The sequence below is a fragment of the Rutidosis leptorrhynchoides genome, chromosome 2, assembly GCF_046630445.1.
Source record: "Rutidosis leptorrhynchoides isolate AG116_Rl617_1_P2 chromosome 2, CSIRO_AGI_Rlap_v1, whole genome shotgun sequence".
Taxonomy (NCBI): domain Eukaryota; kingdom Viridiplantae; phylum Streptophyta; class Magnoliopsida; order Asterales; family Asteraceae; genus Rutidosis; species Rutidosis leptorrhynchoides.
In genome coordinates, this window is record NC_092334.1 from 144,913,317 (window position 1) to 144,985,405 (window position 72,089).

Below are 72,089 nucleotides of genomic sequence, written 5' to 3' on the forward strand. Positions count from 1 at the left end.
TCCCCGGTAACAATGATGAAGCGGTAATTGTTATAATAAGGTTTATTCGTATAAACAAATGAAGGTGATTTGCTGGAGCTGTGACAAAACTGTCTATTTTGGAAAGAGATTGAAAAATTATATTTGGTAATAAATATCAAAGGATCTGACACGGATACATGTTAAACTATAACTTTGGTTTCGAGAGCTTTTCAGATGCATGACAGTGGGTAATATGTGGTTGGATCATCATCTCGCATGTCTTTAGGAATTTTGAAGTGTTTGAACACATATTGTAATTGTTAATATACATATGATGTTCTAAGATTTTGAATGATACAAATATTTTTTGTGAGTTCCATGAATAGAAATGAGGTTCTAGGACAGTTTTGAAGTCAAAGTATAGTTTTGAAAGATGTAGGAATCTAAGAGTGATGATTTCGGTTATATCTTGAATCGAATTCTGAGATTTCAAAATCAGAATATGTAATTAGATTTTGAATGAGTATGGTTGTTTTGATTTCTATAAAAGAATGTATATTGTTGTGAAAGTAGGGAGTATAATGGATGATTTGCTGAATCAGATTCGAAGAATGTAACATATTAATTGTGAATTTATATATCTCTCGGGTATTACCTACCCGTTAAAAAAAATTTCACAATTAATATTTTGTACAAAAGAATTTTATTACAGTCTTTATGGAAATATATATGTGTATATTTCTTCAGATGTAATATTGATTTAATGAGTTAATATTAAATTAAACTCATTTGATTTATGGTTAAGGCTAGGATAGATAATTTCTAAACTTTAGAAATTACATAATCGCCGTAGAATGTTTCCCCAATGAAGTTATGAATCAATACTTCATCGTTGTGGTATTCCTTGGTATCTACATGGCGTATGACGTCGATGCTCGTGGGACAGATTGTGAAGTTGAGGTTTGCGATGCAGTTGTTGTTGGTGGTGGTAATGGTACTGTTGATGTTGTTGATGGTGGTACTGGTAATGCTGCTGGTGCTGCTGCTGGTGTTTGTAACCTTTGCACCATATTCTCCAAAGCCACTATCCGAGCGCGAAGCTCGTTGACTTCTTCTATTACACCGGAGTGATTGTCGGTTCGGACGAGCGGATAAATAAGATCTAGAATTTGGTGTAGTATACAATTATGACGAGATACTCTGGAAATGAGAGAGAAAAAGGTGTTTCGGACAGGTTCGCCGGTAAGTGCTTCAGGTTCATTGCCAAGAGGGCAATGTGGTGGATGAAAGGGATCGCCTTCTTCTTGTCTCCAATGGTTAAGTAGATTACGAACCCATCCCCAATTCATCCAGAATAGATGATGGCTAATTGGTTGATCCATTCCGGTCACACTGCTTTCGGAGCTCATGTGGAAATCCATATCGGCATAGCTGTCGGAATCCGAGGAACTCGAACTGGTTGAGGGATCCATCTTGTATGATCAGGGAAAGAATTTTTTTGGTATGAAATAGATTATAGAATTTAGATTTGGTATTCTTCAATACATAATTTACATATGTATATATAATACCAAAATCCCATAAATTACGGAGGAATCTTTGAAAGATGTCAGTCAAAGTTCACAGTAACAGATATGCTAAGATAAGAATTCGTCTATACACTATTATGCAATAAATGTAGGAAAACGCGTCTAGACTTAAGAATGATAAGCAGGTAATTTCCTAAGGATGGTAAGTAGATGATTTCCGACTAAAAATGATAAGCAAAACTTTTGACATGCAGACACGGTCGAAGTCCAGACTCACTAATGCATCTTAACAACTATCAGTTAGACACACTAATGCAAGACCTGGTTCGCTAAGACCACCGCTCTGATACCAACTGAAAGGACCCGTTCATATACATTATAAACGATTCACAATAGTTGATTACATCGCGAGGTATTTGACCTCTATATGATACGTTTTACAAACATTGCATTCGTTTTTAAAAAACAAACTTTCTTTACATCAAAAATTGATGGCATGCATACCATTTTATATTACATCCAACTATAATTGACTTAATATTAATCTTGATGAACTCAACGACTCGAATGCAACGTCTTTCAAAGTATGTCTTGAATGACTCCAAGTAATATCCTTAAAATGAGCTAATGCACAGCGGAAGATTTCTTTAATACCTGAGAATAAACATGCTTTAAAGTGTCAACCAAAAGGTTGGTGAGTTCATTAGTTTATCATAATCCATCATTTCCGTAATAGTAATAGACCACAAGATTTCAGTTTCTATAAATATCCGTACACTCGCAAGTGTATAAAAGTATTCTATAAGTTGTAGGCACCCGGTAACAAGCCTTAACGTTCATGTTTTACCCTCTGAAGTACACCAGATCAGGTGTGTTTAAAATAACCTCGAAGTACTAAAGCATCCCATAGTCAGGATGGGGTTTGTCAGACCCAATAGATATATCTTTAGGATTCGCGCCTACTGTACATAGACAAGTAGTTTAATGTTACCAAGCTAAGGGTATATTTCTGGTTTAAACCCACATAGAATTAGTTTTAGTACTTGTGCCTATTTCGTAAAACATTTATAAATCAGCGCATGTATTCTCAGCCCAAAAATATATATAAAAAGGGAGCAAATGAAACTCACAATACTGTATTTCGTAGCAATTATGTATATGACGGCACTGAACAAGTGCAGGGTTTGTCTCGGATTCACGAACCTATATTAAGTATATATATTTATATGTTGGTCAATATCTGTGTAACAATTTAGGTCAAGTCGTAGTGTATCACAATCCTAATGCTCGAGACCGACATGCAAAAGTCAACAAAAGTCAACTTGACCCAAAATGACTTCCAAAATCTATACATGTTTATTATATAACTTATATATAGTAGTTTTATATATTTAAATATATTTATCAGATCTTATTATACTAAATAATACAAGTCATTTATTAATAAATAAAAATTTATATTAAAATTCATATATGATAAAAATATACTTTTATATATCTCAAGTAATAAAATTTATAAAATTCACTTAATATCATAAAAATATAGTGGTATGTATTATTAATGTAATTACATTACGTGTGGTAAAAATATCTTTGTACGCATATTTATTTGATAAAATAATATTGATAATAATGATAATGATAAAAATAATAAAATGATAGTTTCAATAAAAATATTAATTTTTAGTAATAAAGATAATTTTAGCAATAACATCAACTGATAACAGTTATAATAATCATTTTAATAATAATATTAAAATTAATGATAATTCAGTTGACCATATCTTTTAATCCGTTCATCGAAACCACACGATTTCTAAATGAAAAGTTATTAATTTTTTTCTTCATCTTTTCAACGACATGCATATCATATAACTTATCTCAGTAGCATATGTATCAAATTCGTGATTTATCATAAACTATTTAACGACGAAACTAAGCATACAAACATGCATAATCATATATACTCGAGCACTAGTCAGGGATACACTATTAATATATAAAAGATAAGATATGAATGCTCACGTATCAATATTGTGATTCAATATTGCAGGAAAGTACGTAGACGCAACGAAAATGATAAACGTTAGGTTGACCTCACGAGCAATACCCTCGATCAATACCCATAACCTTCATAGCTATAACCCATAATTTCCTTAACTCTATCCCATTTGAAAACTTATTTTGAAATCATCTGAATATAACTCCGTCGTAGTATTTTATGTATACTAATAATATCTTGAAATAATACTAAGTAAATATATATATATATATATGTAATTCAATTGAGAGAGTTTAGAGAAATATATTTTCAAGTTTCTATGAAATAATGAAACCTATTGAATTCTATTTATAATAGATTTTTGAATTATTAAAGTGAATTATTAAAGTATGAATTATTAAAGTGAATTATTAAAGTATGAATTATTGAAGTGAATTATTAAAGTATGAATTATTAAAGTGAATTATTAAAGTATGAATTATTAAAGTGAATTATTAAAGTATGAATTATTAAAGTGAATTATTAAAGTATGAATTATTAAAGTTAAAGTAAAGTAAAAGTAAAGTAAATGTAAAGTTAAAGTATAGTAAAAGTATAAAACTATGTACATATAATACGCGTATAAAAAAATATATATAATATTAATTTAAATCATTTTATATATTTAATAAAATAAAATATAAATATCGTTATCTTTATCATACTGGTTAAGTATTGAGTTGTCAAAAAGAATAGATTTCTTAAATCACAGTGGACCTCATAACATAGGCCCGTAATCATATCATAATGTATCTGATAATTCAATTATTTGATATTATCTCTTAATTCTGTCGATAAATATATCGATACAAATATGTTCATGTAAAGTATCATATATCTAATACTTTGTTAATGTTTTCAGTTAATATTATATATTATATATACATATCTATATACACATAATTGTTCGTGAATCGTCGAACACGGTCAAAGGGTAATTGATTACGTGAATGTAGTTCCAAACTTTTTGAGATTCAACATTACAAATTCTGCTTATCGTGTCGGAAACATATAAAGGTTAAGTTTAAATTTGGTCGGAAATTTCCGGGTCGTCATAGTTTGTAATTCTCAATCTTTAAGGTCAATCTCAAGGATTGAGTAATATCAGGCATAAAAGCTAATTTTTGATCTTTAAGGAGATTATCTTTTCCGGGGGTCTGATTCATTAGTCTTATCAAACTAATTTGCACGGTGCCCTCTCCATTTTACGAGACAGATCCTCTCATGGTTAGGATAAGTCTGACCACATGACGACCCTGTTTGATGCTGAGGTTCGTGGATTTCCTTCTGATTTTAGAGATGACTTTTCTAGATTTTTCGTCAACCTACAGCTAGTCTGGACGACAACTTCCTGACCTAAATCAAGAAGCGCGTGTCTTTTTCGGAAGACTTTACTTCCTTTTAATGATGGAATTGATTCATCGTGTAGATCCATCTTTCTTTCAAATATATTACAGTAAATCGGGTAAACCTGATTAGTTTAGTCCAAAGCAAAAGTATCTGCAATAATCTGTACAAAAATATGTGATATATATTTTAAATAACTTGGTAAATTCTTCCCACACTTAGCTTTTATTTTATTTCTTTCTTTGCCTTTTTATTCTCTTCTTTTCCATTTTAAATGAATTCAAGCGTTTTGGGTTGTTTCTCAATTTATGTCCTTTCCAAGGTAACAATAATTTCGGTAATAAAACCTAGTTTTACCGTTCATAAATATGTATAAACATGATTTAGAATTCATTTAGTTGAAATTTTTTCAAATTTTCACAAAATTTGGCAATTAAACCAAGTGTAAACCCGAGAGAATTTATAACTCTTCCCCACACTTGAGATCTTGCAATGCCCTCATTTGCAAGAAATCAGTAAAAAATTAAATTCATGAGGGTGATTAGCGTAGAAAAATGATTAAAAATACCGAGTTTGCAAACATATTGTTTGTTCGAATGATAAATGGTGCACATCATTTGCCATTCCTGCAGTTATTATATCACATTTGATATTTTGCGTCTTGTCGTCAAAATTAATAGCTTTTGCTGAACTTAATGCCAGTCTTTGAAAGTGCGCTGTTTTACCCTATTTTGTAGATAACATAAAATACAAACATATATATACATATTTTTGAAGTTTGGTATATAACCCCACGTTCATATAATATTTTTGGCATACTTTAGATCAATAAAATTAAAAATAATGATAACAAAATTTTTCGCCCCGCCTTCGGGTAAAGAACTTTCGGTTCCATGACCCAGTCTTTAACTTACGACGAATTTTAGAAATCATTTTTTAAACTTAATGAAATAAAGCAAATTTTTGTTTTTAAATTCACACAAAACATAAATTTAAAAAGCGTATTAATTTCATACAAAACCTACAAAACAAAAAATTCAGAATGGGGGGAGAAAACTAGTTCTTTAGTGTCTGCTAGTGGAAAAGACCAATCGAATTCCATTCTCGGAACTACACAAGAACAGAACAACTAACTCTAGACAACATTTTTTTTTCTTAGAACATTTGAATCTCCCCACACTTAGGTAGATGTGGTGTCGAAATTGTGATTAACTTCATCGTCAATTTCTCTTGGACCATAATCAACTTGCATATCTGTGACTTTTGCTTTAAGACATTGGTCGGATTCTTGTGTAATATTCACAAATTCAACTAGTTTCGCCTTTTCTTTAGGCGATAGATTGGATACTAACCGGTTACATAACTTAAAGTTCCCCTTGGTTCTAGCATCGCGAATCCGTTTGATAAGTTTCTTCATTGAATTGTTAATAACGGGGTCATTTAATTTCGCATTAACAACGGGGTTCTTTGTTATCAGGTCATCATTACGTGTTACTTCATCTTCCCCACACTTAGGCGTTTTATTATTGCTAAGCACTACCGTTGGAGTTGGTAAAACAACATGGTGCTTATCAATCGTCTTTATTGGTTCAACGGTTTTGGTTGGTGGAGATTTAGACTTTCGAATCATAAAGGTGATCGATTTTTCACCATTACTAAGTGTCATTCTACCCTCTCTTACATCAATAAACGCCCCGGTGGAAGCTAAGAATGGTCGACCTAAAATTAGAGGAATGTTTGAGTCCTCTTCTATGTCAATAACAACAAATTCGACTAGAAAGGTTAAATTACCCACTTGAACGAGTAGGTTGTCAGCAATTCCAATTGGGTGCCTAATGGTTTGATCAAAGAGTCGAACATTCATTTTCGTTTGACTTAACTCACCTACTCCTAATCTATTATATAATGAAAGAGGCATAACACTCACACTCGCACCTAAATCTGCTAGTGCATTATACATGACACAATCACTAAGTAGACAAGGAACAATAAATTCACCCGGATCACCCAACCTGGGTGGAAGTTTTGGTGGAACTGTCTTTACCGGGTTTACTTTTACGGTTTTTGTTTCTTGCACTTTCTTATTCTTCTTCTTCTTTCCAGAGGTATCACAAACTTTATTACCTATTACTTGCTCATACTCAACTCCTTTTCTTGGAAACGGGATGGGTGGTCTGTATGGTGCCACCACTGGCTTTACATACTCGGGTGGTGGTGGTGTTGTAACTTCTTCATTGTTACTCACATCTAAAACCTTCCCATCTTCTGATGCTGGTTTTTCAGAATTCGTTGATACCATATTAACATTCTCATTCAGAGGATTTACTTCAGTATTACTCGGTAGATTTCCTTGTTCCCTCTCACTCATCATGCTAGCAAGAGTACCTACGTGTTTTTCTAGATTCAAAACGGAAGCTTGTTGAGTTCTAAATGTCTGATCAAACCTCTCATTTGTTTGGGTTTGAGATGTAATAAATTGTGTTTGAGATTCCATTAACTTTGCCATCATTTCTTCTAGATTTGGCTTTTTCTCTTCGGTTTGTTGTGGTGGTTTATACAAGCTAGGTCTTTGTTGATTGAAAGTGTTGTTTTGAGTTGGTTGGTTATTCGGACCTTGTTGGTTATACGAGTTATTGTTGGGTCCATTTGGATTGTAAAGAATGTTTTGATTTCGATTAAAGTTTGACCTTGGCGGTTGATAATTATTTCCCGGCCTTTGGTTCATATAGGAAACATTCTCACGTTGTTTCATGGTTTGTTCAATGTGACAATCTTTCGTTAAGTGTGGTCCACTGCATTGCTCACAACTGATTCGTATTGCGTGAATATCTTTAGTCATCTTTTCCATTCGTCTCTCGAAAGCATCTATTTTTGCGGAAACGGAATCAAAGTCATGGCTAGAATCGACTCTAGCCGCTTTAGATGAACGAAAGATATCTTTTTTCTGGTGCCACTCATGTGAGTGGGAGGCTGTGTTATCAATAATTTTGTGAGCTTCGGTTGCGGTTTTCTTCATAATGGAACCACCAGCTGCTGTGTCAATGTCTTTTCGTGTAGCAACGTTGACACCTTGGTAGAATATTTGTACTATTTGATAAGTGTCTAAAACGTGCTGAGGACATCCTCTCAACAACTTTCCGAATCTTGTCCACGCCTCATATAATGTTTCATTTGGCTTTTACACGAACGTAACAATTTCTCCTTGAAGTCTCACGGCTTTAGATGCTGGAAAGAATTTTTTGAGAAATTTCTCAACTAAAACATCCCATGTATCAATCGCTCCTTCAAGTAACGATTCTAACCAATCTTTGGCTTCTCCCTTTAAAGTCCAGGGAAACAACATGAGATAGATCTGTTCATCCTCAACTTCTCTGATTTTGAATAGAGTACAGATCCTATTAAAGGTTCGAAGATGTTCGTTTGGATCTTCTTTTGGCGTACCACTATATTGGCATTGATTAGTTACCATGTGTAGGATTTGTCCTTTGATTTCATAATCTGGCGCATTAACATCTGGCCGAATAATGGCGTGACCTTGGCCCGTGCGTGTGGCTCTCATTCGGTCTTCCATACTTAGAGGTTCCGGATTTTTCATGATTGAATTTGTTGAATCTGAATAACTAGAGGATTCTGATTTAATGGTTTCTTCCTCGACAACCTCTGGTTGAATGATTTGTGGTTCAGGAGGAATGATTAGTGGTTCAGGATCTCTGAATTGTCCTTGAATATCCTCCGGGTTCTCAATTATGAAGTTGGGTTCAAAAAATGGATTATCGAAAATTTGAATTGGAGTACTCGTTCGACTAGATGATGATTCAAAAGAAAAATCAACGGCGACAATATTGGCTAGATGTCTTGATCTGGTTACAGGTGGTGAACGTATGAAAGGTGGTTCGGTGCATTCACTGAATATCCTATTAGTTATAAAAATAAAAATTATATAAGCTATCAAATTAATAGACTTTTCTGATTTTTCCCACGTTTCGAATAGCCAATAGATGCAGCAGGTAGCCAGGACCCTTTAAATCGGAAGCCCACAACTCGCCACTAACAAATCCAACTATTTCTACAAACCAGAAAATTTGGATGTCTATCAATTTAATTGCTTACAATAATTTTTCGTCGAGATTTAAAGAAAGTAAAAAAAATTCTCTGTCCTAAAAACTAGAGCGTAGAAATGAAAAAGAAAAAGCGCGTCGAAAAACTTAAAACTAAAAGTAGCAACTAAAGTCTTAAAATTCTAAAGGAACTACGGCAATTACTTAAAAGGCATTAAAATCTATTAAACTTAAAACGGCGTCGCAAAATTCTAAAGCGCCTAAATCTTAATATAAAGAAAAAGCACTTAAGGGATTTTACGGCAAAGTCTAAAAACTAGAAATATAATAATAACTACGGCAAAATACTAAATTTAAAACTATATAACGAACGATACGATTAAAAACAACGAACTAAATAACAAAAAGATAAAAATTATAAAAAGATATAAACTAAAATGATAAAAATAAAATTTATATAAAAATATTATTTTTGTATTATTATTATATAAAAATATTAATATATATATATATATATATATATATATATATATATATATATATATATATATATATATATATATATATATATATATATATATATAATATTTAAACTTAATATTACAAAATATATATTAAAACTAAAAACTAAATAATATTCTAACTAAACCCTAACTAAATTATATTTAAAATATTAAAACCCTAATCGTAATTAATGGCGTACTAGGATTGATCTGTCATAGCAACTCATGCGATCGCATGAGTTTTATACACTGCAGCCATGCGATCGCATGGTATGCAGGTTCAGTTTATATGCAGACCAAAAAATTCGCAGGCTCAGTTTTTTTTTTTTTTTTACTTTGATTTTTATTTTCTGATTTTAATTTATAGAAAATATAATTTAAATAAAACTTATATTTAAAAAAAATACTTATTACTTTTTGTAACTTTTTTAAAAAAAATTTTAATTTAAACACTTAAAAATATAGAAATATATATATTTATTTAATTTTTTTTTATGTTTAAAACTTATTATATTTTTACAAAAATAGCTTAAAAACTAAATTTTTTTTATAGAATTTCGCTTTCGGCTCCCCGGCAGCGGCGCCAAAAACTTGATGATGTAGCGGAGGGGTACGAAATACTAATACAATTTACACAAGTTATTTATTTATTTATTGAATGGATATACCTAAACCTTGCTACAACCCTATAGGCAGTGTACCTAATCGTAGAGTAGTGTAGTTTTTTAGTAAGTCCGGTTCGTTCCACAGGGAGCTAGTGATTACGTACTATATTTTTAACAACTATATTTATATAATATATATAATTATATATAAGTAGTAATATTATAAAAGGGGGGTTTTACCGTTTAATGACCGGTTTGTCGATTTTAAATAAAGCGTAAAGATAAATGACGATAATTAAAATGCGTAAAATAAATAACAATATTTAAATGACGATATATAAAATTGCGAATAATAAATTGACAATAATTAAAAGTACGATGAGAAATACAATAAAAGAATTATGCTTATTTAAACTTTCGTAACCATGATGTTTGACGTTTTGATTTTAATTTATTACTCTGGGTTAATTGTCCTTTGTCCTGGCTTATTTGATACCTATCTAGGTTTTGCCCATAATAGTCCATCGGTCATAATTATAATATGCTCATCAAATTAACCTTATTCCCGAAGTCAAATATTCCAACTAATTAGGGATTTAAACTGTAACAAGGTTTTAATACTTTGTTAATAATTACACCAGGTTATCGACTGCGTGTAATCCAAGGTTTTAATACTTTGTTAACAATTAACAATTATCCTTGTATGTAATCCACCCCTGTTTTAATAAGATATGAACATTAATTTATCCACTTGATCAGTTTGAATAATCAATTACCCAACCCGAATAATTAATTAAATGATCGTAAAAGATGTCGTATAAACGTCACTAAATAGGACATGCATAATCATTTAATAATTATTAGATTAACTAATATGAAGATTGGTTCGACAGATTTCAATGAGTTGTCATTCGATTAGACAATACCCCCCATCTATTAATAGTCCATAGTCCAATGTCCACAAGTGTCGGTCTTTTGTCCAAACCCTAATTATGGTACAAAATCCAATAACCCCGTCTTAATATTTAGTCCAACATCACGATTACTTCGGCTCAAATAAGCATAATAATAACTTAGTTACGAGACATTAATTTAAAAAGGAAGAACATAGCTTACAGTGATTATTATTAGCGTAGCGTTACACGGACAGAGTTCCGACTTTAAAACCCCATAAAACATTTCTTACAATAACCCAATTATTATTATTAAACTTAAATTAAACTTAATATTATAAATATAAATATTAATATATATATTACAGAAGAGAGAAAGAGTGTGTGAAGGTGTAGTATCATTCGTTGAATTCGTTGGCTATTTATAGCACTTAGCCTGACATTTGCTGCCATGCGATCGCACGGAATTTGTGCCTCCAGGCCATGCGATCGCATGGCCAGCTGGATCAGGATATTTTATTTTGCAAAACGTGGGCTGCTTGATTAAATTAATATATAATATATAATATAATATATATATATATATATATATATATATATATATATATATATATATATATATATATATATATATATATATATATTCTTGTGCAATGTTGACTTATAATTTTAGCTCCGTTGTCTCGCGCATTGATGCTCGGTTTATGTCTCGGTTCTGGATTTCCGAATGTCTTTTCGTACGCTTTAATATCTTGTACTTTATGTTTCGCAACTTGTAATTTGCACAAAAAATTATTTTCCTTAATTCCCAAAATCCGCGCAAGTTTTTAACTCACTTTTAGTGGCACTTTTGAGTGCACCATGGCTTTAGTGACACTTTTCAAGCTTTAGTGGCACTTTTTCTTCAATTTTTTAATCTTCGTGCTTCGTCTTCACATTTATTTATTTAAACGATTACAACTTAAAAATAGAATAATTACAACTAAAAACTTTACATATTGGGATGATATTGCGACTAAATATATGTTCATTTGGAGCACTATCAATAACGTCAAAGAAATTGCCGATAGCCTTAGTTTCTTTTTCAAGCTTGTTCGAGTATGTTGTTTTCAAATGTGTTATCTCAGTTTATAGTTTGGTTTGTGATTTTGTTAGGTATTTCAGGTTGGTAGTGGTTTGTCGTTGTGTATCGTTATGTTGATTTGTTCTTTTCAATTCTATTTATATCTTTAATTTGTGAGTCCATTCATTTTTTATAAAAGGTTATTTGTCGATCATTACGCCCCGTCTCATTATAAGTGTTCACGATTGACTTTTCAAAGTATATGTATTTCAACATTGACTTTATATATTTGTATCTGTTTTATATTATTTGATAAAAATTATATGTATAGATTGGGTATTAAATGAGTTTTTCATCAATATAACTTTATTTATGAAGTATTATATAACACAAATAAATAAACTTACAGTAGGAGTGTTCAATATCTGATTTCAAACCGTTTAAGGCGAAAATCAAACCAAATTCAAATTAAAAAAACTGAATCGAATTTGAATTCGATTTCGGTTCGGTTTTCTTTTCAAATATGAATTCTGTTTTTTGAATCGGTTTTTAGTTTTTTAAATTCTGTTAAACTAAAAACGAATTCAAAACCGAATTTGACTAATAATATATTAAATTATTAATTTCTATATCAAAAATCAATTTAAAACTCAAAATTGGAAACTAAAGTCATTTTTATGTTTATTTTATTAAATTGTAATCTTTTGGTTTTAACCGAAATCGAATCAAATTCAAATTCGATTTTTGGTGTGGTTTCAGTTTTAAAATTGAATTTGGTTTTCGGTTTGGTTTTTGGCTTCGGTCCCAAAAAAATTTAAATTTAAGGAAATCGAATCGAATAAATTGAGAACTGAACCGATGAACACCCTAATTTGTAGTTAAAGTTGAAAAAAAAGATTTAAAAAGTTAACAGTGAACATTTATGATGGAACAGATAATTTTTATTTTTTTTAGTTTTTCCTTAAAAAAATCCGTTTAAACTAACCATCCGTTAAATATGTTTACTTTGTTCCCATTTAATTTGTTACTTGATGCCCGGGGTCGTGGGTCGGGTCAAAACCAAATATTTAAATCAATAGAATTCATCCTTAAATCGACTTCTTGTTTCTTTGAGGAAAAGCAAACTATCAAACCACATAAAATTAGGGTTTATATTCAAATTCACTTCCGTAATCGTTGAATCAATCGGACGATGTCAGCCCTTCAATACCTAGATTCACTTCGTAATACTCACCCTGAACTCTCCGACTGGTACAATACGCTTGCCGATCTGTACCAAAGGAAGCTATGGCATCAACTCACCCTCAAACTCGAGCAATTTGTTGCGCTCGCTGTTTTTCAGGTATACTTCATCGTGAAATTGAGCTTATAGACTGTCTGTATTACTATATATAGGTTTAATTTTTATTCAATTGGAATGAAGATTTGAGCTTGTGTGCTGGAACTTTGACTTTGATGTATTTTCACCTAATTAGTATAAGTTTCTTGCACTTTATTTGATATGAGATATGTGAGTAGATGGAGAGTTGCTAATTTAATTAAATATTGGAATCAAATATGTATGTTGTGATAGAAGAGTGTTCACGTTGAATCTGATTGTAGTAAAAGCTTAGTTTAAAAAAACGCTCGAGGCGTACGTACTGAGGCGCGCCTCAGTACGATTTTCGAAATCTCCGTTTAGGAACGAACGCCTCAAAGGCCAATTAAAACGTACGCCTGAAATGGGAGATGCGGTCCGATTTTGGTATGAGGCGGTTCGCTTGAAGAGGCGTGCGCCTCATGTTCAAACGAAAGATCGGTGTCTAACTCTCTAATTATTAGGTCAACCCGCCGGTCAACGGCAATCAAACGGCGGTCAACGGCGTTGGAAAACTTAAAACTTGCTGGAAACGAGAAAAGATGAAGGAAAACAGAAAAAGAAAAAGAAGATGAGGGAGGAAGGAAGGATTTAGACCTGGTAACGTTGATGTTTCATTGAAAGAGAAGGAATAAGAAACATACCTGAGTCAGATTTAGACGGTGGTGGTGGCGCAGGTGGTGATGACGGCGGCGAAGATTGCGGCGATGGTCACTGTCGTTCGTTACCACCATTCAAGAATACACGTTCTTTTCTACTTTATTGAAATTTTTGCTCTTCATTTAGTTATAGGAAGGGAAGATAGAAAAGAAGCAGATCTAAATCTAGTCTAGTTTTTATCTACGGAGTATTATATCTTTATATATTTAAGATATTTTTATTTCTTTTTTCTTTTATCAAATATCAATTACAGCCCCTAAACTTTTATTAAATTTGAATAATAAGAACAAACTTAATATACACTAGTTCAACTTTAATAAAATGAAAATAACAGCCCCTATTATTAAAAGATATATATATTACTATTAAAAAGTCAATAAAAGTCAACTCCGCCTCGAACGTACGCCTCGAGGCTTACGCCTCGCCTCACAGAGGGAAAACGCCTTGAGGCACGTTTCTGTTTTTTTAAACCTTGAGTAAAAGGATATGAATAATGCTTTCTGAATGCTAGGGCTTAGATTGTGAATATTGTGTATATAGGGTGAGATTATGTGTGGTGAATGTACTGTGGTAGGGAATAATTTCTGGCCTTTTCTCACTTAAATGGAGTTTCCGGCATGGGATGGTGGGGTTGGTCTAAGGCATGAGGAAGGCAGAGTGATATTTCTATTCGACCTCTTTATCATAGGATAGTATCACCATCATACCCTCAAAATGTGACATTTTGTTGACATGGTGGTAGTGGTAAGAGAAGGAAATAGCTGTTCATTTTTTTTTTTTTTTTTTTTTTTTTTTTTTGTCTATGTGTTTTTTAAAGGTGTGTAGTATGTGTTTTTTGTTGGTTTTTATTTATGTAGTTAGAGAGATAAAGTGTCCGTTTGATTATAGGATTATAGGATTATAGGAATATAGATAGAGATATTAAGAGGTTGATCTAATTTGTTTTGTGCAAGTATTATAGATATATAAAGATACAGTAATCGAGTTTAGAATTAAGCTTATGAAGGAAAGAAGGTGCCTTGTAGTAATATACGAGTATTAGATATATTAGGTATGTATATATAGTATAAAATTATGTTAATTAATAAGGAAGGCTTTATGTTTATTAATAAACAACAAAGAGAGCATAATTACCTGAAGTCTCTGCATGCTTGATATATAATCTAGGAATATGGTCAATACTGCATTCAGTGTTTACTCATCTCGACCTCTGCCGAAAACTATGAAAATGGAAAATGGATCTGGCATGGGTAAGAAGACCCCCGCATCCTAATGTAATGCTGTTTATAAGTTGACTCTTTGAAACCTGAAAAGTAAAATATGTGGTTACTAAATGTGTAGTTCATGGCCTAGGTAGTCAGGAGAGGAGTTTCAATGCTTTAGTTTATGTCATTGAACTAAAGAATGGTGAATAGTTAAGACTTAAGAGTGATTGTATCTGTCAATAGTTCTGATTGTGTGCATAAAGCTCTCAAGAGACGTAGCATATCACGCATGTACTACTATATCTATTAAGTTCAAGAGACATTTAAAGTTCTGTAAAATATGCTTTGTTTTACCTTCTTTAATGTTATAGATATGTTCATTCTTGGTGATAATCTAGTAGAACATGTTGTCGGACATGTGAACTGTTTGCAAAATTAGGACTTTTTATTTTTATATTATCTATCTGCATTTTGGATCATGCAACTTACTTCTAATTTATTTCAGGCGGGTGATGCTCTCATACAACTCTATCACAATTTCATTACTGACTTCGAGACTAAGATCAACCTTCTCAAGCTTGCACATTTTGCTGTTATAGTTTCTCGCCAGTATTCAGAAAAAGAAGCTGCGATCAGCTATCTTGAAGGGGTGATTGAAAAGCTTCGAGCTACAAAAGAGACGCGTATAGAGGAGCCAATTCTTTATATTAAGATGCAAATAGCCGTCTTTAATCTTGAGAAAGGAGATCAAAAGGAGTGCAAAAATCTGCTTGAAGATGGCAAAAGTACCCTTGATAGCATGACTGATATTGACCCATCTGTTTATGCTAACTACTATTGGGTGTCATCCCAGTACCATAAATCTCGCCAGGAGTTTGCCGAATTCTACAAGAACTCGTTACTTTATTTGGCCTACACCTCCGTTGAGTCCCTTTCAGATTCGTTTAAGCTGGTATGTTCTTATATCCACTAAAAGGTTATCCTTCCATTTAGTGTGATAAGTAATTAGTAATTCTATCAGGATATCACAAGTCTCCTTTTAGATGAGGATTATTAATTGTTTTTTTTTGTTAAGTTAGGGTTCTTAGTTTTACTTTTACATAAAGAAAAGTTATCAATTTTTCTTAACTTATTTATTAAAGTTGATTATATTGGGCACCGTTGCAGTGTGTCTTTCTTCTTAAAAGTAGGTATGAGATCCAGCTTCCTCTTCCGACAAACCTTTTTTGTTAGATATTTAAAGTTCGAAAGTGTTTATCGTAGTCGGGACTATCTTATACCTCTTATGAAGATATTAATATTTTTGCCCCCTAATTGACTGAATAAAATTAGCGATTCTTTTTTCAGTTTTGTATCTCACTGTTTTATGTTTTATTTTTTTAGGATCTTGCGTTTGATCTATCACTGTCTGCTTTGCTGGGAGACAACATTTACAACTTTGGAGAATTGCTTGCACATCCAATAGTGAGTTCATCTCATTACCTTTTGACATGGCCTTTTCTCTTGTTCTGTAGTTTACAGCATGCTTACCTTTACTTTAAGCTCCCTTTTGATTTTATTCAAGCTATATCTGTTACATTATGTCAGCCTGTGGGGGCTGGGCCATAGTTAGTGAAGGCCTGGTGCGATGACAAAAGTTAGCCCCGTATGCTATTATTATATGTATTTATACTAATATGAGAATGAGAAAAATGTAAAACAAAAGAAGGGGCCATTTGTGATTTTATGGGAATAGGGAATCTGCAATTGGAAAAAGAAATATTGGGCCAACAGTGGATGAGCTAGAGCTAAATAATTTGTTTTACATGGACTATAAAATGGGCCCCATATGATGATTAGGCCCTGCTCAACTGCCTATGTTTGAACGATGCCAAAGGTTGGGCCTGTAGTATACACAAAGATAACAATAACAATACCCAATCCCACGTATGTGGGAATTAGAGGATGTTAGATCCAATATGTAAGTTTGTATTCCTGCTATCCAGAAAGTACACACATTTGGTTTCTAATTTTATAAAATAAATCAAAGATGGTCTCCACAAGTATTCGAAGTAATTGTGGTGGAATCACATTTGTTGGTTGCATACACATACACTTGAATATCTTGATTATTCAGATACTTAAATGCCTAAATTGTAGACTCTAGGTTCTTCATATACATAAGAAAAAATTACTTAAATCCCCTTTAAGTTCGCCCCATATCTCACTGGCAGTCCTTATATGAACATTAGTTATGCTGATCTTTCTTTTAACACTTGCTATGCCAATAGTCCTTTAGACCTAAAAATGACCATTTGTGTAGTTTTTTACTCTCTAAGTTACACTTTTATCGTCGTCAACAATTTTAATTAGAATAAACAACGCTAACTAAAGGAGTACTGCGTAACAAGTTTTAAAAGAAAGGATAGTTAGTTATAAGGTTTATAAGACTAGTTGTAACGGTTCCAATTGGGGGCGTGACCAATCCTAGGTGGCAAGCAAGCAACACCAATTTATGGTGTATTGGGGCATTGTTTGGGCATGCGTTGCCCTGCAACGGAAGAAGCAACGGCATTGTTGCAAGTTTTTATTTTTTATTTAATTTAAAATTATTATTTTTATCCCCTTTTAATACTTAACCCAATTATATTTTAACACATCATCACAATACTCCTAACCCACACCATAAACCCACACCACCACTACTTCACACAAACAACCCACACGTCCTAGTTATCAAAAAGCAACCCACGCCCCCAACCACTACAAATGGTCTAACTAACTATCCTTGCTTTAAAAAGGACGATTTGTGTAATTTTCTATATGTTTAAAGTTTCACCTGTTCTTTTAAGGGTTCTGTAAATAAATGACTGAAGCTAAGTGCACAATAATTCATTGAGAAAATATTCTTTTACTATCCCGAAAGCATCTATACATCATTTTAGCACTACGGAACAGATATTAGTAATGAAATTTTTTTCCTGAAAATATTCAATTTGTATGCTGTATGCAGATAAAAAGTCTGATAGGGACGAAGGTTGAATGGCTATACTACATTCTTGAAGCATTCAACTCAGGGGATCTTGTTCGCTATCAAGAGCTATGTCGTGTTCATGCTGCATCTCTTAATGCCCAGCCTGCTTTGGTGGAAAATGAAAAGAAGCTTCTAGAAAAAATTAACATTCTCTGCTTGATGGAAATCATCTTCAGGTTTATATTTCTTCTTAAATTCTTTGCATCTTCTGACTCAAAACTTTGGGTACAGATTATCGCAAATTATCTGAACTGCCCAAATTGTTTCTAATATGGCTGTTGTTTGCAGTCGACCATCGGAAGACAGAACCATTCCATTGAGTATCATTGCAGAGCGCACAAAACTGACTGTTGAAGATGTTGAATACCTTCTCATGAAGAGTTTATCTGTAAGTGATTGTTTTTTGGAAAAATTTAGTCATGGATAAAGGTGGTAATTTTCAACCATTTACCTGAGAATGGGTCGAATCAGGTTTCAATGGGTTCAAACGAGTCAAAAGTTGCTCGAAGTGTATATCAAATTATCAATGCATAAAACCTTCATACATCATTTTAGACAAAATTATGCGGATAGTCCCTGTGGTTTACCCAATTTTTCACGCCTAGTCCCCGAACTTTTTCTGTATTGGTAGTCCATTCAAGAAAATTTACAACTTAAAGGACTGCCAATGCAAAAATAGGTTCAGGGACCACTTGTGAAAATTTGGGTAAACCACAGGGACTATCATATCCGCGTAATTTTTGTCGTTATTTACTTCAAGTTGTATAACTTTTGACTGTTGATGTTACAGGTGCATCTTATTGAGGGGATAATTGATCAAGTTGAGGGAACGGTTTACGTGTCATGGGTGCAACCTAGAGTTTTGGGTATAAGTCAAATAAAGTCTTTGCGTGATCGGCTAGACGGGTGGGTTGGGAAAGTACACACGGCTTTGACATCTGTTGAAGCAGAAACACCTGATCTAGTTGCATCCTAAAGTCCTTTCGTAATCACTTGTCATCATCTCATGTTTGTAACTCTCATGAAAGCCATAAGAATAGCCTGCTGCTGTGTCGTTAAAGATGAAGTTGTTAGTGTTGAGGTTATTTTGGGCGAATTCTATGTAAGATACCTATTCATTTTCGTTTTTTCAAGGAGTTTATCTTTGAAAGAAGACTCTTCTGTTATGTACTTTAATTTCTGTTTTTGACTTTTGGTTGGAGTTTCTTATCGATTAATGCTACTATCTTCAAGCAGAAAAAATAGTTCTTGTTCCATGACTTTTTTTTTACGAAAATATTGCTCATCACACCAATTGATATTGATATTGATATTGATAATTGATAATAGTTCTATAAGCTATTATGCTTTTAGGGCCTTTTTCCTTTTAAAACTCCCGGAGGTTAATTCTCAAGCTTTTATATAGTATGTGTTATTGTGACATTGTGTATATTAAGAGCACGAGGTTGTACGTAGTCCTTGCACCAAGGTCCATTTCGGTGTCTAATACGGACTTCGAGATTGATTGACGGTGATATGGGTGGAGGTGTTCCCAGTGTTCATTTATAATTTTTTTAGTTTTTAAATTAAATTTTAGTATGTTTAAATTAATTATTATTTTATGTTTAAATAAATTTCGAAGAAACATCATCATCTAGCAGGTTTAGTTTATAGTTTGTGAAGGAGTCATGGAAAAAACTCGAAAAAGACGACATTTTGTGATTAAATCTATAGATAAATAAAGTGGTAATTTAAATATTGTAGAGAGAAAGTGATGAATAAAAAGATATAATTTGAGAAAAATGAGAAAAAATGGTGTAGTATAAACACCAAAAACTAGCCGTTAAACGGTTAGATTTTTGAAAAAGCAAATGGCAACGGACGTTTCATCCACCGTCGCAGGTTCGACCAGTGACCACCGACGGCACACAGTTGGGGGCGGGTATAACTGTGTAGAAGATGAACGCGTGGGTGGTTAAGTTCACTGAAACATATATATATATATATATATATATATATATATATATATATATATATATATATATATATATATATGCACGGGAAATATAGTTTTATAACATGAACATCATAAATGTTAGAGCATCATATAAAATCGTTTGCCGGAAATTTATGTTTGACCAACACTGTGATCGCATAACTTTCATTCATATTTGGCATTACATGTTATTGAAGTGTCGTAAGAAATTGGGTAAACACAGTAGAATATATTTGTAGTGTTCATCTTATTTGGAAAGACCTAATATTTGCACAAATGTACGGCAATTAATCGGGGGTTATTTCATGACAGTCCTACATTTTCTTTGATCTCTCTAAATTACTATCGATAGTGAAATTTGAACATAAACTTTTTAAGATATTATGATACCAACGCCAGTCTATCTGAATTAAAAATGTATATTTTGATTTCTCTTTTTGACTGAACTTAAAAAAAATTATACAGTAGTCCATAAAAGAAAATTTGGAAAATAAGGGAATAAAATTATTCTTTTTGGTTAAATATATAGATCTGTCGTCGCCTCCGCTTAAACCCTAAACCACCGCAACCATTTCACCGGAGATGGAACCCAACCCCCAACTTCTACAGCCACCTACAGCCATCACTACCACTACCGAACAAACCAAACCACCGCCACGTCAGCCAAAACGTTTCATCAAAAACCAAATCCCTGATTCAATAACCAACAACCCAGCTTTAAACGCCGCCATCAACCTCCTTCCTTCCAACTACAATTTCGAAATACACAAATCTATATGGCGCATCAAGTCCACGTCCTCCAAGCGCGTTGCTCTCCAGTTCCCCGAAGGCCTGCTCATGTACTCCTTAATCATATCTGACATCATCACCACTTTCGCTGACGTCGACCGCTGTTTCGTCCTCGGTGACGTCACTTACGGCGCGTGTTGTGTAGACGATCTCTCCGCCGCCGCACTGGACGCTGATCTGTTGATTCATTACGGCCACAGCTGTCTCGTTCCGGTAGATAACACTGTCATCCCCTGTTTGTACGTTTTCGTCGATATTAAAATTGACGTTAATCGGTTAATTGATACTGTTAAGTTGAATTTTGGTAATGAAATTGATTCGAAACAGTTTATTATAGCTGGAACGATACAGTTTGCTACTGCAATTAGAGCGGTTAAATCTGAATTAGAAGTGTTAGGGTTTAAGGTTTTGATTCCGCAATCGAAGCCGTTATCGGCTGGTGAAGTGTTAGGGTGCACGGCACCCAGTCTATCACTGAGTCAGTTCGATAAGGATCGTGAGGTGGTGTTAGTATTTGTAGCTGATGGTAGGTTTCATTTAGAAGCGTTTATGATCGCAAACCCTAAAATTAAGGCGTTTAGATATGATCCGTATATCGGTTCTCTGTTTCTAGAAGAGTATGATCATAAAGGAATGAAAGAGAATAGAATGAATGCGATATTAAAATCACGAACTGCGAAGAATTGGGGGATCGTGTTAGGGACTTTAGGAAGACAAGGGAATCCGAGAATACTCGATAGATTAGAAAAGAAAATGGGCGAGAAAGGTTTATCGTGGACGATTGTGTTAATGTCTGAGCTTTCTCCTACTAGAATTGCTTTGTTTGGTGATTCGGTTGATGCTTGGATTCAAATTGCTTGCCCTAGGTTGTCAATTGATTGGGGGGATGCGTTTGTTACGCCGTTGTTGACACCGTTTGAGGCGGAAATTGCTCTCGGTGATCTTCCTGGTTGGTGGGAGAAGAAAACGGTGGTTAAAGATGGTTCTGAATTGAATTCAGGTTGTGATAATGGTGGTGGATGTTGTCGAACGACTGAAAGTTGTTGTGGTACTAAGGATAGTGGATTGAAGTGTATTGAAGAGAATGGTGTTGATTATCCGATGGATTATTATGCTCAGGATGGTGGAGAGTGGAATTCTTGTTACTCGAAGAAGCCAACGCGCCGTACACGTAGAAATAGTGTCTTGAAGTGATTTGTTACTGAAGTATGTATTTGTTGCTTTAATATCTGTAACGGTAATTTGGTGTTTACAATTTGATGTGGTTTTACTAGCAAAATGCAATTGAACAGTTTTTTCTGTTATTGAACAACTGTCTGGCTCTAGCTGTTAACTTCACTGGTGCAAATAAAAAACCATGTATGATTTTGAGATAAGCTGATCATGTGATATCTGATGATTGGTCATGAATAGACGAATAGTTACAAAGTTCCCTACGATGGTCATCAGATTAAATCACGCATAAAGCACAAATGAATCGATCATAAACTTCTGCGTGCCTTCAGATTAGCACTTCACTTGTATTCTCCTTTTTTTAAAAAAAAAAATATATATATAATGTTGTTTGATGATATTGCCTCTCGTATTATGCCATTCGATTAGATATAAAATTGAAGAATCGATAATGGAAGGACCTTATAGCTCAAATTTCTTTCAATCAGTTCTCCTAAAAAAGTCATTTGGTACTTTAATGTAGAGGTGCACAAACTGGATATTTTACGGGATCTGGATATAAAAAACCGGTTTTTTGTCTGGTTTTTTCGTAACTGGTTATGGATCCAGTTCTGTTCTCGGCGTCGGTTTTTTTTCGGATTTTTTTCCGGAATCGGTTATTTTCGGTCCTTGACCGGATTTTTCAGATTTTTTTTTCAGACTAGGATACGATTTTTTCGGTTCGATTTTTTAACGTTTAAACAACAATAATTTACTACTATAAACAAAAGTTATAACGCCTAACACAATAAATAATACAAAATAACAACATTTTTATTTATACCTCTTATAAATAATATAAATAACAAAACTTTTATTCGAACGTTACAATTATAATATATGCAAAAGTTAATACATTTTGAGCTTCGGCATGATCATCACCCGATAATGTAATAGTACTAAAGTATACCGAGCTTCGGCATTGTCATCAACTGTTATGTCGGGTCTTTGTTTTCGCTACAAATCTTGCCGAAGAGCTTCGGCGTCGTATTTAAATATCAAACCATCCGGGCCAAGTGTTTGTTGTGTCGGGTCTTTGTTTGCGCTACAACTTTTTTCAATATGTTATCTTAACGTACTATTACCGAAACACCTAGGAACTTCGAACATTGTATACAGCGAGCTCTTTCGTGACCATCGTTCATTATACACAATTCGAATTTAGACCAAGACATTTTCGCTTTGTTTCTTTTTTGTAACTAATATCTGCCATGGTGTAACCTCGTGAAGATGTTCCAACAGGAGCGAAAACGAAAGCAGAAAGTTGTGAATTATCCATTATAGGATGTAGAGATTAAAGACTGATCATAGTGTAATTAGAGAGTATTTAAAGAGTTAGAAAGAAATTTGAGAGTCTATGTTGGTGCATTTTCAACCAAAACACTACCATATATTTATAATAGACAATTTTGTCGATGGTCCCTGAACTTTGTATTAAACATCGCAGGTGACCTTAAACTATTTTTTCGACTTCGTTGAACCCGATCTTTTATGATATTTTATGGATGACCCTGAACTTAACGATCGTTAGTATTTCTCCGTTAACTCAACATATATGCAAAGCATGTGAGAGTAAATATGTCATTTTAATTTGTCTCCTTCATGACCTTCATCTTTATCCCAAAAGTATGAACTAACAACGCACCATATTATCATATATTTAAGTAACATGCTTCTTTTATAACAAGTCACATGCTTCTTTTTATTATCAGCAACATTTGAAAATATTTTAGTGTAGTTGATGCGGAAATAACATATTATCAACTGGGTGTTTACAAATTACAATATTGTCATATATAGATAGATAGTCCTTAGAGATACGAAAATAACACAAATCTTGTAAAGAATGAAGTATCAAGACGAAAAGATCAAGTAGATCTGCTACAGACCACCACCGAAAAATGTACAATGTCGGAAAATGGTTGATGTCGTCATGCTAATCGATGAACCCGAACCATACACCGTAGATGCTGTTGCTATTCTTCTATTTAAGTGATAAAAATGAAAACTTTATGCTGTTAGTATTCTTTTGTTTAATTTGAATTTCTAAATGGTTTTAAAATGGAATTGGTTTCTAGTGGGGTTATAACCATGGGCGGATTCAATGTAGTGCAACTGGGGTCACCCGCCCCCGGTGATCGAAATAATTTCAATAATATTTTATTATATACTTAAAATAAAAACTGTACGGTGCTATACGGATATAAAACAAATAGGAGAAATCTTAAAGAAGAAGTTCATTAGCTCACTTGGTTAGAGTGGACTCTATCTATTACATGGTTGCAGGTTCGAGACCTTGCAAAGTCATTTTTACGACTGAATTTTTCAGTTTGGCTCATTTATACCTCCATTACAGTCCAAAACAACTCGAAATGGGTCGAAATAAATAAACGTCACAAACCGACGATAACTTCAAGCGAACCCAACGGAGCCAAAATCTCTAGTCTAAACTAGCAAACTAAGATAGAACACTAGAATTACACAAAGCAAATTCTAAAACAAAACAAACATAGACCATCTTTAAACAAAACATTCAAAAAGCTCTTTTATTTATGTATAATAACTAGGTGTTTTTCTAGTATTTACTCATTTGGTTACAACATGATCCTATAACTACAAGGTCTTAGGTTTGAGACTTACAAGTGTCATGTTTCAAAAAAATAAAAAATAAAAAATTTGCCCCGTTAAATTTTTTTCCTGGATCCGCCACTGGTTATAACGTGTATCTTTACGTTCCATGAGGTTCTAGTAGGTTTATAAACTGGATGAGGATGAATTATAAAGTCGATTTATACAAATATTTAATTAATAAAGTTAGGGTTTATAATTTTGAGATCATGATGATAAATGTGAGATGATTAAATTGGAGGTGATAATGAAAAAGTTAAATGGAATAAACGTGAAAAAGACAACACTACCCTCACATGCTTTGCACATGTGTTAAGTTAACGGAGAAATACTAATTATCTTTAAGTCCAGGGTCATCCATGGAATATCATAAAAGATCGGAGTTAACGAAGTCAAAAATATAGTTTAAGGTCACCTGCGATGTTTAGAACAAGTTCAAGGACCATTGACAAAATTTTGTCTTTATAATATACATTGCGGAGGTAAAATGGTCAAAAACATTTAAAAAAAAATAAAGGCCAGGAAATTAAAAATAACGACTAGTTTTTGAGTGGAACGGATTCGGATCCGGATAAAAACAGTATCGGATAAAATCCGGTTTTTATCCGGTTATTTACGGAATCCATATCCGACCGGATCTCGGATCCGGATCCAATTTTTTGAGAACCGGTTTTCGATAGATCTAGTTTCGAATTTGTTTTCAGATCGGATCATGTCCGGTTTTGTTTTGCACCTCTACTTTGATGTGACTAAGTTCTAAGATCCCATGTGAATTTTTGAACCTTAACTACCAGTTAGACATAAACAAAGCTATTACCGTACAAAACTTCTTTTTTTCTTCGAATATAATATATAATACTAACTAAAATTATAAAAATAACGAAAGTTTTCGTCATTAAATTAAATTAAAGAATGAAAACAATCATACAAAATAGAGCTGATCCAACGAAACTCTTGTAAGTCACTATATTGAGATTATAAAGTTCAATTTTTTTTGCTAATATATATCCTATAGCTTAAGTTTTGGATGTTTTTAAAACGAATTGTTGTTTTTGTAAATTATAGATAGTAGATACAACCCGAAGAAGATCATTACTACTGAAAAATATTTGACTTGAAGAGAAAAATAATGTATTTCTTTTTGTAAATATGCAAAAACATGCAAGAATTGAATCAATGCCATTGTCTAGTTCTCAAACTCTTTCTGCACAAGCGATCTTATCTTAAATTGTGCCTTCTCTAATTGGTGCAGTATGTAGTTTTCGAACAAATCGACAATCCAAATTCTTACGAATTCAACCAATGCTTAGAGGGCATATCAAAGATATGAATCTAGAAACAATTATAATTATAATGTTATATATTGATATATATATCAAATGCTTGATATTGGATTTCAGTCAAACAATTCACCTATCAATCACTTCTGAAAAGGTATTCTATTCTTCTTGTTTACTCCAAATAAAAGAAGGAATGCAGTTTCATGGACGTGTTTTCATGAACGGATTCGAAGACAATTTGTTTGTGCTCACCAGTTTGATAAGTATGTATGCAAAGTTTAGTAAAATAATACAATCTTTTTCGGTTTTAAATCAACTGAATAACTTTGACAGAATTTTGGCTACTTGGATTGCACTTGGCTCATGCTAGTAAGGAAATGTAGAGTGAATGCCTAAGCCTGTTTGAAGCGTTGACTAGTCAAAATTGTTGGACAGCTGAGGATAGTGTGTTAGTTAGTGTCCTATCATCACGCACCAATTCGGGTGACTTAGATAGTTAGATTTAAAAGGTCAACACATGGTTTTGCGATAAGTCAGAAACTCACAATCCTAATGTGACACTATGTAGCTTTGACTCGAAGAAATATTGGTCAAAAGGGGTTGATCAAAATACCTGGTTTTTAGCTTTATTCAAGTTAAAAGAACGTTTATATCGAATGACAAAATGTGGGCCCGTTGAGAAGCAGTATCTGGCATGATTTACCAGATGGAATGGCAGAGCATAAAAGGCTCAAGATTTATTTAAATTCAATGTTCAATCTCAACATAAATATTATACTTATGTGTTACAAAATACAACAATAAAACTGCTTTTATTCTTCTCCAAAAAATTCACCATATCTTTACTCTCAAGATAATCAACATTAAGGTGGTAATTAAGTTGAATAAATTAAATAACAAACGCACGTCACTCGATCCTAACTGAAGATATACCTGAAGTGATTTGATTAGTTCGTGGATCAGCATTCTCGATACAAACACCACGAGGATCTTCTCTTACAAGCAACGCCAGAACATTGTGCGAACTCCATGCTTTAGTCAAGTTATTGCCTGAATCTCCTAAAGTAACTGCAAATACAGCATCAAATCCCCCTGCTCCAGGAACACCTGCTAACAGTACTCCAGGCATATTCATGGTGGCATCCAAAAGCTCTGTTTGTGATTCAGGTTCTATCTGCAAATTCCATATTCCATATATAATTGATATAATCAAACAAAATCAATCCGAACACTATGTCTGTGAATCCTCAATTCATCATGTGAAAAAAACATACAATATGGTACATTTTGTATAAGTTGGAGATATTGAACTATAAAAATAAGAGTAACTTATACTGATAGTCCTTATAATTTAGATGAAATTACACCAATCATTCTTCTCTTTTGAAAATTACACTGATAGTACCTGTGGTTTTCATGAAATTATACCAGTTGTTCTTATCTTTTGAAAATTACATTGATCGTCTCTGACTTACCTAAAAGTGTACGTTAATGGTCCCTGATTTACTTAAACCGTGTGTTGATTGTCCCTCCTATTAACGCGCACTTTGAATACGTCAGGATCATCAACATACACTTTTAAGTAAATCAGTGACAATCGATGTAATCTTAAAAGATAAGGACGATCGATGTAATCTTAAAAGATAAGGACGATTGATGTAATTTTATGAAAACCACATAGACGACTACAGATAGAGAACAGCCCAGCCCACCCAACCGAAGCCCATTTAGTGTAGGGTTAATATATATATAGCAGTTGTGCGGCTTCAGTTATAGAGGTGTATGAGATTGGTAGTCGGCCTTTTTGGCTTGGGTAGGATAAATGCTTTGAGTTTTTTCTCTGATTTTAGGCAGGCAGTGAGCATCCAAGTTGTGGTTTGCCTCTGAATTTTCTATCTTCCATCAATAATACAAGTATTCAACTATTTGCATCTTCATCCGTTCATCATTTCATCATCTCTGTATTCATATCAATCATTTATTAAGTTTATAATTAATTACCTGTTGCTGCTGCTATTATAATTCATAACCTCTGCTGTAATTTCTATTTTTAACGACTGCCGTGCACTAGTAAATCAATCAAGGACGATCGGTGTAATTTCCAAGAAATAAGGACGAATGATGTAATTTCATGTAAACCACAAGGACTATCGGTATAACTCGAAAATAATAATAACAAATAATTAAATTTATTATCAAATAAGGAGAGAATTTACAGGTATTCCTGCAGCCAACCCCATAAACTTCATGTGACGCCTGATGTTAAGCATGGCTTCCCTTGCTCCAAATAAAGCTTTCACAATTTCTTGGCTGATTGCCTCACTGGCTTGCTCGATCCACTGTCATTATGCAACACGTGCTTTTAATATCCGATAAAATGAATAAAAAATTTTATAACAATCTGTGAACTACCTTTTCTGGTTGGTTCAGGCTGCAGTAGTAGATAACACCTTTATACGTTTCCCAATGTTGTTCTGCTAATTTACTTAACAGATTTAATTGTGCTTCAAGTGTCATATTTGCCTCCGATAACTGTTTCCACGTGTCTAACGACTTTTGTGGGTCTGATTTTTGCCAATTTTTTACAGCACCAACCATAGATGGAGTCGATGATCCTCCGGTACCTGGTTCACCTAGTAACTATAATTTGCAAGATGTATTAGAAAACTATATATATTTTTACAAGACACCTTAGACATCTATTGATACGTGCTTGTTAAAAACAAACGAATGTATGTATTAAATTAACAAATCCTTGAAATGACTCAGCCATTTACCAGATTCATTAATGGAGGTAATGAAAATTTAGTCCTCTCATGATCCCATTTCCCCTTTAAGATATCGGCAACCACTTCTTCAAGTGGCAGAGCCCTTAATGCATTCTACAACTCAGAAAGATAAAGTGAGAAGACAATTTGAATTTGTAAAACCAAATATAATATAATTGTTATTGAATTCAGTTAATATATAATATATAAAAGGGTAATTGGATTTACATTTTGTAACTTGAAGTGCAGTAATCACTTCTTTAATGATTGGATACACAGATTCAGCTTCTAATTTTAAATTTATCAAAATCTTTAATACTAACTGCAACAATGACTATCCAAGGATGATATAACATTTTATCTTTTAGGAGAAAATACCTTCCCCTAATTCATAAAAATATATCTTTTTCTTTTTTCATTTAATCTCTTCATTCTTAAAATTAATCTGAATCTGCCAACTACTTAAATATATTAATTATCTTATTCTGACAATATTAAACAACACACACACACACACACACACACACACACACACACACACAACCTGAGCAGAAGATATAACTTCGGGTGAAAAGCGAACGTAACGGTGACTTCCATAAACAGCTGAACTAACATCAAACCCACTGCCAACTTTTCCCTGAGCCATACAATGAGCAGTTTGTGCTACAATATGCACCACATCCAAATTTTCTTGATGTTGGGCCCCACTATACGAACTGAGATCGACAACTCCTAGGTAATTAAGTAAAGCAGCAACCACAGCTGTTGTCATAGCTGCAGATGAACCCAGCCCAGTTTTTGCAACTTCAGGCCTTGAATTCTGACCGTTTGACTCTTCAGAGTTAAACGTTATTGAAGTAAAGGGCGGGAGCGATGCTAACGATTCCGGCGTTAATGGGAGGCCAAGTGCTTCAATCTATACGATAATAAGAAACAGAGAATTATTTGACAGATTTATTAGTTGTCTTAATGGTAACAAGAATTATAATTTGAAAAAAATACACTATTGGTTCCTCATGTTTGTAAAAGGTTGCACGATAGCCATTTACGTTTATTTTTGATGTGGTTGGACATTCAACTATGCAAATGTTTCGTGTTTACAGAAACTTGCACACTAGCCATTTATAGTGAACATATATGGCTAGCTTGCAATTTTTTGTAAACACGAGGGACCAACCACGTAAGTTTTTCTTATAATTTTCCAAAGACAACGGAGGGTTCATGGGCTTAAATTTGTTATATTAAAACCTGATTCCGGTAGGAATAGAAGTCATTTCCGCCTAAAATGGTGATGTCAAAACCTGTGCAACTAATTGCATATTAGACAGTAAAATGGTAGATATTAATGTAAAAACTCCGTAGTCTTAAGTTATGAACGTAAAAACTTACCTCGCAAAAGAAGTTTCTGCAGTTGATCCTTCTTGTCGTTATCGACCGTTGCGCAAGCTGCTGCAACGGCATATTGCACTGCATATTCCACAAAAGGGTTTCTTGTTTCACTGAGAAAAAGAAGCCAAAACGTGTGATAGATGCATTAGAGGATACAATACAAATTTTCTAATTGAGCTTCCACACATAATACATAATGAATGATTTTCCATAATGAGTCGAATGGGCCAAATCAAAGGATTTAGAAAAACAAAAATTGAGTCGGTCAATTTAGTTGAACGGTTGAAATCGCCTATAAGTGTATTTATAATGCTTACAACCTTCATTATCATACTTGAAGCATTAACTATCGATTAAGAAGAGAAAAAAGCAGATAAAAGAATGTTTGATGTTCAACACTTCAACCCAGCCTGTACTAAAAGAAAACTTGTTTCAACGTGTGACACAACCTGCCTGACCCACCCAATCTTCCAAACAGAGAGTGGGTCAAGAATTTAACACATTAAACACATAGAGTTACATTCAACACCTAATTTTTAAATGAAAGGATGCAAAAAGGAACATCATTCGGTAATAATACTTGCCCAGAGGTGCACTGAAGAGTTAAGTGCTTTAGTGACATTTTGTAAGTAGTTTCTCGGTTCATTTGTGGAGAAGTTAACTTCAGATCTGTCCAAGACTGAAAGTTGACAAGAAAAAAAAAATGAAAAGTGTATAATGAATCAGATACCCAAAACGTTAAAAGTCAGTTAATCACTAAAATTTGAACATCTAAAAATCAACTACAGTTTTACAATAGATATATACATCAACATCAGCCTAGTATATTGAAATGTAACACGTGGAGCTGATAGAACTACATAAGCAACTAGTTTCCAAATCTCAGTTATTATCTATTAGCCTTGGTTTGCTTTAAATGACAGTTTTACAACTATATACATATGGGAAGAAAAAATGTTACTTTGGCGATCTTTAAAATGTTGACGTATGTAAAACTATCACGTGACGGGTAAATGGACAAAGCATATAATAAAAAATGAAATCACATAACTCATATAGTTGAGAGCTGAATGAGGTGATCAAATTGAACACTAAAGTTGAATAAAATAAGTACACACCCAAAGCCAGCACTCTGGTCTAAGTTCATCATAAAGTGGCTTAACAATTGCATAAAATCGAGCATTGGTACTTAGTACAATTCCAGCATTAGGCCTTTCCAGAACCAAGTAACCTCCTGTGATCAAAACCTTCCCAGGAGCAGATGCAATCCTAATAGAATAGAAATAGAATTAAAAGAAAAGATTAATAATAATAATAATAATCGCACAAACCGAATCCACCTCGTATAAGCTAGTTTCTTGATCCAAAGTTCATGTTAAAATTCTTGAGTTTACAACAAAAAGTTTGTAACTTTAAGATAATTTGAAGATTACAATCTCGAAAATCCTGACACCAAGTTAAATTTTTGCAAAATAAAGATGGGAGCATGGTTAAAACTAACAACTTTAACTAACTAGAAATAAAAGACTTACACTGACATTTCTTCTTGTATGTATGTTCCAACCCCAGCTGTTATTACGAGTAAGATTTCAAAAACAAAAATCAATTAATCAATCAATGATAGATCCAACTTATACATTACTGATATCAGTTTTGTTACAAAATATCACAATTAGTCAAACGAAGTTGCCAACTTTGAATGAGATTACAATTGAGAAGCATAAATTGGACTTGTGTAAGATATAATAATAGTATAATTTGAAGACCCTTTAGAGTTTAAGATTGAAATTGATCACGGAACTAATAAAGTTTGAATCTTGATTGACAATAATAATTAGAATTAAAAAGTAAATCAATGAAGCGATGTTAATTTTTTACCTGTAAAATAAAAGGAGCAGATGATAGAGTCGTGTGCAATCAGTGAGTCAGTAATGTGTTGGTAGAGTTGAAGGTAAACAAGAGAAGAGAGCCTACTGGATTTACTTGATATTTATACTGGATCAATGGGCTACTTTATTTCTTGTTTGTTTGGGCTTTTCTTATCCAAATATTTTTTTAAACTTTTTTAATAGCCTGCCTCTCTCTTAGACTACTTGTCTACTTGTTATAATGGTAAGAACAAGATAAAGGGTGCGCGCTTCGCAGCTGAAAATTGCCAACGATTACTTTGCCGGCGATTCATTACAAACATAATCTACATAGTAAAGTATTTAACGGTTACACACATATCAACAGTTTGAGTTGTAATTAAAAACATAAAAACATGTCATTCCGTTTTTTTTTTTTTTTTTTTTTTTTGTTGCCAAACACTACTATTTGGGATTTCTTGTAATTAAAAACATAAAAACATAAAAACATGTCATTCCTTTTTTTTTTGTCAAACACTACTATTGAGTTGTAATTAAAAACATAAAAACATGCCATTCAGTTTTTTTTTTCTTTTCCGCCAAACACTACTATTTGGGGTTTCTACTATGCTACAGTGGACTTCGATTTTGGGTTATGAACAGTTATCAAAATGGGTTTCAACCAATGGGAGGGCTCCATTTAGTTGTGTCAATATAGAGTGGGTAATGTATGACCGTATGATTGAGTTTGTGGTATGAGTTTTTTTTTTACACTTTTTTCTGACTAGGCAATATGAGTTTTTAAATTGAAGTTATGGTGATGTGAATTATAGGTTCGCTATTCGGAAATTAATCGGTCGGGATTTTGGAAAGAGTAATCGGCAAATTCGAAGATTAATCACGGATTAATCGCAATGCACTTTATACATCATTTCTTCCTCCAACTTCTTTAGCCACTTCCGGCTTCCCCGCTTCCGCATCTATCGTATTCGATAGCTGTTTTATTACATGAATCGGCTCAAACTTAAAACTATTAGAAACCTGTTTTATTTATGTACGATCTATTTTGGGGTTCCTAAACTAGCTTTTGTAGTAGTGGTTATGCCTTTTTTATTTTATTTTTACGTTGTCTTATCACTACAACAAAAATGCAGATTCTGCACGCTTATTTTTTCACGCTTCAGTCAAGTGTGTAATTTTTTTTTACCTTGCTCATGCTCATGAATGTGATGAAAATTAACCACACTTCTAAATGTGTACTAACCAGTGTTGTAAAAGTCGGTCGACTTGACCGACGCGTCGGCCGATGCGTCGTTTTTTTGGGTTCTCCGTCCCTTTTTTTTTGAAAACGACTCAAAAGACGGTCAAAGCTTAAAGTTTGGTCAAAGTCTGTCAAAGACGGTCAAAGGTCGTCAAAAATGGTCAAAATCAGTCAAATTTTCGTCAAGATGTGATATGTTCTAAAATTAGGGTTTGTTTTCATTTTTTGGGCCGCTCTTTTCTCTGTGTCCTTACTAATTATGTACTCGGTAACATTAATTGAGTTTGAAGTTTGATTGTATTCAAATTCAAGTTCTTATTTAAGAAACTTATGGTACAGAATCAACTATTTTATACATATTTAAATATATATTTAAGAAATTATTAATAAAGTCAACGTTGGTCAATGACCGATGCGTCGCCGACGCCCGTCCCCGACTCGGCCGACGCGTCCTTTTTAGGTCTCGACCGATGCGTCCCCGACTCGCGACTTTTACAACCTTGGTACTAACGAATCTTCACACACATAATTGAGTAAAAAATAGCTCATAGTTAGAAGCGTGAATAAAATAAAGTGAAGTACACATACTAAAGCGTGGAGATTGATAAAAATTGTGAACACATACAAAAGGAAATTTTATTGATGTACTCCATATAATTTATTCATAAATTTTTATTTTAGGCCTTACTTGTTTTAGGCTAGCAAGACGATTTACTTAAAAGAAACAAACTGACGCATCCTTTTTATTATGTAATTTCTTCTCCTCTAAACACAGACACATATTCTACCCCAATTGAAATATAACGAACCCTAATTTTAAATTGTTTTCATGCGTGCGTATATTAATGTAAAATTGTTCCCAAAAGCTTAATTAAATTACATATGCGCTTGAGAAATTAAAGAACTTCTCTGTTACAATTTTCAATTGAAGAACAATACGTGAGGAATTAAACAGATATGTTTCTGAGATTTGAATTGTTCATGATACACGCGTAAGGAAGTTCGAAAGTAAATCAGATGCGTGTTAATTTGCAACTGATTCCTCCGATTAGTATGAGTTTTCCGGTGATTTACGGCGGTGCACGGCGGTGGAATTCAGTAACTGACCAAAAGTGAAGGTAAATACATGAATCTAATCTAAATTGATCACTTATACTTCGACTAACACTCTTTAATCAAATTCAGTTCTTAAAAACACATAAATCTCTTGATATCGATCAATTTGACTTTTACGCTAAACCTTTGATCGATAGATTTTTAGCTCAAATGTTTGTGTAAATATGAAACAGGGAATGATCGATGAGAAAGCTTTTCTTTCTCTCTGATACCACATGTAGAGGTTAGATTTACTGAATTATAATAGTGTATTGACAGTTGCATGACTTTACATTATGCAGAATGATCTTGTTAAGGGCAAACATGTAACCGCTGCGAACTGTTTGTATGAGGAGGTAGACTCGTCATTTCATTTTTAAGATCTGTTCATATACTCGATTATGTTTAAGTTTGTTCAATTAATTCATTCAGATAGGGTTTTGATGTTAAGTAATGTTGTTAGTCACTTGTTTAGTTGAGTAATTGGTGCATTTCTTCCAATTACATACTTATTGACTGATATTTAGTGTTTTAAAATTAATTCATCTTATTTTGTATGTGGAATTTGTATTGATGTCTCAAATAGGTCCATGTGTTGTTTGATTACTCATATTAGGCCACAAATAGGCTCGAAGTTAGTTGTTTATTAGCTACAGAGTTTATTGCTATTGGTTTAAGTGATTGATACTACCAAGCAATTGATGCACTAATGAATCAAAAACTTCGAGCATTGTGCATGAATTGAACTGTTAACCATTCTCTTGGTAGAAATCTTACAATGTGTATATGCATCAAGATCATTCATGTTATTAGGACATCAAAGGGAACTACTATATAAAGGATATGCCAGAATGATAATTGATCTGTGTTGTATGCTTGTACTCAATATTTTGGTGGCCTCAAGTAATATATATACACTATATATACATAGTTTTTTTTCTTTCTCATCAAGTAGTATTTGTATCTAGTATTTTATATTGTTTGGGTGTTAAAGATCATAAAACTTACTTTAATAGTTTTGGGGTTTCCTTTAAAAGTTCACTTTTCAGTTGTTTATTTCTTGATAGCCTTGAAACATCAATTATTAAACAGATGCTAGAGTATCATACATATGGTGTAACAATAAGATACACATCTATGATACACAAAATAATGACGTAATGCCGTTATGGAAAGGTATACATTTCCCCATACATGATTATATATGTCCGGTTATGATGATTATTGTTGTTAATCTGATATTTGTGTGAACCAGATATGTTAATGTGATGATGATGATACAACAGGAAGGATAGTTGATTTTAGCAATGTTGATCAAGCAGTTGATCAATATCATAGATTCAAGGTTCAACCTTTTTTATTTATTACTATTTTTTTCATGGATACTTAAGTTCTACTCTCACCTCCCCCATATCTCGCAGGTGCGGGATTGGATTTTGTTGTTGTTGTTAAGTTCTACTCTATACAAGATTCATATTATTTTCTTTATTATCTGTTAATGAGTTCAGCAGTGGTAACCAATGTTTCTGTTGCTTCTGCAGGGAGCTCTTCTGCAAGCGCTGTTCGATTTTGTACAAACAGAGGTTCTTTTTAAGATTCATGCTTTGCTATATTAATTGTTATTTTAGATATGTATTTGGTGATTTTGTGATGTAATGTGACCTCTTCTCTTATGTTGTGTGCATTGTTAACTGCAGATACATTAGATGCTCAGCGTTTTGTTAATCCACACAAAATTTTATCATAAAATCTTCCACCATTTTCTTCTGTGTTTGCTTCTCATGCTGTTACAGAAGGTATTACTTCATAAGCTTTTATCTGTATTCCTTATAATTTTTTTGCCATAAGGCATATCTTTGTTACAACCTTATATTTGTGGCTTCTGTTTTACAATTCAATTTACATATTTGTATTTGGCTTTGCAAGTATAGAATTTTAATGGTGGGTATTATGTATTTGCATTCTATATTAATGAACAAGTTTTACTTGGACGTTTTTTGAAGTTGTAAAAATTTGATGTTTAGATGCAAGCAGCCTCTTAGCAACTGTTTGAAATACATAACCACATCTTATTAACCTCTTGATCTTTGCAGAATGGAACAACCAATAGTTGTAAGATCTTAGTCCGAATCATAAGTAAAAATGATAGAAATGAAGGTGTATCGATGCTGGACTGCCTTTACCTCGGAGATCATCACGTACTACATATACTGTCGTCAAACCACCGAGCCTTTGGCTGAGTGGTACCATGCTCTTTGGGGGCTGGCCCGTATCCTACTTGTGGTGCGAGTTCGAATCTAAGGAGGGCCAGTTTTCCCAGAGGAGGTTTCCCAGGGCCGTATAGTGGCGCCATCTGTCCTGCAGTGGGCCCTACGATGTTCAAAGCACTTGGGTATTAGGTATTATTCCTAACGATGGGTGTGAGGGAGATTCGATCCTGGGTTTCTGGTCAACGAGTGCGTGAGTCTAACCAACTAACCAGCCGTTCAAAAAAAAATATATATATACTGTCGTCAACTCATGGAATGACTTGAATCACAAAACCACAAGAACCCAAACGTACCCGCGCGACCGTACTGATACTTGTTTCGTCTATTAGTAAAGTAGATGTTAATAGACTTGAAACATGTATTTAAATCTTAACTTTGCATCGTAATAATATTTTGTCACCCATGTTTTTGTTACAAAATAATGAAACGCATTGTCTAGCCGTAACTGAATGACCTATATATATATATATATATATATATATATATATATATATATATATATATATATATATATATATATATATATATATATATATATATATATATATATATATATATATATATATATATTGAAGGTATTTCGTATGCCCAAGAGTCATATTAAATTAATGTGGCCAACATGTTATGATCCAAGTCGGGTCATACCCAATAACAAACTCACCGACACCTTATACGTATTTAATCTTAACGATTGGATCATTAAATAAATACGCGACACTTGGATTTTAGAAAATCGGGTTTCTAAAATGTTATCACTTGAGATAAATTATTTGGATAATTTATATATATTAAGGATTTAATTATTTATAAGTTTAAATAATTATATTGTGTTATACTTTATAAATTGGTTTATAAAGTACAAGTAACTTAAATAAAACTTAAGCTTTTATAACAAACTAGTTAAGGATCGATGAATACACGGGTTTGTTCTAAAAGAACACACACTATGATCAACTAATAAGCCATCTTCATATCATAAGAGAGTTTAAGAACCACAACTATCTATATATCATCAAGATGGTCACCTGATAAACCTTTAGTTTGCTAGTCAATTGTTCCACCGAAGCATAAGCATGATTATGAATACCCAATTTTATATTTCTTTCGAGATGAATGAAACTGAGCCAGCTTCAGCATGTCAACATTTAATTAAATAACAAACTTTAAATGTCCCAGAATAAAATAACAATTGACGATGTACCATTAATTCATACCTCTATATGTATAAATTTTTTTTTTTTTTTTTTTTTGGCGAAAAAGGGATTATATTAATAAAATATCTTCATTAAAACAACAATGAAGAGTACCAAAAAAAAAAAACAAATACAATGATAGGGGCTTGGAAGCCCAAAATACCTAACAAAGAAAACATGCTGGAGGCCAAGGCTAATTACATAAATATGGGTTGTTTTCCCATAGATTAAAGATCGTGACAAAAGTTGAGATATGTCTAACTCTATATGTATAATTGTACATCATTTTAGAACAATATTAATTAGTCTAGGAAAAATGCAAAAGAACAAAGACATTTTCTTACAGATTTAGAAACAAACTTCCAACACCAAGTCTAACTACAATATGTTGTATACTTAACCATTTCATTTACATTAACATGCAACCTCTTTCTAAGAACTAAGAATGTTATCATTAATCTGACAAAGACAACTTCAGGAGTTGAGAATGATGTCATAACAAAGCTTAGAGGTGCCATCTTTGGTTATGAAAGTAGCATAATTGGAGAGTAACACAAGATGTTAGCATTATCCCATCACCTATGTGACACAAAATCTTGAAATCTAGTATATGCAAAATAGATCTTTAAAACTATAAAGTATATGCACAACAATCACAGCATTATTCCAAATGTTACAATTTACGATATCAATCATTGGTAGTAAACAAAACCATATGAAAAGTTATACACATACATGCTATTTGGTCTAATTTTTGCAACAAATCCACCTAATTAATGCTAACTTATACTGCATAGTCCAACGGTTATGAACTTGCGGGCATAGCCTAACGGTTCTTCCTTTGTAATTTGTGTCATCGTATAGGAAGAGGTCATGTGTTCGATCCTTAGGGATGATATGATTTTCTTTAAACCAATTGAACACCAATAATGGTGGTATATATTGACTATATAGGGAGGTTTTACCGGATTCGTTCACCGACCCTACCCGGAACCACTGCCCGAATGGATGTGTTCCCGGGTACCGTCGATCGGGTTCAGGTTTCCGCCCGAACGTGTGTGTTACGTGCAAATGATGAGGGTCGTTGAAAGAAATGATCAACTGATGCCAAAAAATCGCCGTTCAAAAAAAAAAAAAACTTATCCTGCATAGTCAAAATCCAGCTTATAACAGCAAAAAAATAAAAGATTTTGTAATATATAGGCCATACATAGCGCAAATAAACACAATTCTAAACAAACATAAGTTTTTATCCGTGACATATATTCTAAATGAAGCGACCCGTCCTAATCCATAAGGACGAATACAATAACATATGATTACATCGCGAGGTATTTGACCTCTATATGATACATTTTACAAACATTGCATTCGTTTTTTAAAAGACAATATTTCTTTACATCGAAAATTGACGGCATGCATATCATTTCAATCTTTCTGTGATAAACTCATTTAAATTAAATATAGTCTGTATTATTATCTAACTCCTTTCCCTCCTTCTTCCCAATTCGATCGACCAGAGTCCCATACCCACATCAATTAGAAATTAAATTTTAAGATTTAAAAGAGATACAGAAACGATTATTTATTAACAGAATCAATTTACAGCAGAAATTTAAAATTAAATAAATCGAAATTGACAGTTTGAAGAACACGATTAAACTCTAAATCAGTTTTGAAATTCTAGAGTGTATTAGACCATAACTATAACATGAAAAAGGTTCCAATTCGTTCCTATAAACTTTCTCAATCATCAATTTAAATGGAGATATCAAAACGATTTCGAATTTCTTCATGAACGAATTTGTTGACTTTTTGAAAATTTACTTTGACTCCCAAATTGAAACTCAATTCGATGAATTGGAAAACGAAATTTTGCAGAAAGATCACTCAATATAATCCTAACAAAACTGCATCAATACATTTTTAAATTTAATTCGAGTTCAAGCTTTTGCAATTTAAGTTTGAAAACAGAGGTATACTACCATTTATCTTGCTGTTTCGTTTTTTTTTTAAAACTCGAAAATCAGAATCCGTAATTGCTGTGATTGATAATGATAATGAAGGAGCGAATGTGATGACCCGTCCTAATCCATCTGGACGAAGTCATCAACATCTGGTCCCATTGCGAGGTACTAACCTAAATATGTCATGAATGACTCCAAGTAATATCTTTAAAATGAGCAAAAGCACAGCGGAATATTTCTTTCATACCTGAGAATAAACATGCTTAAAAGTGTCAACCAAAAGGTTGGTGAGTTCATAGGTTTATCATAGCAATCATTTCAATATATTAATAGACCACAAGATTTCCGTTTATAAATATATGTACACTCGCAAGTGTATAAAAGTATTCTATAAGTTGTTGAGCGCTTCGGTAACCATACTTAACAATTAATGTGGCATATTCCCTTTATTATGAAATCTACCTACACTGTACCAAGTGTAGTCAAAACGAAGTACTATGCAACCGTTTACGATACTAGAGCGACTAGTCCGGTTGGGGTGGTCAAACCCGATAGATCTATCAATAGGATTCGCGCTTACATGTTATTCCAACATGTAAATATTAGTTACCAAGCTATTAGGGAAGATATGCAAGGTGGTACAACTCAACGTAGAATATATTTTAAGTACTTATGTCTATTTCGTCAAACATAAAAGCAGCGCATGTATTCTCAGCCCAAAAATATATATTGCAAAAGCAATTAAAAAGGGAGCAAATGAAACTCACCTAATGTATTTTGTAGTAAAAATACATATGACTATATTGAACAATGCAGGGTTGACCTTGGATATATGAACCTATATCAAGTATATATATTAACACCTCTAATTAACATGTAATAGTAATCAAACCAGTTTATATATATTAATTATATAATATATTACTTGTTTAAAATAGTAATGTATTTATTATTTCAAATGTTATGTATATTTATATATGTTATAGTAACTTTAGATATACTTATAATATATGTAATATTTATATCTTTATATAATTATCTTTTGTTAAAATAATATTTATAATAAAAAATGTTAATAATACTAATAATAATAATAATAATAATAATAATAATAATAATAATAATAATAATAATAATAATAAAAATAATAATAATAATAATAATATTTAAAAGTAATATTAATAGCGATAATAATAATAATAGCTATACTAGTAACATTTATAATAATAATCTTTAGTAATGATAATGGTTAGGTTTACTAATGAATATGATAATAATAGTTTTGATAAAAATGATAATTTTTCTAATAATGATAATAATAATTAAAAATGATACTTTAGATAAAAGGCTAGTTTTTTTTATAAACATGATACTAGTAATAATATTAATAATAATAATTATAATAATAAAAATGATAATAATAACAATAATAATAATAATGATGATAGAAAAAAAAACTACCTCAAAGAAGTAATCCTTAAAAAAAAATGCTCAAGTCCGGGTTCGAACCCGCGACGTCCCGCTAACCCGATAAATCCTTAACCATTACACTATGTGTCTTCGATTCCCAACTTAATTTGTTTTTAATTTTTACTTCTGCATCCTTCTTCCTCTTTTCTAAAAAAAAATGCCCTGGCCCAGACACGAACTCGCGACCTCTCGAATAACAAACACCCTTGCAAGCCATTTAACCATTTGTTTGATTATGTAATAACTCGATTGCATATATATATATATATATATATATATATATATATATATATATATATATATATATATATAACACTTACGAAACTGTTACCATTTCCTCAATATTATCATTTATCATCCCGTACATCTATCATCGTCATGTTCATCATCTATTAGTGCTACCTATAACTTTCGTATAACATCCTGAATCATAAAATCATCACTAATAAACCTTATCATTGATTATCATTTTACCTTAATTGGAAGTCCACTATTATTTAATAAGCCCAAAGTTTAACAAGCCCAATTTACCAACTCATTTAAGTGGATTTCATAAGCCCATCAATATCCTTAAAAGGCTTTGGTTCTTTCAAGAGAATCACAACCGACAGTTTAGATGCAAAAGGGAAGGTTCGAATAGGAACAATGATATACACCCATCTTTATTATCATGATTTTATGTAGAGAATCATCATCATCTATTATCTATCGGCCCTATGGTTTTAATTAAAAAAAAAAATTTATCCTTCATTTCTTGTAGTATAGTTGGGATCTCCATTTAATAAAACACCACACATGTTCTCAACAAACACCAATTGATAGTGGGATTCAGTGGGGGTACGTGGGGCTCGATTGGGACTAAAGTAATTATACAAGCATCAAAATTATATATAATGGACCGTACCCTTTTTTGAGTGGCCAAAATTGTCGGCCAAAAATATATTAATAGCAACTTTGCTTGCATGCTTTATTTCATTTATAATTCGAATAGATTAAAACAGCAAAGAATAGCGGGTAGTACATGACTTGCAGCAAAATAGAAAAGAAGGAGAAGAAAAACGTGTTGTAGTCTGTGGTTTACACAGGGATACGTAAAAGAAAAAGAATTAAACAAAGTGGTGATGTCGGGTGTTCGTTTGTTGGACTGAAAACGAAAGAGAGAAGAGATACAAGAAATGATCCTTGAGTTTTGGTTCGGTGATGGGTGTTTGAGCTTCGACAAAAAGAAGGGACAAGAAAAGGGAAACATAGATGGTGTTGTTCATGGGGTGGTACGGTGATGATTGGTGTATAGAAACAGAAAACCGAAGTAGAAGCTTGAAGTCATGGTTAGTTGATGGTGATCGAATGTTTCAAGGGTGATGGGTTTGTGCAGTAAGTTGATCGAGCACAAACAAGAATATAAAGGTGATTCTTGCCGAATAGAATCAGAAAGGAGGAGAGAAAGAAATATTGTAGTTGATGATTGAATATCTCCCCATCTATATGCTATATGTGTTTTTATATACAGAGATTTAGTTTAAGATATATAGATTATAGAAAATAGAGAATAGATAGATAATGATAGATGTATATGGCTAACAGAAATTGTTTGTATTAGTGATAATGAGATTAATTGTTGTTCTGTGATGGTGTCGACAAGAATCAATCATGAGCAGGAGATGAAGAGAAGAATCAAATAAACAGATAGTGACCTTAAACAGAATTTGTAATTTAGCTTGTTTGATCGAATTTCACAATAGTGCAGAGATAAAGTTTGAAAATGATGTAAAACAAATTAACTGCATATTTTTCTAACTTTATGATTCTTTGTATAGTTAATATAAATATAAATATATTAATAATATTAATAATAACATTAATAATAATAATAAATAAAGTGATAATAATTTTAATATAACAGCTATATTTTAACTTGTAGTTAAATTTAATACATTGATATTATAAATCATGAAATTTTTAATGATTATATATTATATATAATATCTTTTATTGAGTATTAATTCTCTATACATTTTAATACATCTTACAATATTCATATAACAATAACTATATATATATATATATATATATATATATATATATATATATATATATATATAACAACTTATTTAATATTATTTGTTCGTGAATCGTCGGGAATAGTCAAAGGTTAAATGAATTTATGAAAATAGTTCAAAAATTTTTGAGACTCAACTTATATACTTTGCTTATCTTGTCGAAATAATATAAAGATTAAGTTTAAATTTGATCGAAAATTTTCGGGTCGTCACAGCGAATGAGTTAGTTCCTATTATTGAACTACTACTCGTCTTATAGCCAAACTCCAGTCGATAGGAGGAATCAAATCAGAAGAAAAATAAATAAAAAATAAAATAATAAAAAGCATATATTAATGTCAACAACTCGTACGAATGATTTAGATATGTAACAAACTCAGATAAGAACAAAACTATAAAAAGCTCGATCGTGAATTATAACAGGATTGGATTTTTCCTGACCTATAATCTATACCTAATTGATATTAATAATTAATAATAATAATAATACTTTTAATATTATTAAGGATAATAAAATAAAACTACTAATAATAATAGAAATAATATTAATAATAATAATAATAATAATAATAATAATAATAATAATAATAATAATAATAATAATAATAATAATACTAATATTAATAATAATAAATAATTATAATAAAAAATGATAATAATAATATTGTTATTGATAATGGTAATTAAATTGTGTTATATTCTAATAACTATAATAATGATAATGATAATAAGTTATAATAATAATGGTAATAATAATATTACTCATAATAATAATAATAATACTTAGATGTATCAATTCTATATATTATATTAAATGATAATATACTAATATTAATATTAATATTAATACTAATATTGATAATGAAAGTAATCATGTAATATTTAATGATTATATAATACCTATATATATATATATATATATATATATATATATATATATATATATATATATATATATATATATATATATATATATATATATATATATATATATATATTGAATATTGAATATTTATACCTTATAATAATTATTTAAAAAAATCATATATATAGATTCATAATAATATCATATATAATTATATATAATAATTTAACTATTGTATTTATTATTTTACATTTTTAATTCTGATTGATTAAGTGTACATTATTAACTTAAAATATTATATATAAACCCTTATACTTATTTTGATATATATATATATATATATATATATATATATATATATATATATATATATATATATATATATATATATATATATATATATATATATATATATATATATATATATATATATATATATATAAACACAATTGTTCGTGAATCGTCGGGAATAGTCTGAGGTTAAATGAATCCATGTAACCAGTTCAAAATTTTTGAGACTCAATATTACAGACTTTGCTTATCGTGTCGAAACCATATAAAGTTCAAGTTTAAATTTGGTTGGAAATGTCCGGGTCGTCACAGTACCTACCCGTTAAAGAAATTTCGTCCCGAAATTTGAGTGAGGTGGTCATGGCTAACAATAAAAATGTTTTCATGACGAATATGAGTTGATAAATTGAGTTTTATCATTATTGAATAATATGGATAAAACAATTCGATTTTTCGAAGAGCACGAATGAAGCTATCACAAAAGAGTGAAATAAAGTTTCGTCTTAACTTCTGACGTTGTCTTGGTTGAATTCCGGAATTCAAGGGATTTTAAGAAAATCTTCGAAATCTAAGAGATTTGATTCTTCGGCGAATAAGGAGATTAAGATCTCTATAATTAAATACGGTGATCTACCTCGATTACTTTGTCTGATATTTCCATTATAAATTAAACTCTTCCGTTCCATTTTTCTCACCATTCCTATACTTTCTTTCTTAGTTCATACATCCAAAAGATTGTGAAAATGCTTAATCCAGTTCTAATCCCCGATATTTTCCTAATTATCATTTCTTTCATCCTTCTTTTCAATCTTCCACTAGAAAAATCTGTTTACCTTTAATATAACCTTGGGGTGATACTATTCTTAATTATACCGTGTCTTTATATTGCTATTCGTATTAATATTCACGGTTTGTAACCTTCGTGTTGTTATTGGGCTTTGTATTTTCTCTTATATTTTGGAGCTCTTTGCCTTTTTATTATCCTCCCGACCTCTAGTAAAGCGAGTAATGGTCCAGAATTCGTAAGTATGGAATTTCGGATGAACATCATGTTCTAAACAAGAAAGAACATATTAGCACGATTTGATTTGTCAAATTACCAGAATCACTGAGAATAGAACTATCAAGAATATACTTTCTTGATATGTTCAGAAGTTAAGCAGAATAAAAGAGTTATGTAACATGGTACATGATGATGTTATGATCTGTGAATCATCACTTTCCATTAGAAACTCAGCATGACTTACTATAATATAATCACGTTGATCAAGTGTCATTATATTATACTAACTCATGCATCAGTTCCCAACATTACTTCAATAACATTCATATTTTAAGCTCGAAAGTTTACAGAATATAGAAACTAACAGTTTCTATATGATGTAACACTGATAGCACGAAGAGATTAATGATTTCAGATAAGAATATTTATGAAAATATCTTCAGAAATATGGAGGATATTTATAATGAAAGATACGTTGATATATTGGAATCTCTAATATCGAAGGATGGTGAAGAAAATTTGTCCGCAAGAGTTTGGAGTCAGAAGCAAGATATTCGCTAAAGATTTTATCAGAAACAGAATCATCAGGATTCTTAATGTACAAGTTTAGTCCTTGTGATTTGTTCAGAGACTCCTTCGTAGTTTGCTCAATCAGTTTTTCAGTTTCAAACTTTTTCTGAGCTTTGCCAACATACAATTCTTTATCATAAACTTTTGGCTGTTGAGGTCGTTTACAGTTTTTGTTGCTTCATTCAACTTTTCAAAATTCAGAGCATTAATTCGTAGACTGGGTGCTTTTCAGAATTTCAGAATGGAAGATCATAATTCTAAGAGATAACTGTCATATGTATACATATAACTGTTGATGTGGACAAGTTGCGAGACTCACAATACATATTTGCTAATTCCCGGTAATTGGTATGGCAATTCTTGTTACGAGATGCGGATGAGTACATGATGAGACTTTAATAGATAAATATAGTGATTTGTCGGAGAGATTTAAACCAAGGAGTAACGAGGTTGCTGGTACATCTGCTGGTAATATGATGGAATATAAAAAGTTCCCCGGTAACAATAAAAGAGCACACATATATATCAAGGTTATAATAAGGTTGTTTCGAACGAAAAATCGAAGTTGACTTGTTGGAGCTGTGACAAAATTGGCTAATTTGGAAAAAGATTGCAAAGTTATTTTCGGTAATAATAACGCTAAAGGAATTTGCACAGCTACGCGTTAAACGTTTATTCAGTTTTCGAGAGTTTTCAGATGCATAACTATACGCATCAATCTTTTCTTCCGTAGATGAAATGTGGTTGGTTCATCCTCTCGATTGAGGTGTTTTCAAGAATCATGAAAGGTTTGAACGTGGATTGTAATCGTCAAGATACAAATGAGGTTTAAGATGAAATCAAGTGGCAAACTTGAAGAAATGTTTAGTTTCATATGTTATAATCAATATTTTAATTCATTTTAATTGTCCAATGTCATTAGTCCACAGTCGATAGTCCACAGTTAACAGTCCAATAATTCATATATAATTTAATATATAATATTCGAATTAATTAATACGTATCGTGACCCGTGTACATGTCTCAGACTCGATCACAACTCAAACTATATATATTATTGTAGAATCAACCTCAACCCTGTATAGCTAACTCCAGCATCACTGCATATAGAGTGTCTATGGTTATTCCAAATAATATATATAGATGCATCGATATGATATGTCAAAACCTTGTATACGTGTCCCGATATTTAAAGTGCGTAAAATAAATAACAGAAATTAAATGACAATAAATAAAATTGCGAGAATTAAAATTGCGATAAATAAAATTGCGATAAATAAATTGCGATAAATAAAAGGTAATACGGAATTAACAGTTAGCTAGGAACAGTTAGCGTGGATTCTTAACAAAATTTCTCATAGTTAAATTGTTTGTTTCTAACAAATTTTATTTTGTCCAATGTTTTCTTCATTATGCCACTTGTTGGATTCTGATAGGACAAAATCCAAATATGAAATTGAAAGAAAAAGGTTATTCTGCGGTGAACGAATACGTGTATCTGTGAATGTAAGTAGGATAGTAAATGACTGTTGAATCAGATTCGAAGAATGTACAGTGTACTTATTAATGTGAAATCTGAATATTCCTCGGGTATTACCTACCCGTTAAAATATTTTCACCATTAACAGTTTGTACAAAAGAATTTTTAATTACAATCTTTATGAAAATATAGTTACATATATATTTTCTTCAGATGTAATCATGGATTTAATGAGTTAATATGATATTAATCTCATTTGATTTACCGTGAAAACTAGAATACATAATCTTTAAAACATTAAAGATTACATAATCGTCATGAAGAACGAAGATAATTGATGTAGAACGATACGTAGAGCGATGATTATACTCGAGGTACAGAATGAGATGTTGAGGCATGGATTGTTGATGGTACTGGTGCTGTTACTGACAGAACTGTTGGTGCCGGTGATGTTGTTGAAGCTGGTAAATTTTGCACCATATTCTCCAAATTGATTACTCGAGTGCGAAGTTCGTTGACTTCTTATATTATTCCGGGATGATTGTCGATCGGAACGAGCGGATGAATAAGGTTTAGAATCGTAGGTAGAATATAATCGTGATGAGATACTCTGGATATGAGAGAGAAAATGGTGTCTCGAACAGGTTCGCCGGTAAGCGCTTCAGGTTCATTGTAAAGAGGTGAATTCGGTTGGTGGAAGGGATCGCCTTCTTCGCGTCTCCATTGATTAAGTCGACTACGAACCCATCAGATGAATTGGGGATGGCTAATTGATTGATTCGGTCTGGTGACACCGCTTTTGGAGCTTAGGTGAATATCCATGTCGTAATAGCTGTCGGAATAACTATCGGAATAGCTATCGAAATCTGAGGGACTCGAACTGGTTGAGGGATTCATCTCGTACGATCAGATGAAGGATTTTCGATAAGAAATAGATTATAGGATGTAGATTAGTACTCTGCAATACATAATTTACATATGCATATATAATACTAAAATTCCATAAGTTATGAAAGAATCTACGGAAGCTGTCAGGCAAAGGTAACAATAACAGATACGCTAATATATGAATTCATCTATACACTGTCTATGCAATAGAGGCAGTAAGACGTGCCCAGACTTTAAGGATGATAAGTAAATAATTTTTCGACACTAAATGATAAGCAAAACATTTGACATGCAGACACGGTCGAAGTCCAGACTCACTAATGTATCTAAACAATTATCAGTTAGACACACTAATGTAAGACCTGGTTCGCTAAGACCACCGCTCTGATACCACATGAAGCGACCCGTCCTAATCCATAAGGACGAATACAATAACATATGATTACATCGCGAGGTATTTGACCTCTATATGATACATTTTACAAACATTGCATTCGTTTTTTAAAAGACAATCTTTCTTTGCATCGAAAATTGACGGCATGCATACCATTTCAATCTTTCTGTGATAAACTCATTTAAATTAATTATAGTTTGTATTATTATCTAACTCCTTTCCCTCCTTCTTCCCAATTCGATCGACCAGAGTCCCATACCCACATCAATTAGAAATTAAATTTTAAGATTTAAAAGAGATACAGAAACGATTATTTATTAACAGAATCAATTTATAGCAGAAATTTAAAATTAAATAAATCGAAATTGACAGTTTGAAGAACACGATTAAACTCTAAATCAGTTTTGAAATTCTAGAGTGTATTAGACCATAACTATAACATGAAAAAGGTTCCAATTCGTTCCTATAAACTTTCTCAATCATCAATTTAAATGGAGATATCAAAACGATTTCAAATTTCTTCATGAACGAATTTGTTGACTTTTTGAAAATTTACTTTGACTCCCAAATTGAAACTCAATTCGATGAATTGGAAAACGAAATTTTGTAGAAAGATCACTCAATATAATCCTAACAAAACTGCATCAATACATTTTTAAATTTAATTCGAGTTCAAGCTTTTGCAATTTAAGTTTGAAAAAAGAGGTATACTACCATTTATCTTGCTGTTTTGTTTTTTTTTTTTTTTTTTTTAAACTCGAAAATCAGAATCCGTAATTGTTGTGATTGATAATGATAATGAAGGAGCGAATGAGTTAGTTCCTATTATTGAACTACTACTCGTCTTATAGCCAAACTCCAGTCGACGGGAGGAATCAAATCAGAAGAAAAATAATTAAAATAATATAAAATAATAAAAAGCAGATATTAATGTCAACAACTCGTATGAATGATTTAGATATGTAACAAACTCAGATAAGAACAAAACTATAAAAAGCTCGATCGTGAATTATAACAGGATTGGATTTTTCCTGACCTATAATCTATACCTAATTAATATTAATAATTAATAATAATAATAATAATACCTTTAATATTATTAAGGATAATAAAATAAAACTAGTAATAATAATAGAAATAATATTAATAATAATATTATTAATACTAATAATAATAATAATTATTATATTAATAATAATAATACTAATATTAATAATAATAAATAATTATAATAAAAAAATGATAATAATAATATTGTTAATGATAATGGTAATTAAATTGTGTTATATTCTAATAACTATAATAATGATAATGATAATGATAATAAGTTATAATAATAATGGTAATAATAATATTACTCATAATACTAATAATAATACTTAGATGTATCAATTCTATATATTATATTAAATGATAATATACTAATATTAATACTAATATTGATAATGAAAGTAATCATGTAATATTTAATGATTATATATATATATATATAATTACGTATATTGAATATTTATACCTTATAATAATTATTTAAAAAAAATCATATATATAGATTCATAATAATATCATATATAATTATATATAATAATTTAACTATTGTATTTATTATTTTACATTTTTAATTCTAATTGATTAAGTGTACATTATTAACTCAAAATATTATATATAAACCCTCATACTTATTTTGATATATATATTATATATATATATATATATATATATATATATATATATATATATATATATATATATATATATATATATATATATATATATATACATATTTATTTAAACACAATTGTTCGTGAATCGTCGAGAATAGTCCGAGGTTAAATGAATCCATGTAACCAGTTCAAAATTTTTGAGACTCAATATTACAGACTTTGCTTATCGTGTCGAAACCATATAAAGTTCAAGTTTAAATTTGGTTGGAAATGTCCGGCCGGGTCATCACACTAAACAAATATGCACCATGGACAACCCACATGACACACCCATTTGGCACCCTTTTCTGTCACTTGTATCTCATATGAACATTTATAAGCAGTCCAAAAAAAAAAAGAAAATTATAAGCAGTTCCAAAAAAATTCCTGCAGTTCCAAAAAAAATAAAATTATAAGCAGTCCAAATATCGATTCAAAAAAGTTAACATCATCATAATTCATAATCAAGGTATGATTCAAAGCAAATATAAACTTAACGTACCAATTTAATTGCCCCTTCAAGATCAACGTATGTACATTAATTTCATAACTTGTAACAAAGTTAAGAACACCACAATAAAGGAAGTACCATAAAATACAACCAACATTAAATTGAATTAGAACAAACACCACCATAGGAAATCAAATAAACTTAGCAAAGAATAATATTGACCTAGTACCTGCACATTAGCATGACTTGCATGAGATACCAAATCCAGTAATATATGAGCTTAAGAATGAAGAAATCGTATAAAGTAAAGTTAACATGAAACTTTGCCATTATTTGATACATCTATAAAGCCCACTTTGCAATCTATACCAGACCCATAAATATAATGTCACTCATATAGTCATATGTACTCAATAAAAAAAATACTATATTAAAACTCAATCTTTAGCTAACACCATAAACATATGACGTATTGAAACATTTATAGCTACAGTTATCGGTTATTTTTTTATAAATAGTTTGACTAATATTGACGACATTACAAATTATTTATTTCTTCAGCTAATAATACACTTGTTTAAGTGTTTTAGGTTATGATTCTGAATATGTAATTTACGGTTGAACACCTGTTTTAATTCAAAATAACTTAGTATGAATCACAAATAAACTTATTATTAAGATTATGATTAAGATTCATATTTAAAAAATAAATGAAATTACCTACCTACATAATCTTTGAGCACCAAACTGGTGAACATCTTCAAATATGAATCAACACCATCTCATCCAAATCTATCCATTAAAAGTACAAACATGTATAAAATATTAAACCACGTTGAAATTAGGTCAAAATTATATAACATAAAGAGCAGAGAAACTCTATATGGTGATTAATTTGTCACCTTCCGTACGTGTGTCTCATAGACATAGACACAATACCATATACACCAAATAAAAAACTAAATAAATGAACCATACAACAAATTGTTATAACAACCAAAGGCTACGATATACATATAGCACAGTTCGTTAACAATAGAGACCAAAGTAAACCACCATTTCTAAGCTAACAATTACTCTTTTCTTTAAAAGTTAGCAAAATATAAAAAAGCCTTACATACACCTCATGAATTAGAGAGTAATTAAGCAAAAAGTAGCATACCTTGTCATCCAAAATCGAAGTGAAGGGCAGTCCGTAAGCAAAGCCCAAATCAAAATTATCTCTGTTGACTAAAAAAAATCAAAATCAAAATCAAAATCAAAATCAAATCTGAAATAATACATTTAAGGACGTTGGCATGAATAATACGTTTGATCTTTTGGGGTCTCGAGAAAGATTATTTATATATAATAAAAGGCGTGTAAAAAGCAGATTCTTAAAAAGTAAATCTCCTATTAATAATGGGTCACACATACACAATCAGACATGCTTTACACTGTTGTACAGTACAACACTGTAAAGCATGTTTGATTGTGTATGTGTAAAAAGTTTGATTGTGTATGTGTAAAAAGTGATTGTGTACATATCACTCCCCATTAATAATTACTTCTTGGAAATTGTCAATTTTAATTAGAACCGGAGAGCTATAAAATTTGAATTGGTTAAATAATAATATAAAGTAATAATAAGTAATAAGTATTATAAGTATTAATTAGGTGACATCATCAAGCTATAAGAACTCATCCTCATATATCATATTAGTTAAAGTGATGTGAACACCATTGACAAATTATATATAAGGAAGATTTTATATAAATTAAAACAAGTTTTATATAAATAACAAAATTGTTATTTAAGTAACATGAGTGGGCAGATTTTGGGACTTCAAGAAGTCCAACCCATGCTAGCTTTTGTTACTTTCTATATACACAACTCCTTAGGTGAATGTTCACTCTTGAACCAAGGCATTTGACTCATTCTCTCAAGTGTAAAACTAGATATTCAAACAAGCAAAAACTGCACAATTTTTCTGCTGCTGTTGCTGTTTGGCCGCGACCTTTTGGGACTCAAAAGTGAGTTCTAAATTTGTTTTTGCAAGCTCATATCAAGTGTCAATCAAATCATAACTAAAGGCAAAGGTGTTGGGGTTATTGCTTGGGATATTACACACTTGAGGCTTCAAGTTAGAAGCTTACATTCCATCATCTTCATCATCATCTTGCTCATTTGAAAACAACCCTCAACTAGCTTGAGGAGGTATAAATCTTCTCTTCTTGTTGTTATATGTAAGCATATATTCAAGACTTGATATTAACATGGAATTTAACTAAATGGCTAAACTTATAAACATGTATTTAACATTATGCTTCCGCTTCCTTTAACTCTAATTCAAATTGGTTTTGTAATTAAGTAAACTATATGCACATGTTGTTATGAACTTATTAAATTCCATCAATGGTATCTAGAGCCGAAGTCTATGTAATATGCTTCTTATATATGGTCTTTAAACCCACTATATTTGCATTCTAAGTACATGCATGAAAATGGAATGCAAAAAATTTTCGGGTTTGGGAGGGTTGGTGATTTGGCTTAATTATTGGGAGGTCCCAAGTGGGTTTTATAACGACCCTCATTTTTTCATTCTATATTTTTCCAATATTAAATGCCCAAACAATATAATTAAATGATTAAACTTTAATCAACAATTGTTAAGTGTTAAGAGTTATAAAACATATTAATTAACTTTGTGCAATAATTGACAAGTTATTAAAGATGAAAATAATAAACTGTTAGTCGACACTCACTGCTAATTAAAATTTATGCATTTATGTAATATTATAACTAATAACCTATAAGTAATAAATAAAAAGTGACATTTATATAAATAATAAAACAATTGGGAACTAAATAAAAAAAAATATATATATATATACAAGTCATGAATTAGTAAAAAGAAAATAATACTTATCATGTAGTAAATGTAAAAATAATAATAATAATAATAATAATAATAATAATAATAATAATAATAATAATAATAATAATAATAATAATAATAATGAGACTAAAGAATCTTAAACAATTACATCCTTATGTTGACTAAAAAAATAATATAAATAAATAAATAAATATATATATATGTATATATATATATATATATATATATATATATATATATATATATATATATATATATATATATATATATATAAACTAGTACCACCTATTGTCATTAATTAGAACATCCTTATGTTGACTAACACTCTAATACTTGCACTATATAAACACCCCTAGACTCCTAGTTTCTCATTCACAAATCACACCAAAATCCTCTCTCAAAAACAATCTCTCCCTCTCCCTCTCTTGTGGTATTCGGATCTTCAAGCTTGTTCTTCTTGTTCATCAAGATTTTCAAGCGTGTTCTTCATTATTTGGGTTATTTGATCTTCATCACCAAGTTTTCTTCTTGTTTCTTGTTAATCTTCATCATCATTAACAAGGTATGATCTAAAATCTTAAAACTTTTAAATCTTTCTTTCAATTCATGTTTATATTCATAATCATATTCGTGCATGATCTTAACATTCATATTATTTAGATCCTCAAAACCCTAAACCCTAATCATTAAAATACTACTTTAATTAACTAACCCTAATTAATGAAACCCTAATACTACTTATACTATTAATTAACATGTATACACTATTATTATTACTAACACCTATAACCTACTACTTATATTATAACACATAAAAATATTTTGGGATATGTATTAGAGATGTATAGATCTTCGAACTTTCTTGACGAATGGTTTCTATGAAACTCTAGAAGGAAGGGTTTGGATTTCCGATTTAAAGGATCCTATAGCTCAAGCCCCTAGACCTGAAATGGCCATTCGAAGGAAAAGGGGTGATTGGAAGCTTATCTAATACGGCAAGTATCCTAAAATGGAAAACACTCTTAAAGTAGAAACTTTCTAGTTATAGAAACTTACTAAGATAAGAAATCTACTAAAAGTGGAAACTTTCTAAAAATAGAAACTTACTAGGAAAGGAAACTTAGTAAAACGAACTATACTTACAACACTATCATACTTAAACATCTACTTAAACTTGGGAAAAAACACTTACTACTCTTAAATGTCAATAGGTTGACTTTTCTGCTCACTCATCCAACTTTCTATTCCGAGGAATAACTTTCTCTACTTACTAAGGTGAATTCATAGCCCCACTCTTTATTGCTAGCAAACTTACTTACTTTTATTGGGGTGAGACACATGCTGTTTTTACATTTTACAACTTAGACACAAGTACCAAACTACTAAACTATGCTATACCCGGCTATGTCCGACTAAGTCCCTACAGTGATATTTTTAATTGCTCGTTGAATGCATGCTTAATTATTGGGGGTAGGCCTATCGGGAGTAACGTCCCCGATACATTTGACTAAGTCTTTGTATTACTTAATAATGAAATTAAACACAAGTACAAAACTACAACTTGTCTTTGGGGCAAACTTGAACGTTTAGTCTAAATATCACGTATTGGCATAACTTTTTGATCCTGCAGAAGATCAACTTTACAAACTAAATCTTGTGGTCTAAAAACAACGATAACTACTTTTGTTAAACCTATGATTTCACTCAACCTTTTTGGTTGACACTTTAGCATGTTTGTCTAAGGTGCTGATTGATTCAAGCTTACTTACTTACTTACTGCTTATGAGATGCTACTTGGACATAAGAATAAGAGATATCGCATTTACTATTCTTGCATTTTAAACATTTACTTTATTGTAATTTCAATTCTTGTAACGACATTTCATTTTTCGCTGCGTACTCTCAATAAAGTTTGATTTTATCATGTAGTATTGTTCTCGTATATTATAATATGTTGTTTTATTTGATATTAGTGATGTTTCTTCCAGACCCTATCTGGAAGACGTTACAGAGTGGTATCAGAGCAAACTAGGCTGTTATAGAGAACCAGGATTGCATCTTTATGTGTGCCTTACTTGCTAGCTAGGGTGCCTTAGCAATCTAGGAAACTATAACATTTCCTGCCTTAGACTTTAAAGCACTTAGGATTGCCTTATAATCTTAATAACCTTGCCTTGATAATCTTGGCTTAAAATGCTAATCAAAGTCTCTTTCCTAATGATAGGATGTCAAGCGTTAATAAAAACGACAAGACAATTCTTTTTAAACCATCTAAAGTAATGACTCACTTTAAACCTGCTATCGAAGAAGATACTGGATATCCTTCAACTGCAAGACCAGTCCAAAGTCCACCTTATCACTTTGGTGGTCCTCCCTCACCAAACTATAGTCCGGATACTTTACCTAATTCTCCCGAATACTACCCGACTCCAAGAACGAAAAGTAAAGGGAAACACCCTGCTGATTTTAAAGAAGATGGCCCGTCAAAGAAAAGATCCCGATCTCCTTCCTACGAAGAAGTTGATGCCAAGTACGAGATCATGAATGTGCGAAAAACTACCGATGGCCTAATTCATCATATTGCAAGGATCGATGTTCAAATGAAGGAAAAAGACCTAGCGATCAGGAAACTCATGGAGGAAAATGCTGAGCTAAAGAAGGAGATAAAGTTGGTGAAGTATGAAGGTAATAGAAATGCCCGATGGGGGAAGCAATTTCTTGCCTACCTAAGAGAAGATGTTAACTTTAGATTGAAGATGGAGGAAAACCGCCTCGAGTTCCTGCATGAGAAACAAAAGGCGAAGAATGAGAAAGTTGAGAAGTTTATGAAGAAGGTTGAGGACGAGAAGAAGAAATATGAAGACTACTTCAATCCTAATATTTCTTAGTTTATCCTATTTCAATTTCTCACCTATGTAAAGGCTATGCCTTAAACCATTTCTATATCCGAATCGTGTATTAAAAAGGCTTATTTAATGCCTCGTTCTTAATAATATAAAGTGTTTCATTTATATCATATTCATCTTTATCCTATCGGATTTATCGAACTTCTATACACCCTTATGTAGTGAAGAATCATGGTTCGTACAACTACACCAACTCTTACCACGATGCTTCATAATTTCCTCGTCTGACTACGTCTTCCACAACTTCCATAACTATCAAAGATATGAAGGTTAACCAAGTCTATAAAGACTGCAACCTAAAACTAGCCAACCATAAGTTAGTAACTGTTTTCACGGATGGCATTTCGAACTACTTCAAGAGTGAGAAAGGACGTGAGCAACATTTACAAACTCATTCTTGAGAAAAAGAACAACTCTACGCAAACTTTTCCAAAGTGCAAGTTTTGGCTTAAAACCGACATGTTGTCGATCCAGCTAAGATTACTGCTGTCCTTAACACACTATATTATAAGTCATCATTGATCACATATCCTGACCTTATGGAGTGACCTTGGAAAGGAAATATGAATTAGTGAAATATAATGACGGTGGCCAATGTGATTATATTACGGTAATTCATAGAGATATTCCAATATCATGACGTATGGAATAGAAAGTAAATCAAAGAAAAACTCTCAAGCTATCTGCTCAAAAACCCAAATGCAAGGGCATGAAAAGAGAAAAATGATCATTTTGATATTTAGTAGATACGAAGGACTCATTCTAATCAAACTATATATCTATCTCATACTCATTTAACAAACTTTCATGTACCATAAAAAGTTGTAGACAATCGAATCTTGAAATTCATTCATCCTAAATGGATATCTCCTGATCATTGATACATAATCATCACTTGTTATTACACTCTCGGTGTAAATTCTCATATGACTTTCAAAAACCTATGTCATTTGAACCCTCCAACGTCGATATTACAAACACCATTACATTATCTATGTCGAGATGATAAATATCTCATATGCATAATCTTCTAAAGAATGGAACCTCCATACATGTATTGTTTTAACTATCATAGTCAAGAAACTTCTGTACTCATACATCTACTTATAATAGACTACTTGGCACCATGCAAGTAATGGTTCCATACTCAAACAATAATCGATCATTGTCAACTCGAAAACTAGAGGTGAAATACACTATCTCAAGTTGTGGCTTGAGCTAAACTCATCTGAAAAACTGCTGTAACAATTGAAATGATTCCATCATACTTTAACGTATCCTCCTCTCAGACCAATTAAGGCTGAATTCCAACAATCATTACGTAGTTGAAAGTCACTACTTTAGCATTTATTTATACTTGTCTATGCGACTGCTAGATTATTCATGCCGAGTTCTCAAACTCTCACTATCATTCGAACGAATCAAAGTTGAAAATCTTATTTGAAGTTCTTTCATACATAACTCTAAATCCGAGGGATTTACTCATTTGATGATAATCACATTATCATCCTTCTAACTTTAATGTTAACATTTCGAGTCCAAGGACTCATGGCCTGATAAAAGTCGATCCATTAGTTTTCAGTTCACTACCTTGAAACAATTATTACACAATTATCCTCCGGAATTTTAAAATCTTCAATCAATTTTTCTCAAACAAATAAACTCTTAAATACAAGTATCCTGTTTTCCAAAGATTTCTTACACGAGTCTTTATTTTCAAACTATCTCGGAATTTATAAAAAATAATTTTTCACTTATGTGATTTATAAAACCTTATACATAAACTTAACTTTACGTACTTTGACTAGTACATATCAAATTATACTTTCACTTCTACAAATTTCCACTTTGATTAAATCGAAATTACTTTACAAAATTTTACGTAACCCTAGTTGTACTATGAACATCATTTCGTCACCTCCTCTAAAATTACTTTCACTAATTATATAAACACTTTCGCATTTTTAGCAATTTACCTTTGTTTCATTAAATTAAACATTCTTTTAAACAACTCTTTTTTTCGTATTGTTCAAATTATTTCACATAAAATAGTACGTGTTGTACATAACTCAAGTTTTACCAATAGCTCCGCTTCGTTTATATTGTTATAAAAAATGTCGCAACTTTTCAAAAATTACTTTGGTTTATTATTAAAACTTTCGTATTACTCTCCAATATGTTTGGATCACCTTTATTCCCATTCTCCGTGCAAGAACGAGACTTACCTCTTTACGTACATCATCTCTTCCTTGCTATGTTATTCGTTAAGAAGTTTCTACTTCCGGTATTTCACGGCCAAACCACGACGCTCTCGTAAACATCAATACTACGATCTTTTGAACAAGGAAGCAAAGGTTCCTTCATGGTAGAAACAATACCTTATAATCAATGATTCACATTTATTCTCATCCACATTTAAACTCATAAGTAAATAATAGACCGACTCGCCATTTGTGCGAAAACACTTTTCTTACTCTGAAGGAGTTACCTTAGAAATTTATGAAGATACTCTAAACATTTCTTCCTTTTTTGGTTTGCAACTAGATGTTATTCTAGTCAAGTTTTAATCTATGATTCGACATGAAACTGAAATCATAAATCTTAAAGCTACATTCTGAAACTATTTCTAAAGACAAGTTCTCATGTATACTGAACGATGTCTTAAATTTATTCGCTCGTATTATTCTAAGATCAACGAACTCTCAACTAACATCTCATTTGTCTATTAGACATCTCTTGAAAACTAAAGATATTATGGTTACCTTTCGAAACTTGAAGCTGGTACTATCTCTAACAAATGCCAGCCATACATCAAACTACGTAACTGAAATCTTTACGTACTCTACTCTATTTTATCTACCCTACTATTGCGGCATAAACACTCAAGATCTTAACGAGCTCAATAATACATTTCATGCTGTTATAGCATCATCTTTCCTTTTATAGAAAAACTAGTCAAACGACACTCTTGTTATTCCTTGGAAAATTCTCTGCATTTAATGCACTTGTAAACGACCTATTAAGGTTAAGGATCATGAGATCAAACATGTAAACAAAACAATATACTTATTGTTAACACTCATTGGCCCTGACCGTACCCGGGAACGTAAAAATCAAACTCTATTGTTAAAGTTCGTTGGGATTCGCGTAAAAGCCCCTAACATACATGGGAACTGATGTGCGTAGAGGTGTATACGAAATAGTTATATTTTTATTACGAAATACTATTAAATACGATACATTTTTACACAAGTTATTTATTTATTTATAGAGTGGATATACCTAAACCTTGCTACAACACTTATAGGCAGTGTACCTAATCGTACAGTAGTGTAGTTTTTAGTAAGTCCGGATCGTCCACAGGGAACTAGCCAAGTTTAACGCTATATTTTTTAAAACAATATTTGTATAAATATAAATAAATATATATATATATATATATATATATATATATATATATATATATATATATATATATATATATATATATATATATATATATATATATATATATATATATATATATATAAGTAGTATGATAATTATAAAAGGGGTTTTTTTTACAGTTTAATGACCGGTTTGTCGATTTTATGTCTTAAGTCGTAGTTAAAACCTAATGTAAAATATTAAAAATAAAAATAACTTAATTTAAAGCGTAAAGTAAATGACAATAATTAAAGTGCGATAAATTAAAGTGCGATAAATAAAATGACAATAAATAAAATTGCGATAATTAAAAAGTACGATAATTAAAAGTGCAATTAAATAAAATGACAATAAATAAAAGTGCGATGAAATATGAAATAAAGAAATTATGCTTATTTAAACTTCCGTAATCATGATGTTTGAAGTGTTGATTTTAGTTTATTGCCATGAGTTAATTGTCCTTTCTCCTGGATTATTCGATATGTCCATCTGGTTTTTGTCCATAACAGTCCATCAGTCATAAATATAAAGTGCGAGTGTCCTCGTCAAATTATCCTTATATCCAAAGTCAAATATTCCAACTAATTGGGGACTTAAACTGTAATAAGGTTTTAATACTTTATTATCAATTACACCAAGTGTCCTTGCATGTAATCCACCCCTATTTTAATGAGTCCATTAACTATTAATCCATTCCCGTGTTCGGTTAAATGAACGATTATTAGTAGTTATAAATATCCCGCCCATCGTGTCCGATCGAGTGTAAATGGTTATTTATAGGTACGTCCAATTGTAAATCTTTATATTAAATTAACGAACTATCATTCAATTAAACAAATATAAAGCCCATTAATAGCCCATAGTCTAATTTTCACAAGTGTCGTTCTTTTGTCCAAACCCCAATTATGGTACAAAGCCCAATTACCCCATCTTTAATATTTAGCCCAATATCATGATTACGTTGATTTAAATAAGCATAATAATAATTTAGCTACGAGACATTAATTTAAAAAGGTTGAACATAACTTACAATGATTAATAATAGCGTAGCATTACACGGACAGAATTTTGACTTACACACTTACAACATTTGCTAACATACCCTTATTATTATTAAATTAAAATTAAAATTAAAATTAAAATTATAAATTATATATATATATATATATATATATATATATCGTAGAGAGTGAGAGATAGATTAGAAAAAGGTATGTTATTTTCGGCCAAAACACGCGAACTTTATAGGACCTGAGCTGATACTGTGCACCATGCGATCGCATGGTTTTTGGTCTTCCTGGCCATGCGATCGCATGGCCTTCTTTTACAGCTCACATACTTTTGTTTTTTATTTGCCGACAGTTTTAATAAATAAATATAATATATATATAATTTTAAGAATTATTTATATATTATATTATATTTATGTGCATAGTTGACTTGTACGTAATTTTTAGTCCGTTGCGTCGCGCGTTGAGTGTAACGACCCAGAATTTTCCAACGTTTATTATTAATATTTATTATTAATAATTGCGCTTTAATAAATGTATTTATATACATTTACTTGTTATCGTATTTGACTTACAATACCCGACTTGTCTTTGTGACACGCGTACTTTTCACGAATAATATTTTTGAATATTATTTACATTCATGATTATTTATTATTAATCATTTTAATTAACTAAGGTTAGTAGTTAATTACTTGGGCTTTATTTATTTAAATTGTATACTTACTTGTACTTGGGCTTGGACTTTTATTTCATGGACTAGTAAGCCCACCCTACACATTTAATGGACTTGTAAGCCCATGTATTATACTAGTATTACATTAAGAATAATCATGTTTTAATTAAGCTAATTAGGAGACAAATACTTCAAGCATGCTACACCTTTCTCCCATGCAACTTAACCTTATTACCCATTTAAGCTTTCACCACCTTTCCAACACTAGAAAGCAAGTTTTGACTTCCCTTTTTACTACTCCAAACCGTCGGCCTTCATACCCCATGGAAAGAGTTTTATTTTTCAATTTTTGATACATATACTCTTGTATTTCATTTCCTTTACACACACTTACAAACAACACTTCATTTTCTCTTATTTCTTCTCTCAAAAACTAGTAAGTAACAAGATTATTTTCTCTTCTTTTTCCTTCTAAAAACCAAAGCATATATCCATCATCATCATTGCTTCTTGTTTAATTACTTGTTTGTTACTTGGTTGTTGTTAAAGATCAAGTTCTTTAACTTGTATCTTCATGGATCTTGGTTACTTCCATCTCTTATTTGATAAAGAACCAAGAATAAGAATCTAAGCTTGTTAGTTTGAGGTTCTACTCTTAAATGTTTTCAAGATCTAAAGTTCATAAACTTGATGATCTTCTTTATGTTCATGTTTTGTAGACTTGAATTCTTAAGATCTAAACTTTGGTTTGAATCTTCTCAAGTATGAAGCAAATATGAACATAATACTCGTAACTTTAATTTATTTCTTCATTTCATGTACTTTAAAGTTGTGATTGTTGTAAGCATGGTCAAGTGTTATTAGTTAATCTTGATCTCATATTTCTTGAAACCAAAGTTAACTTTGTAAATTCAAGAACATGGAAGTATAACTTTCTAGTTATAACTTCATATACTTATGAAAGATCTAAGTTTTTATAGCTTATGGTCTACTTATTTTGTTGTAAATAAAAGCTTATAAGCTTATATACATGTTACAAGTTGAAAATCTAAGTTTCATAACTTATGGTTTCATTAAAGTGTAGATCCAAGTTTTGTAACTTAGGATCTAACTTAAGAACATTAGATCTAGACTTTCTAGTCTAGGATCTTTAAAATCTAGCTAAGATCTAAGTTCTACAACTTAAGATCTTGATTATTTAGTTTACTTTCAAGTTTGTAGCTTAATATTACTTTTATAACTCATGTATGTGTTGGATCTAAGATCTTGATGCAACTTTGGTTCATCAAACTTCATACAACTCTTAAGTGAGTTGTGCTACTTGTCTTAGACTTGCACTTGTGTTATGATGGTCAAAACTTGGTTAAGATGATGCAAACCCATCAACGAGTTGTACACTTGAAGCTATACGCATCAAGGATGAGAACCGTGATGAGCATCAAGCACCAAGAACCCACTAGAACACCTTTCTTACTGTTTCTGGAACTGACCAGACTACCTGTGTAGCGACCCGACAAAATCGTCATTGACGGTGCCGTCTACTTAGGTCCCGTTACGTGGTCATAAGTCTTTAAAACAACGTTTGACCAAAAGATGTGTCGCATTCATTTCAAATGTAAAGATTGTTCAAAGTTTACGAGAATAGTTCCACCACAAGTTACGTTACAAAGTTATAAGTACAAATGAAACTTATGCGACACAATTTAAAAGTAGCCAAAAGACGCTCCATGTATGCATATATATACTCGACATCCAAAGCAAGTATCAAAATAATGAGCAGAAGCATGTATCATGTATCGTTCAAGGACCTGAGAAAAACATAGAAATCTGTCAACGAAAACGTTGGTGAAATCATAGGTTTAAGTAAGTAAGTACAAGTGAACCACAAGATTTGCAACAATGAGATAATAGTAATACATTCCAAAAGTTTGTTTCACGAGCACCCAATTATCAATGCTTAACTTTCCTTCCATTGAACCCCATCACTTAGTGCTAGAACATACACTGTTTCTCGAAAATATATTTCATTCGTAAACGGTAGCGAACCGTTTGAATGAGGGTTTGTCAAACCCATATGGATCCATACAACATAAGTTCTCGCTTACACCCGGCAAGTGTAACTAATGATAATCGAATTGAGGATTTTGTTCTAAACTCGTATGTAGAATGTTTGTTTTCCTGTACTTGTGTTCACTTAGTAAAGAAATGTTTATGTTTTCTCATCCCAATGTAAGTTCAAAAAGAGTAAAAGTGGGACTATGATCTCACCTTGAGTGCACGAGTAGTAAAGTACTTCAACAAGTAAACGTGTGCAAAGAACAATGCTAGTCTTGACCTAAACAATAGGTTGTATCAATAACGGTAAACACGATAGGTCAAAGATGTTCAATTAGTCCTATAGCTCGTTACGACTCGATTATGTAGCATGTGAATCAAATTGTCACGTTTCATGCAAGATACAAGTATAAAAGCATGTTAGAACGATTGCACAACCATTTGGTTAAGTTTGATTAAAAGTCAACTTGGTCGGGTCAAAGTCAACGAAAAAGTCAACATGTTCGGGTCGGGTCCCGAACTATTTTTCTGAGGTTTTTAATCATATATGAGCATGTTAGAACAAGTTTCATGTGAATCGGAGATCCGTAGTATGCCAAACATTTTTCACATTTGGGACAAGGAGGTCAGAACCTGGCCCCCTTATATGTCGCGCCGCGACAGGAAAGGGCCGCGCCGCGGCAAAGGCCGGGTGCTGGTGCCTGGCCAGTCCCAAATGTTCAAGTCTCAATCCAAAACCTTTTTGTGCATAAAACACAAACCGCTAACAATTAGGACTCGCACCTTATATCGTTGGAAAGCTCTTTTGACGTAGAATGCAACTAAACACAATTCATCAATCAAAAACCTCATTTGTAACAACTGAGTTTTCAAACCAAGTGATCATTCAATGCACACATTAATGCTTCAAACTCACCAATGCACATTTAATGATTTAGGCATTCAATGCATACATATGACATGCCATTTTGTAGGTAATTGAGCATACAATACAACTAACAACTTACTAACAACAAATCATGGCAATCAATGCATCAAATAATCATTTCAAGTTCATTAAACCCTAGCTCAAATTCACCAAAATCAATAATCAAGTTCATGAAGTTTTCTAAGGCAACCTACACATCAAATTGAAGCTAGTGATACTAGGAACACAATTAGAACATGAACTTTTAACATCTAACAACATATGATCATCCAAAATTCAAGAACAACACACCAAAATTCAAGTTCATGCTAGTTACACTAAAACAACGAGATCGAGCATATAAATTACACACACGAAATCACAATGAGCCATAGACACTAACTAACACCATTTCAAGTCAAAAACACGAATTTAGAGAAATCTAGAGTTTTAGAAATGTTACCCAAACGAGATGAAGTTGGTACCAAAATGAAGAGGATGAAGAGAGGATTACGAATATGTAATTTATTTTGTTGTAAGCCTCCTAGATCGGATTTAGATGATGATTGAATGAATTTGGTAAATGTGTGTGTGTTCTTGCTAGAGAGAAAGAGAGAGAGAGGGAGATGGTTGAATGGTGGTGATTGGGGTGGACTAGTTGACCTAGTCAACTAGTTTGCCCCGTGTCAATTTTAGTCCCTCAAGTTTGAATCGGGTGCGTGAATTACCTAATCGAGATAATTTAAAACGCGTATTAACGAAAGATGTTATAAATATATAACGGACTTTAAAATAGTTAAACGGAAAAGTAAATGGAAAAAGGCGGGATGTTACATTACCTACTCCTTAAAAGAAATTTCGTCCCGAAATTTAAGTAGGCGTAGTAGTCGTTGTTTCTTCCTCGAGATCTTGCGTTTCCGAATTCACGAATAGATGAGGATACTTCCTTTGCATTTGATCTTGTCTTTCCCAAGTAAACTCGGGTCCCCTTTTAGCGTTCCAACGGACTTTAACAATCGGGATTCGGCTTTGTTTCAATGTCTTGACGGAGGTGTCCACAATTTCAACCGGTTCCTCCACAAAATGAAGTTTGTCATCAATAGTAAGTTCCTCGAGAGGAATGACGATATCGGGTTTGGCAAGACACTTTTTCAAGTTAGATACATGGAAGGTAGGATGAACGGAGTTCAATTGAGGCGGAAGACCTAAACGATACGCAACGGTTCCAATACGCTCCAAGATTTCGAAAGGACCAATATACCTTGGATTCAGCTTCCCGCGTTTCCCAAAACGGATTACACCTTTCCAAGGCGCGACTTTTAACATTACTCGGTCACCGACTTGAAATTCAAGATCGTTGCGTCGTTTGTCGGTATAGCTCTTTTGACGACTTCGGGCCGTCCTAAGCCTATCTCGGATTTGAACGATTTTCTCGGTGGTTTCGTGAATGAGTTCGGGTCCGGTGATTTGTACGTCGCCTACTTCGGCCCAACAAAGAGGTGAACGACATTTTCGGCCATATAGCGCTTCAAAAGGTGCGGCTTTAATACTCGCGTGATAACTATTGTTGTAAGAGAACTCGGCGAGAGGTAAGTGCTTGTCCCAAGCTTTTCCGAAATCAACCACGCAAGCTCGTAACATGTCCTCTAAGGTTTGAATTGTACGTTCGCTTTGTCCATCGGTTTGAGGATGATATGCGGTACTCATGTCTAAACGCGTTCCCAACGCTTCTTGCAATGTACGCCAAAATCTAGAAACGAAACGGCCATCTCGGTCGGAGATAATCGATAAAGGTACACCGTGTCGGGCTACGATCTCCTTAATGTAAAGTTGTGCAAGTTTCTCCATTTTGTCCGTTTCTTTCATGGCCAGGAAGTGTGCGGATTTGGTGAGACGGTCAACAATAACCCAAATGGTATCATAACCGCCCGTCGTTTTTGGTAGTTTGGTGATAAAATCCATCGTTATTCTTTCCCACTTCCATTGCGGGATCTCGGGTTGTTGAAGTAGTCCGGACGGTCTTTGGTGTTCGGCTTTGACTTTGGAACATGTCAAACACTTGGAAACATAAGTAGCTACGTTCCTTTTGATGTTCGGCCACCAATATAGCTGTTTAAGGTCGTGGTACATCTTATTGGCACCGGGGTGAATCGAGTATCGTGACTTATGGGATTCGTCTAAAATAAGGCTTCGTAGGTCCCCATAACTAGGCACCCAAATCCTTCCGGCGTAATATCGGAGTCCGGTCTCCCTAATTTCGAATCGAGAGACGAGAATGTTCAAGAGCTCGTGTGAAAGGTTTTCATCCTTGAGAGCCTCATCTTGGGCTACCCGAATTTGGCTATTAAGGTTCGTGTGAATGGTGATGTTTAAGGCTCGGACACGAAGAGGCACCGCTCTTTCTTTTCGACTTAATGCATCGGATACTACATTTGCCTTCCCGGGATGGTAACGAAGCTCGCAATCGTAATCGTTCAAAGTTTCAATCCACCGTCGTTGTCTCATGTTTAGTTGCTTTTGATCGAAAATGTGTTGGAGACTTTTGTGGTCGGTGAAGATAGTACTCTTGGTTCCATAAAGATAGTGTCTCCACATTTTAAGTGCGAAGACAACGGCTCCAAGTTCGAGATCATGAGTCGTGTAATTCCGTTCATGAATTTTTAGTTGTCGAGAGGCATAAGCAATGACTTTCTTCCGTTGCATCAATACACATCCAAAACCATGTTTCGAGGCATCGCAATATACAACAAAATCATCATTGCCTTTGGGAAGTGACAAGATAGGAGCGGTGGTTAGCTTTGTCTTCAAGATTTGAAACGCGGATTCTTGCTCGGTCGCCCAAATGAATTTCTTTCCCTTGTGAGTTAAAGCGGTTAGAGGACGAGCAACCAAAGAAAAATCCTTGATGAATCTACGGTAGTATGCGGCGAGACCCAAGAATTGACGAATGTGAGTAGGAGTAGTAGGAGTCTCCCATTTGCTAATGGCTTCGATTTTTGTTGGATCGACTTTAATACCTTGGTCACTTACAACATGACCAAGAAATTGAACTTCCTTTAACCAAAATTCACACTTGGAGAATTTGGCATAGAGTTGTTCTTGTCTTAAAAGTTCAAGCACAAGTCGGAGGTGTTCCTCGTGTTCTTCTTCGCTTTTTGAATAGACTAAAATATCATCGATGAACACGATAACGAATTTGTCAAGATACGGTTTGCACACGCGGTTCATAAGATCCATGAACACCGCCAGTGCGTTAGTGAGACCAAATGGCATTACAAGAAATTCATAACTACCATAACGAGTTCGGAAAGCGGTTTTGGAGACATCTTCCCCCTTAACCCTTAATTGATGATAACCCGAGCGGAGATCGATTTTCGAATATACACAAGACCCTTGTAGTTGATCAAAGAGGTCATCGATGCGAGGAAGAGGATATCGGTTCTTAACCGTCAATTTATTTAGTTCACGATAATCAATGCACATTCGTAGGGATCCGTCTTTCTTTTTAACAAAAAAAATCGGAGCGCCCCAAGGTGAATGGCTAGGTTGGATAAAACCACGATCAAGTAATTCTTGGATTTGACTTTGCAATTCTTGCATTTCGGATGGAGCGAGTCTATATGGGGCACGTGCTACGGGTGTGGCTCCCGGGATAAGATCGATTTGGAATTCTACCGGTCGATGAGGTGGAAGACCCGGCACATCATCGATATGCTTATCATCGGACTCGACTTTCTTAACGTGGGCAAGGATCGCAAAACAACCCTTACGGAGTAGTTTTCTAACTTTAAGGCACGAAACGAGGTTGAGTCTGGTGCAACTCTTATCGCCATAAACAATCAAAGGTTCACCATTCTCGATAGGAATTCGGATTGCGTTAAGATCACAAAGGATGTGAGATTTCGTTTTGACTAACCAATTCATACCGATTATTACATCAAAGCTTCCTAGTTCTATGGGTATCAAGTCAATTTCAAATTCCTTACCCAAAATGTTTAACGTACACCCCCGGTAATATGTGTCGGCACTTAATAGTTTCCCGTTAGCCACTTCAATGGTATAAGTGGTATCTAATGGAAGAGGTGGAGTGCTAAAAGAATGAGTCAAAGTCTTGGATACAAAGCATTTATCGGCACCCGAATCGAATAAGCAAGAGACATAAGAATTGTTGAGAAGAAACGTACCCGTGACTAGTTCAGTGTCATCCCGGGCTTCCTCGGTGTTGATGTTGAAAGCTTGGCCGCGCGTATTGGGGTTATCTTTCCTCTTCGGGCATGCATTTCTATAATGGCCCGCTTGGCCACATTCGTAACAAGTGCCCGTCTTTGGTGCATTGGGCCACTTTCGAGCGACGGGAGTGGCACTTTTACAATCGTTGGCCTTATGACCAATTCCTTGGCACCGATGGCAAATTAGCTTACTACATTCGCCAAAGTGATGTTTGTTGCATTTGTTGCAAAGAGGTAGAATTCCAGCATAACCCTTCTTGCCGTCGGAGGTGAAAGATTTCTTGGCAAAGTTGTTGTTGCTTGATTGGGGAGCTTCCCATTTTCTTTTGTTGTTACCCGACTTGTCCTCGGCTTTAGGTGCCGGTACTACGATTTCGTCCACTGTCTCTATCAATTTGCGGGCCATGTTCAAAGCTTCTTGATGATTAGGGGGTTTGGATGACATTACTCCGTGTTTGATGCTCTTTGGAAGACCATCCATGTAAATTTCAACCCTTAAAGCTTCGGGGTTCACAAGATTTGGGCACATCAAGGCTAGTTCGGAAAATCGTTGATTATAAGCCTTGAGATCATTTTCGATCGCCTTTAAAGTTCTTAGCTCTTGTTCGAGCCTTCGGGTTTCTTCACGAGGGAAATATTCGACAATCATCTTTTCCCTCAAGTCGGCCCAAGAGAGGGCGTGAGCTTCATCGGTACCCACCGATTGTACATAAGTATTCCACCATGTAACAGTGACACCGGCGAAGGTGTGAGTGGAGTATTTGACCTTGTCTTGGTCCCGACAACCGCTTATGCTAAAGACGGCTTCCGTTTGCTCAAACCATCGGGTGAGCACGACCGGTCCCCCGGTTCCATCAAAAGTGTGAGGTTTGCACCCCATGAAAGCTTTATAGGAGCATCCCTCGTTTGAGTTTCCGGCCCTATTGTTGTTGTTGTTGTTGTGGTTGTTATTATTGTTGTTGTTGGATGAGTGACCGGCCATGGCCGCATCTACGGCGGTAGCTATCATCCGTTCGAGAGCTTGTTCGGGAGTTTCATTGCGGCGTACACGACGAGGAACCATTGTTCCTTCAAGACACAAGAATATCATTGATTAGTATTTTCAATAATACTAACCGTGATATAGAATAAAGATAAAGAGAAGTTTTTCCTCGACTCGCCTTAAATTCTTTATGCCATAATGTCGGAACGTTCATATGAGTCACCGTAATATAATCCCGGAAATTATATTACCCTGATTCATATGTGCATTCGACATTATTCTATAAAGTCAAGGTGGCGTGTCAATCAAATTAAACAACGTGAGATTAAGATGAACTAAGAGTAGATATGAGTAGAAGCGTTCGAGTATAAATGCACAAGTAGTCAAGTAATTCCTACTTCAAGTCTATATGCCTGTTGTAGTCTAGACTCACCAATGTACCCTATGACTCGAGGTTGACACCAATGAACTCTAAATCCCTACAACCAACGCTCTGATACCATCTGTAGCGACCCGACAAAATCGTCATTGACGGCGCCGTCTACTTAGGTCCCGTTACGTGGTCATAAGTCTTTAAAACAACGTTTGACCAAAAGATGTGTCGCATTCATTTCAAATGTAAAGATTGTTCAAAGTTTACGAGAATAGTTCCACCACAAGTTACGTTACAAAGTTATAAGTACAAATGAAACTTATGCGACACAATTTAAAAGTAGCCAAAAGACGCTCCATGTATGCATATATATACTCGACATCCAAAGCAAGTATCAAAATAATGAGCGGAAGCATGTATCATGTATCGTTCAAGGACCTGAGAAAAACATAGAAATCTGTCAACGAAAACGTTGGTGAAATCATAGGTTTAAGTAAGTAAGTACAAGTGAACCACAAGATTTGCAACAATGAGATAATAGTAATACATTCCAAAAGTTTGTTTCACGAGCACCCAATTATCAATGCTTAACATTCCTTCCATTGAACCCCATCACTTAGTGCTAGAACATACACTGTTTCTCGAAAATATATTTCATTCGTAAACGGTAGCGAACCGTTTGAATGAAGGTTTGTCAAACCCATATGGATCCATACAACATAAGTTCTCGCTTACACCCGGCAAGTGTAACTAATGATAATTGTAACGACCCGACCAAAACCGTTATTGACGGCGCCGTTAACTTAGGTCCCGTTGCGTGGTCGTAGTCCCTATATGAGACTCGTTTGACCAAAATTATGTCGCATTCATTTGAAAGGTACAAGACTTGCAAGTTTAGTTTACAAAACCGTTCGACAACAAGTCTAAGTTTACAAAAGTCATAAAGTATAAATGAAATAACTTGCGACATAATTAGTTTAAAAACACAGTTGCTATAAATAGCGTAAGTATGTAAACAAAAGTTTGAATCCAAAAGTGCTATCCCTAGCGTATGCATGCATGGTTGACTCCAATCAAGTAATCAAAGAGTGCGGAAGCATGTATCAAGTAGCCAAGTATGAACCTGAGAAAACATGTAGAAAACTGTCAACGAAAAATGTTGGTGAGATCATAAATGTATTTGTGAAAGTATGTTTTTGAATCACAAGGTTTAGTATCAAGGCGTATACATCTCTAAAGATGTGTTTGTAAACCATAAGATTTAGTATAAAGTGAATATCAAGCGTATACATCCCAAAAGATGTTGTCTGTATCACGAGCACCCAATTACCAAAACTTAACTGAATCTTACCTCTGCATAATAGTGTTAGAACCTACACTATATACCGAAAATACGTTTCATCCGTCAGATGAGGGTTCGTCAAACCCGCATGGCCACACAACATAATTTCTCGCTCACACCCTACAAGTGTAACTAATGGTAATTGAACTTGAGGATTTTCGTTCTAACTCGTATGTATCTTTGCTCTTGTATTCGCATTTGTATTCAAAGTATGAAAGTA

At 32.7% G+C, this 72,089-nt stretch overlaps 3 protein-coding genes and 2 long non-coding RNA genes across 6 annotated transcripts; 3 read left to right on the forward strand and 2 right to left on the reverse strand.

Annotated features, from left to right (window-relative positions):
* The first annotated feature begins 13,083 nt into the window (after window positions 1-13,083).
* On the forward strand, window positions 13,084-19,489 carry LOC139891466 (26S proteasome non-ATPase regulatory subunit 13 homolog A). The gene is made up of 6 exons (XM_071874435.1): window positions 13,084-13,342; window positions 15,728-16,174; window positions 16,606-16,686; window positions 18,215-18,411; window positions 18,524-18,623; window positions 19,026-19,489. Exons 1-6 carry the CDS (start codon window positions 13,193-13,195, stop codon window positions 19,209-19,211), a joined length of 1,161 nt encoding a protein of 386 aa, XP_071730536.1. The 5' UTR covers window positions 13,084-13,192; the 3' UTR covers window positions 19,212-19,489.
* A 1,215-nt stretch (window positions 19,490-20,704) lies between these two features.
* LOC139891467 (uncharacterized) lies at window positions 20,705-22,428 on the forward strand. The gene has a single exon (XM_071874436.1). It carries the CDS (start codon window positions 20,793-20,795, stop codon window positions 22,191-22,193), a length of 1,401 nt encoding a protein of 466 aa, XP_071730537.1. The 5' UTR covers window positions 20,705-20,792; the 3' UTR covers window positions 22,194-22,428.
* A 4,424-nt stretch (window positions 22,429-26,852) lies between these two features.
* LOC139891468 (phosphomevalonate kinase, peroxisomal) lies at window positions 26,853-32,221 on the reverse strand. Its single transcript, XM_071874437.1, has 11 exons — window positions 32,155-32,221; window positions 31,809-31,845; window positions 31,395-31,545; window positions 30,861-30,955; window positions 30,277-30,386; window positions 30,136-30,188; window positions 29,432-29,803; window positions 28,897-29,001; window positions 28,532-28,759; window positions 28,336-28,458; window positions 26,853-27,293 (listed from the first exon to the last, which is right to left on the reverse strand). The coding sequence occupies exons 2-11, from the start codon at window positions 31,814-31,816 to the stop codon at window positions 27,027-27,029; spliced, it is 1,512 nt and encodes a 503-aa protein (XP_071730538.1). The 5' UTR covers window positions 31,817-31,845; window positions 32,155-32,221; the 3' UTR covers window positions 26,853-27,026.
* Window positions 32,222-34,169: 1,948 nt separating this feature from the next.
* Window positions 34,170-37,146, forward strand: LOC139891469 (uncharacterized). 2 transcript variants are annotated; one of them, XR_011773675.1, is made up of 6 exons: window positions 34,170-34,502; window positions 34,782-35,655; window positions 35,735-35,824; window positions 36,021-36,062; window positions 36,177-36,275; window positions 36,573-37,146. It is a non-coding gene; the product is annotated as an uncharacterized lncRNA (long non-coding RNA). The 2 variants fall into 2 exon arrangements; XR_011773674.1 differs by having other exon boundaries at window positions 34,782-35,824.
* Window positions 37,147-51,537: 14,391 nt separating this feature from the next.
* LOC139891470 (uncharacterized) lies at window positions 51,538-52,341 on the reverse strand. The gene is made up of 3 exons (XR_011773676.1): window positions 52,247-52,341; window positions 51,809-51,876; window positions 51,538-51,710 (listed from the first exon to the last, which is right to left on the reverse strand). It is a non-coding gene; the product is annotated as an uncharacterized lncRNA (long non-coding RNA).
* Window positions 52,342-72,089: the final 19,748 nt, after the last annotated feature.

Excerpts from the sequence above, each read along its gene's own strand:
- LOC139891467 (XM_071874436.1), top strand. The coding sequence starts at position 20,793 with ATGGAACCCAACCCCCAACTTCTACAGCCACCTACAGCCATCACTACC.
- LOC139891466 (XM_071874435.1), top strand. The coding sequence starts at position 13,193 with ATGTCAGCCCTTCAATACCTAGATTCACTTCGTAATACTCACCCTGAA. Across the intron at positions 16,175-16,605 it reads TTTCAGATTCGTTTAAGCTG|GATCTTGCGTTTGATCTATC; the intron begins GTATGTTCTTAT and ends TTATTTTTTTAG. Across the intron at positions 18,624-19,025 it reads TTCTCATGAAGAGTTTATCT|GTGCATCTTATTGAGGGGAT; the intron begins GTAAGTGATTGT and ends TTGATGTTACAG.
- LOC139891468 (XM_071874437.1), bottom strand. Across the intron at positions 29,804-30,135 it reads TCTATTCCTACCGGAATCAG|ATTGAAGCACTTGGCCTCCC; the intron begins GTTTTAATATAA and ends ATTATCGTATAG. Across the intron at positions 28,459-28,531 it reads GCCTGAACCAACCAGAAAAG|TGGATCGAGCAAGCCAGTGA; the intron begins GTAGTTCACAGA and ends GCATAATGACAG.